General features: G+C 38.5%; 1 protein-coding gene across 1 annotated transcript; it reads left to right on the forward strand.

Moving 5' to 3' along the window:
• Positions 1–27,578: 27,578 nt before the first annotated feature.
• On the forward strand, positions 27,579–53,921 carry LOC143031583 (trehalose synthase/amylase TreS-like). Its single transcript, XM_076195622.1, has 7 exons — positions 27,579–27,709; positions 28,943–29,101; positions 35,867–36,175; positions 50,990–51,325; positions 51,481–51,648; positions 52,145–52,216; positions 52,584–53,921. The coding sequence occupies exons 3-7, from the start codon at positions 36,143–36,145 to the stop codon at positions 52,809–52,811; spliced, it is 837 nt and encodes a 278-aa protein (XP_076051737.1). The 5' UTR covers positions 27,579–27,709; positions 28,943–29,101; positions 35,867–36,142; the 3' UTR covers positions 52,812–53,921.
• Positions 53,922–68,447: the final 14,526 nt, after the last annotated feature.

The following is a 68,447-nucleotide window of genomic DNA, read 5'->3' on the forward strand; positions in this document are numbered from 1 at the left end:
AGGGAGAGGGGGAGGAGCGAGAAGAGGGGAGGAAGTAGAGGGAAGAGGAGAGGGGGAGGGAGTAGGGAGGGGAGGGAAGAGGGGAGGGAAGGAGGAGGGGGGGGGGAGAAGAGGAAGAGAAGAGGGAGGGAGGGGGAGGAAGAAGAGGAGGACGAAGAGGAGAAGGACGAAGAGAGGAGGAGGGGAAAGAGGAGAGGAGAGAGAGGGGAAAAGGAGAGGAGGGGGGAGAGAGAGAGGGAAGAAGAGAGGGGAGAGAAGAAGAAGCAGAGGAGAAAGAAGCGGAGGAGAGGGAGGCGAAGCGAAGAGAGAAGAAGAGAGGGGAGAAAGAAGAGAGGAGAGGAAGAGGAGAAGAGGAGGACAGCGGAGGGAGAGAGAGGGGGGGAGAAGAAGAAGAAAGAAGGAGAGGCGAAGAGAAGAAGGGAGAGAAGAGGAGGGGGGAGAGGGGCGGGGAGGCGGCGGAGGAAGAGAAGAGAAGAGGAGGAGGCGAAGACGAGAAGAAAGAGGAGGAGAAAGAAGAAGAGAAGAGAGGAGAAGAAGAAGAAGGAAGAAGAGGAGGAGGGAGAGGAGAGGAGGGAGAGGAGGGCGGGGGAAGGAGGAGGAAGAGAAGAGAGAGAGGAGGAAGGGGGAGGAAGAGAAGACGAAGAGGAGAAGGGAGAAGAGGGGGGGAGAGGAGGGAAGAGAAGGGAAGATGGGAAGAGAGAGGAGAAGAGGGGAGAAGAGGGGAGAGGAGGGGGGAGAGAGGGAGGAGAAGGAGAGAGGAGAAGAGAGGCGGGAGAGGAAGGAGGAAAGAGAAGAAGAGAGAGGAGGGGAGGGAGAGAAGAGAGGGCGAGGAGAAGAAGGGAGAGGGGAGAGAAAGCGAGGAGAAGGGGGAGAGGAAGAGAAGAAGAGGAGCGGAGGAAGAGGAGGGGAGGAGAAGAGGGCGGAGAAGAAGAAGAGGGGAGGAAGAAGGAAGAAGAAGAGGAGGGAGAAGGGAAGAAGAGGGGAGAGGAAGAAGAGGAGAAGAAGGCGAAGAGGAGAAGCAGGGCGGAGAGAGAAGAGGGGGAAGAGGGAAGAGGGAGGCGAAGGAAGAGGGAGGAGGGGGAGGGAGGAGGGGAGGGGGGAGAGGAGAAGGAGGAGGAGAAGAGGAAGGGAGGAGGGAGCGGGGGAGGGAGGGGGGGAGGGAGGGAGAGGGGAGGGGGGGAGGGAGGGAGAGGGGGGGGAGGGGAGAAGGGAGGGGGGAAGGAAGAGGCGGGGGAGAGAGGGGGGAGGGGAAGAGAGAGGAGGGGGGGAGAGAGAGGAGAAGAAGAGGAGAAGAAGAAGAGGAGGAGAGAAGAGGAAGAAGAGGATAGGGGGAGGAAGAGAAGAGAGGGAGAGGAGGGGGAGGAGAGGAAGAAGAGAGAGAGAGAAGAGGGGAAGGAGGAAGAGAGGAAGACGGGAGGAGGGGAGGAGGGGAGGAAGAGGGGAGAGGGAGGGCGAAGAGGGGAAGAGGAGGGGAGGAGAAGAAGGGAGGAGGAAGAAGAGAGAGGAGGGGAGGGAGGAGGGGGAAGAGAGAGGGGGGGGGGGGGGGAGGAGGAGAAGGAGGGGGGGGAGGGGAGAGGGGGGAAGGAAGAGGGAAGGGAGAGGAAGAGGAAGGGAGAGGGAAGAAGAGGGGGGGGCGGAGGAGGACGAGAGAGGAGGGGAGGAGGAGACGAGAGGGGGGCGGAGGAAGGGGAGGAAAAGGAGGAGGGGAAGAAGAAGAGCGAGGAGAGAAGAGAGGAGCGGAGAAGGGAGACGAGAGGAGGAGAGAAGAGGAAGAGGAGGGAGCGAGGAGAGAGAAGAGAGGGGAAGAGAGCAGGGGAGAGAAGGGGAGAGGAGAGGAGGGGGAGAGGGGGGGGGAGGAGGGGGAAGAAGAGAAGGAAGAGGGGAAGAGAGAAGAGGGGAGGGGGAAGAAGAGGAGAAGAGGAGGAGGAGGGGAGGGTAGAGGGGAGGAAGAAGGGAGGAGAGAAGAAGAGGAGGTGGGAGAGAGGGGAGGGGAGGAGGAAAGAAGGAAGAGGAAGAGAGAAGAAGAGGAGGAGGAATGAGAAGAGGAAGAAGAGGGAAGAAGAAGGAGGAGAGGGAAGATGGAGAAGAGGGGGAAGACGAAGACGAAGAGGAGAGAAGAAGCAGGGGCGGGAGAAGACGAAGAGAAAGAAGAAGATGGAGGAAGAGGAGAGGAAGAGGGAAGAAGAGAGGGAGACGAAGAAGAAGAGGTGGAGAAGAAACGAGGACGAAGAGAGAAGGGGGAGAAGAAGAAGAGGAAGACGAGGAAGCCGGAAGAAGAATAAGGACGGAAAGACGAGGAGGAAGAGGAGAAGAACGGACGAAAGAGGGAGGTCGAGGGAGGAAGAAGACAGAAGGGGGGAGCGGAGAGAAGGGGATGGGAAGGAGGGGGGGAGAAGTAGAAGACGCGGAGAGGGGGAGAAGAGCGAAGAAGAGGAGGAGGGGGAGGGGGGGGAGAGGAAGGGAGAAGGGGAAGAAGAGGGGAAGAAGAAAGACGAAGAAGAGGAAAGAGAGAGGGGGAGAAGAAGAAGAAGAACGAAGACGAGGAGGACGAGAGGGGAGAAGAGAGAGAAGAAGAGGGAGGGAGGAAGGAAGAAGAAGACGGAAGAAGAGGACGAAGAAGACGAGAAACGAGGAGAGGACGAGGGAGGAAGAAGAGGAGAAGAAGAAAGGGAGAAGAAGAGAAGGGGACGGAGAAGAAGAGGAAGAAGACGAAGAGGAAGGGGGGGAGAGGGAGGGGGCGAGTGGAGAAGAGAGGGAAAGAAGAAGAGGAAGAAGAGGGGAGAGCCGAAAGGGAGACGAGGAGGCAGAAGGAGAAGAAGGGAGGAGGTGAGGAGACGAAGGCGAAGAGAGGAGAAGAGCGAAGTGAGACGAGGAGGGGAGGGAAGGGGGGGGGAGAAAAGAGGGAGGGAAGGAGCGGGTGAGGGAAGAAGACGCGGGGGGCGGAGGACGCCGGAGGAGGGAGGGAGGGGGAGGGGGGGGGCGGGGGAGGAGGGGGGGGGGGGGGGGGGAGGGGGGGAGGGGGAGGGGGGGACAGGGGAGGAGAGGAGGGAGGGGGGGGGGGGGAGGAGGGGGACGAGGGGGGGGGGAGGGGGGGGGGACGAGAAGGGGGGAGGGAAGGCGGGAGGGGGGAGAGAAGAAGGAGGAGAGGAAGAGGCGGAAGACGAGAACAGAAGACGAGGGAGGGGGGGAAGGGGGAAGGAAAGGGGGGGAGGAAGGAGAGAAGAAGAGGGGGAGGGAAGACGAACGAGGCGAAGAAGAGGGAGGAGAAGAACGGAGGGAGAAGAAGAAAAGGAGGGAGGAGGAAGAAAGAGGAGGGGCGAAAGGACGGGGGAGAGAAGAGAGGAGAGAAGAAGGAGAGAAAGAAGAAGGGGAGGGGCACAGAAGGGATAGAGCGAGAGAAGAGAGAGGAGGAGACGAAGAAGAAGGGGGACGGGGGGAGGAGGGGGAGAGGGAGGGAGAAGAAAGCGAGGAGGAGAGAAAGAGAGGGGAGGAGAAGGGAAGAGAAGAAGACGGAGGGAAGAGAAAGAAGGAAGAAGACAAGGAGGGAGGCGCGGGGAGGGAAGGCGGGGAGGAGAGAGCAGGGGGGAGGGCGGGAGAGGGAGGAGGAAGAAAAAAAGAGGAAGAGAGGGAAGGGAGGAGGGGGGGGGGGGGGGGGAGGGGGGGAGGGGGAGGGGGGAGGGAGGGAGGGGGGCGGAGGGAGGAGGGGGGGTGAGGGTGGAGGAGGGGCGAAGGGAGAGGGAGGGGGGGAGGGGGGGGGGGAGAGAGAGGAGGGGATGGGGGGGGAGGGGGGGAGGTGGAGAAGGAGGGGGGGAGGGGGGAGGGGAGGAGGAGGAGGGGAGGGGGAGGGCGAGGGAGGGAGAGGGAGGGAGGGGAGGAAGAAGAGGAGGGAGGAGGAGGGAGGAGAGGAGGAAGAAGAGAAAAGGGAAGAAGAAAGTGAGGAGAGAGGAGAAGAAAGGAGGAGAGGGGAAGAAGAAGAGGGGAAGAAGACGGAGGGGAGAAAAGAGGAAGGAAGAGAAGAGAGGCGGGAGAAGAAAGACGGAGGAGGAGGAAGAAGAGGAGGAGGGAGGGAGGAAGAGAGAGGAGGGGAGGGGGGGGAAGGGAGAGAGAAGAAGAGAGAGGAGGAGAGGGGAGAAGAGAAGAGGGGAGGAGAGGAGGCGGGGGGGGGAAGGAGGACGGGAGAGGAGAGAGACGAGGAGATAGAAGAAGCGAGAGGAGGAGAGGGAGGAGGAGGAGGAGAGAAGGAGAGAGGAGAGGAGGAGGGAGGGGAGGGAGGGGAGGGGAAAGGCGGCGGGAGGGGCGAGGAGGGGAGGGAGAGAGGAGGGGGAGGAGGAAGGGGCGAGAAGAAGCGGGGGGGGAAGAGAGGGGAGGTGGAGGCGAGGAGAAGGAGGAGAGAGGAGGAAGGCGGGCGGAAGAAGGGAAGAAGAAGAGGGGGAGCGGAGAGAAGAAGGAGGAGCGGGGAGGGGGGAGGAGGGGGAAGAGAGAGGAGGAGAGAGAGGGAGAGCAGGGGGAAGGGAGGGGAGACGACGAGAGAAGGAGGAGAAGCGGCAGATGGAGAGGAGGAGAAGGAGAATAAGAAGAGGGGGGAGGAGCAAGAGAGGGGAGGAGAGGGGACGAGAGGAGAGAAGACGGAAAGGAGAAGAGGAGGGAAGGAGGAGATGCCCGGGGAGGGCGGGGAAGACGCGGAGGAGGGAGAGGAGGAGGGGAGCTGAGGAGGAGGGCGAAGAAGAGGGAGGGGAGGCGGAGGAGGAGGAACAAGGGAGGAAGAAGAGGCGGCCCGCGGGGGAGGAGGAGGAGGAAGAGAGGGGAGGAGGGAGGCGGAGCGAGGCGGGGAGGGGAAGAGGGGAGGAGGAAGAGGAGGGGAGGGGAGGGCACGCCGAGGAGGGCGGGGGGGGAGGACGCAGGGGAGGAGGAGGAGGGGAAGGAGGGGAGCGAGGGGGACGGAAGGAGGAAGAGGAGGAGGAGGCGGAGGAGGCAGGGGAGGCGAGGGGAGGAGGAGCAGGCGGAGGAGGAGGAGGCGGAAGGCGGGGCGGGGCGGCGGGCAGCAGAGGGGAGGGCGGAGGCGAGGTGGCGGAGGCGGCGGACGAGGGAGGAGGCGGCGGAGGAGGGGAAGGAGAGGGGGGAGGGGGGAGGAGGAGACGAGGGGAGGTGGGGGGGGAGGAAGAAGAGGGCGGGGGGGGGGGGGGGGGGGGGGGGGGGGGGCGGGGGGGGGCGGAGGAGGAGGAGCGGCGCAGGGGGGGGGAGGGGGGGAGGGGGAAGAGGAGGCGGAGGCGGCGGAGTAGGCGGAGGGAGGGGGGAAGAGGGGGGCGGAGGCGGCAGGAAGAGGGGGGGGAGGAGGAAGAGGGGAGGAGGAGGGGGGACGAGGGGAGGAGGGGGGGGGCGGAGGGGGGGCGGAGGCGGGGGGGGGGCGGGGGAGGGGGGGGGGGGGGGGGGGGGGGGGCGCAGGACGGGAGGAGGCGGCGGGGGGGGGAGAGGGGGAGGGGGGCGGAGGGACGAGGGAGGGGGGGGGGGGGAGGGGGCCGGGGGGGGGGGGACGAGGCGAAGAGGGGGGGGGGGGGGGGGGGGCGGGGGGGAGGGCGGGGGCGGGGAGGGGGGGGAAGCGGAGGGGGGGGGGGGGCGGAAGAAGAGGGGGGGACGAAGAGAGGCGGGGGGGGGGGGGGGGGGGGGGGGGCGGGGGGGGAGGGGGGGGGGGGGGGGGGGGGGGGGGGCCGAGGCGGAGCGGAGGGGGCGCGGGGGGGGGCGGCGGCGGCGGGCCGAGGGGAGGAAGGGGGGGGGGGCAGCGGGGGGCGGGCAGGGGGGGCGGGGGCGGGGCGGAGGGGGGGGGGGGCGGGGGGGGGGGGCGGCGGGAGGAGGGGAAGGGGGGGGGGCGGGGCGGGGGGCGGGGGGGGCGGCGGGGGCGGCCGGCCGGGGGGCGGGGGGCCGCGGCGGGGGGGGGGGGGGGGGGGCGGGGGGGGGCGGGGGGGGGGGGGGGGGGGGGGGGGGGGGGGGGGGGGTGGAGGGGGGGGGGGGGGGGGGGGGGCGGGGGGGGGGGGGGGGGGGGGCGGGCGGGGGGGGGGGGGGGCGGGGGGGGGGGGGGGCGGGGTGGGCGGGGGGGGGGGGGGGGGGGGGCGGGGGCGGCGGGGCGGGCGGGGGGGGCGGGGGGGGGGCGGGCGGGGGGGGGGGCGGCGGGGGGGGGGGAGGGGGGGGGGGGGGCTGGGGGCGGCGGGGGGGGGGGCGGGGGGGCGGGGGGGGGGGGGGGGGCGGGGGCGGCGGGGGGGGGGGGGGGGGGGGCGGGGGGGGGGGGGGGGGCGGGGGCGCGGGGGGCGGGGGGGGGGCGGCGGGGGGGGGGGGGGCGGGGGGGGGGGGGGCGGGGGCGGGGGGGGGGGGGGGGGGGGGGGGGGGCGGGGGGGGGCGGGGGGGCGGCGGCGGCAGAAGACGGAGCGGCGCCGGGCCGAGAGGCGGCCCGCCGGGCCGCGGTGGCGGGGGCGACGAGAGGCGGCGGGGAGAGACTACGCGGAGGCGGAGGCGGGCTGCCGCCGGCCGAGGCGGCTGCGGCGGGCGGCCGACGTCAGGGAGGCGGCGGAGGCGGCGGCATGCAGCAGAGGGCCGCAGCCGCCGCGGCGGGGGAGGCGGCGGGGCGGCGGAAGAAGAGGAAGCAAGACCGACGCGGCCGCAAAGAAGCCAGACGGAAGAAGAAGCCGCCGAAGAGGCGCAGCGCAGGAGGAAGACCGCACCGCCGCGGCCGACCGCCGCGGGCTCGCAGCCGCTTCCGAAACCGCCTCTTCTTCCTCCTCCTTCTCTTCCTCCTCCTCCTCTTCACTCCTCCTCCTCTTTAGCCGTCCTCTTCCTCTTGCTCCTCTTCCTCCTCCTCCTCTTCTCCTCCTCCTCTTTCCTCCTCCTCCTCTTCCTCCTCTTCTTCCTCCGCCTCCTTTTTCTTCTTCTTCTTTCCTCCTCTTCTTCTTCTTCTTCTCCTCCTGTCTTCTTCTTCTTTTCCTCCTCTTCTTCTTCTTCTTCTTCTGTTCTTCCTCCTTTCCTCCTCCTCCTCTTCTTTTTCTTCTTCTCTTCTTCTTCCTCCTCTTCCTCTTCCTCCTCCTCCTCCTCCTCTTCCTCCTCCTCCTCCTCCTCCTCTTCTCCTCCGCTCCTCTCCTACTCTTCCTACTCTCTCCTCCTCCTCTTCCCTCCTCCTCCTTCCTCTTCCTCCTCCTCCTCTCCTCCTCTCTCCTCTTCATCTTCCTCCTCTTCCTCTCCTTCTTCCTCCTTCTCCTCTTTTTCCTCTTCCTCTTCCTCCTCCTCCTCTTCCTCCTCCTCCTCTTACTCCTTCTCCTCTTCCTCCTCCTCCTTCTTCCTCTTCTTCCTCTTCCTCCTCTTCTTCCTCCTCCTTCCTCTCCTCCTTTTCCTCCTCTTCCTCCTCCTCCTTCCTCTCCTCCTTTTCCTCCTCTTCCTCCTCCTCCTTCCTCTCCTCCTTTTCCTCCTCTTCCTCCTCCTCCTTCCTCTCCTCCTTTTCCTCCTTCTTCCTCCTCCTTCTTCCTCTCCTCCTCCTCCTCCTCCTCTTCCTCCTCCATCCTAAAGTTTGGAAAAGCCCCGCTCCTTAAACATGAAACCCCCCCACCGCTCCTGAGGTATGTAACCCCCCATTCATAAAGTATGAACCCTCCCCCCCTGCTCCTAAAGTCTGAAAAACCCCGCGCCGAGAGGATCACCCTCCCTCTCCTGAAGTCTGACACCACCTCACCCAATCCTGAAAACATCCTCTCCTGAAGTCTTCAAAACACGATTCTCAAGTCTGAAACTCCCCCACTCCTGAAGTGAGCCCCCCGCCCCCCGATGTATGGAGAGAAAAAAAAAAAGTTCCATAAATCTGAAACCCCCACCGCTCATGAAGTCTGACCCCCTCCCCCCCGGTCCTCAAGTCCTTTCAACTCCTTATGTCTCAATCTATGCCACTCCTGAAGTCAGAAAACCCTCCCTCCACTCCTGAACTCTGAAACCCCTACCCTGCTCCTCAAGTCTTTATATAAAAAAAATGCTCCTGAAGTATGAAAAAAAACACTCCTGAAGTATGAAAACTCCGCTCCTTGAGGGAGTACGCGACACCTTGGGGGAGGTGGGGGGGGGGGGTGAATTTGGTCTAGATTTACCATTTTTCAAAACAGCGTTCAAAATGTTCGTGTACCATTTAGAAATGAATCCCGACTAATCATATCATTTTCCAGCCGCGCGCAATTGAAAGGTCTTGAATAAGGTTTAAAGGGACAGCAGGGTTAAAGGCGCAACCCACACTCCAAGGAGGCGTGCCACTTAGGACCTTCAGGCGCACCGAACATTGAAATTGCATTGAATTTACGCTCGCCCAATGCTTCAACAGCCAGTACATGGGTGCAGGAGAAGGGAGGAACGTGGAGGGAGGGACAAGTCTTGCCAACATGGAGCGCAGCTAGGCGTCACTTTCCTCCTAGCTCCCAAAAAGAAACTATCCATGTCTCATGAGCTCTCCTTGCAATCTATTACCTTAGCTAGTACATATTACTCTTTAGTACAGTCATCCATCATGGGTAGTAAAAAGAACAATGACAAAAAAGCACCAGTTCAAGATGGCAAGCAGTCAAAGACGACTAGCCAAGACCTCACCACTCACCTCTCACTCCACCACCGCCCTCACCTGCACCTATCTCGACACTAGGTGCTGGCTGGCTGCTAGGTCTACACTATCCAGCACTTCATTCATCTCTAATACAGCAAGAAAATTACATATCACTTCTCAAATTGTACACAGAGGAGATAAGAATCAACGTCAATTCATCATTGTGGAGAAGAGCACTTTTTTGTACCACTGGAATCTCATCAGGAAAGAGAAGGCACCCACTGACTGCTGCTTAAAATAAACCTCCTTCCAATCATTGACATACCCTCAAGACCCCCTAGCAGTAAACAAGGTTTCGTATCAACACACCGACAAAGGTGCAAAAAAGCGTATTATATGGTGTCGTCTGTCCGTCGTCACTACTGTAATATACTTATACTTTAGTTTTTGAGTACTTAAAGTCCTTATAATTCCAATTCATATGGTTAAAAACCAAACAGTTAAAAACAATAGTTAAAAACCAAACAAGTTAAAAACAATAGTTAAAAACCAAACAAGTTAAAAACAATAGTTAAAACAATAGTTAAAACAATAGTTAAAAACAAAATACTTAAAAACAAAATAGTTAAAAAGTAGTTAAAAACAATAGTTAAAAAGTAGTTAAAACAATAGTTAAATACAATAGTTAAAACAAAACAATAGTTAAAAACAATGCTTAAAACAAAAGTTTAAAAAAATGCTTAAAACAAAAGTTAAAAACAATGCTTAAAACAAAAGTTAAAAGCAATTCTTAAAACAAGTTAAAAACAATGCTTAAAACAAAAGTTAAAAACAATGCTTAAAACAAAAGTTAAAACAATGCTTAAAACAAAAGTTAAAAAAACAATGCTTAAAACAAGTTAAAAAACAAGTTAAAAAAATATATATATATATATAAAACAATATAAAAAAGTATAAAAAAATATTAAAAAATAAAAAAAAACAAGTTGAAAAACAAAACAAAAACAAGTTAAAAACAAGTTAAAAAACAAGTTAAAAAATTAAAACAAAACTTAAAAAACAAAAATTAAAAAACAAAACTTAAAACAACAAAACTTAAAACAAAACTTAAAAACACAAAACTTAAAACACAAAACTTAAAAAAACAAGTTAAAAACAATACTTAAAAGTAAAAACAATACTTAAAAGTAAAAACAATACTTAAAAGTAAAAACAATACTTGGAAGTAAAAACAATACTTAGAAGTAAAAACAATACTTAAACAAATCAATACTTAAAACAAATCAACTTAAAACAAAAATTAAGTAAAAAAAAGTAAAAAAAAGTAAAAAAAAAAAAGTTTAGTGAAAAAAGTTAAAATAGAAAATAAAGAAGTTAAAAATAGTTAAAAACGGTTAAAAAATAATTAAAAGTTACAAAATAGTTTAAAATAGTTAAAAGTATAGTTTTAGAAAATAGTTAAAATAGTTTAAAAATAGCTAAAAATAGTTTAGAAATAGTAAAAAAAAAAAAGTTAAAAAGTTAAAAAATAGTTTAGGTTAAAAATAGTTTAATTTTTTTCTTCATTTTTTGCAAACAATAGTTTTGCAAACAATAGTTGAAAAACATTAGTCGAAAAAACATTAGTCGAAAAAAAATCGAAAAAAGTCGAAAAAAGTCGCAACAACAATAGTCGCAACAACAATAGTCGCAACAACAATAGTCGAAACAACAATAGTCGAAACAACAATAGTCGAAACAACAACAGTCGAAACAACAATAGTCGAAACAACAATAGTAAAAACAAAAGAAAAAACAATAGAAAAAACAGTAGCAAAAATAGTAGCAAAAACAATAGCAAAACCAATAGAAAAACAATAGAAAAAACAATAGTCGAAACAACAATACTCGCAACAAAAATAGTCGAAACAACAATAAACCGAAACAACAACAGTAGAAACAACAATAGTAAAAGCAACAATAGTACAAACAACAATAGTAGAAACAACAATAGTAGAAACAACAATAGTAGAAAAAACAATAGTAGAAAAAAATAGTAGGAAAAAACAATAGTAGAAACAATAGTAGAAAAACAATAGGAAAAACAACAATAGTAGAATAAACAATAGTACAAAAAACAATAGTAGAAACAACAATAATTGAAAAAACAATAGTAGAAACAACAATTGAAAAAACAATAGTAGAAAAAACAATAGTAGAAAAAACAATGGTAGAAAAAACAATAGTACAAAAAAAAAATAGAAAAAAACGTTGAAAAAACGAAAATAGAAAAAACATTAATAGAAAAAACAAGAGTAGAAATAACAATAGAAAAAATAGAAGAAAAAAAGATAAGACAAAAGAAAAATAGAAAAAAAACATTAGAAAAAATCAAGTCGAAAAACAATAGTAGAAACAACAATAGTAGAAACAACAATAGTAGAAAAATAGAAAAAATAGTAGAAAAAATAGAAAAACCATAGTAGAAAAAACAATAGTAGAAAAAAACAATAGAAAAACAATAGTACAAAAAAACAAGTCGAATAAACAATAGAAAAAACAATAGTAGAAAAAAAGTAGAAACAATAGTAGAAAAAACAATAAAAACAATAGAAAAAAATATATAGAAAAAGCAATAGAAAAAAATAGAAAAAAGAAAAAAGGTATAAAAAACAAGTAGAAACAACAATAGTAGAAACAACAACAAAAAACAATAGAAAAACCAAAAGTAGAAAAAACATTAGTAGAAAAAACAATAGAAAATATACAATTGAAAAAACAATAGAAAAAATAATTGAAAAAACAATAGCAAAAACAATAGTAGAAAAAACAATAGTAGAAAAACAATAGTAAAGAACATAGTAGAAAAAAATAGAAAAAAACAATAGAAAAAACAATAGTAAAAATATAGTGGAAAAAACAGTGGTAGAAAAAACAATAGTACAAAAAAAAACAATAGAAGAAAAAACAAAAGTAGAAAACAAATAGTACAAAACAATAGTACAAAAACAAACAAATAGTACAAAACAAAACAAAAGTACAAAAAAAATAGAAGAAAAAGCAAAAGTAGAAAATATTGTAGGAAAAAAATAGTAGAAAAATTGTAGAAACAACAATAGTAGAAACAACAATAGTAGAAACAACATTAGTAGAAACAATAGTAAAAACAACAATAGTAGAAAAACAATAGTAGAAAAAACAATAAAAAACAATAAATAAAAACAACAGAAAAAAATAGAAAAAACAATACGAGAAAAAACAATAGAACAAATAGAAAAAATAATAGAAAAACAATAGAAAAAATAGAAAAAAATAGAAAATAGAAAAAACAACAGTAGAAAAAACAATAGAACAAACAATAGTAGAAAATCAATAGAAAAACAATAGAAAAAAACAATAGAAAAAAACGATAGAAAAAACAATGGAAAAAACAATAAAAAATAGTAGAAATAACAATAGTAGAAAAACCAAAAGAAAAAACAATAGCAGACAAAACAATACAAGACAAAAAAAATAGAATAAAAAATAGAAAAAACAATAGTATAAACATTAAAAAACGAAAAAAAACAACAGAAAAACAACAGAAAAAGATAAACAGAAAAAACAATAGAAAAACAATAGAAAAACAATAGTAGAAAAAAACAATAGCAAAAACAATAGCAGAAAAAACAATAGTAGAAAAAACAAGAATTGAAAAAACAATAAAAAAAATAGTAGAAAAGACCTTGGTTGAAAAAACAATAGTAGAAAAAACATTAATAGATAAAACAATAGAAAACACAATAGTAGAAAAAACAAGTGAAAAAATATATATATACATATAAAAAATACAAAAAACAATAGAAAAAACAAGTCGAAAAAACAATAGTAAAAACAATAGTAAAAATAACAATAGTAGAAACAACAATAGTAGAAAAAACAATAGAAAAACGATAGAAGAAACAATAGTAGAAAAAAACAATAGAAAACAATAGTAAAACAATAATAGAAAAAACAATAGTAGAAAAAACAATAGAAAAAAACAATAGAAAAAACAATAGTACAAAAAACAATAGTCGAAAAAACAATAGAAAAAACAATAGAAACATTGGTAGAAAAAATAGTAAACAATAGTAGAAAAAACAATAGAAAAAACAATAAAACAAAAAACAAAAAATAGAAAAAACAATAGAAAAAACAATAGTAGAAACAATAGTAGCAACAATAAAAAACAATAGAAAAAACAGTAGAAAAAACAATAGTAGAAAAACATTAGTAGAGAGAACAATAGAAAAAACAATAGTAGAAAAAATAAAAAAAAACAATAGAAAAAACAATAGTAGAAAAAATAGTAGAAAAACAAAAATTGAAAAAACAATAGTACAAAAAACAATAGTAGAAAAAACAATACTAGAAAAAACAATAGTAGAACCAACAATAGTAGAACCAACAATAGTAGTACCAACAATAGTAGAACCAACAATAGTAGAACCAACAATAGTAGAACCAACAATAGTAGAACCAACAATAGTAGAAACAATAGTAGAAACTACAATAGTAGAAACAACAATAGTAAAACAACAATAGTACAAAAACAATAGTACAAAAAACAATAGTACAAAAAACAATAGAAAAAATAGAAAAAATAGAAAAACAATAGTAGAAAAACATAGAAAATAGAAAAATAAATAAAATAAACAATAGTAGAAAAAACAATAGAAACAAACTAGAAAAAAAGAATAGAAAAAAAAAAAAAAACAATAGAAAAATGATAGAAAAAACAATAGAAAAAACAGTAGAAAAAACAATAGAAAAAAATAGAAAAAACAATAGAAAAAATAGAAAAAACAATAGTAGATAAAAAACCTTAGTTGGAAAAACAAGTTGAAAAAATAGTAGAAAAAACAATAGTAGACAAAAAAATAGTAGAAAAAACAATAATTGAAAAAACAATAGTAGAAAAACAATAGTAGAAACAACAATACTAGAAACAACAATAGTAGAAACAACAATAGTAGAAACAACAATAGTAGAAACAACAATAGTAGAAACAACAATAGTACAAAAAACAATAGTACAAAACACAATAGTACAAAACACAATAGTACAAAAAACAATAGTACAAAAAACAATAGTACAAAATAACAATAGTACAAAAAACAATAGTACAAAAACAATAGTACAAAAAAACAATAGTAGAAAAAACAATAGTAGGAAAATATATAATAGAAAATAGGAGAAAAACCAATAGTAGAAAAAATAGAAAAAAACAATAGAAAAAATAGAATAAAAAAATAGAATAAACAATAGTAGAAAAAACATTAGTAGAAATAATAACAATAGAAAAAAACAAGAAAAAACAATAGAAAAAATAATAGTAGAAAAATCATTAGTTGAAAAAACAATAGTAGAAAAAATAAATAGAAAAAACACACTTTTACACACACATGTACAGACAAACACACGTAAAACACATGCACAGGTACACACGTACACGGACACGTAAAAACACACATGTCCAAACAGACATGTACACATACACATGTGCATACACATATACACACACACATGTCCAAAAAACATATGTACACATACACACACATACACATATACATATACACATACGCGCCACATTGAAGTTAGGTAATCTGAGAGGGAGGGGAGGAAATAAGGATGACTAATTTGTGTGGGCCAGTGGTTCTCAACCTGGGGCCCCCAAAGGAACCACGGGGCCCCCCAGAGGAGCCACGGGAGCTCCCTGAGGTGCTGCAGGGCTTCCATAGGATCGGCGGGGCGCCCCCAGGAGGATCGGCGGGGCGCCCCCAGGAGGATCGGCGGGGCGCCCCCAGGAGGATCGGCAGGGCGCCCCCAGGAGGATCGACGGGGCGCCCCCAGAAGGAACGGCGGGGCGCCCCCAGGAGGATCGGCGGGGCGCCCCCAGGAGGAGGGGTGGGGCGCCCTCAGGAAGATCGGCGGGGCGCCCCCAGGAGGATCGGCGGGGCGCCCCCAGGAGGAACGGCGGGGCGCCCCCACCAGGAGGAGCGGCGGGGCGCCCCCACCAGGAGGAGCGGCGGGGCGCCCCCAGCAGGAGGAGCGGCGGGGCGCCCTCAATAGTTAAATACAATAGTTAAAACAAAACAATAGTTAAAAACAATGCTTAAAACAAAAGTTTAAAAAAATGCTTAAAACAATAAAAACAAAAGTTAAAAAAAAACAAAAGTTAAAACAAAAAAAAACAATGCTTAAAAAAAAAGTTAAAAACAAGGCTTAAAAAAAAGTTAAAAACAATGCTTAAAACAGTAAAAAAACAATGCTTAAAACAAAAGTTAAAAAACAAACAAAGTTAAAAAACAAAACAAACAAAGTAAACAATATAAAAAAAAAAGTATTAAAAAATAAAAACAAGTTAAAAAAAAAAAATAAAAAAAATAAAAACAATAAAAAAACAAGTAAAAAAAACAAAAATTAAAAAACAAAACTAAAAACAAAACTTAAAAACACAAAACTTAAAACACAAAACTTAAAAAAACAAGTTAAAAACAATACTTAAAAATAAAAACAATACTTAAAAGTAAAAACAATACTTAAAAGTAAAAACAATACTTAGAAGTAAAAACAATACTTAGAAGTAAAAACAATACTTAAACAAATCAATACTTAAAACAAATCAACTTAAAACAAAATACTTAAAACAAAACAATACTTAAACAAGTAAAAAAGTAGAAACAATAGTAGAAAAAACATTAAAACAATAGAAAAAACAAAAAATATATAGAAAAAACAATAGAAAAAATAGAAAAAAGAAAAAAGGTATAAAAACAAGTAGAAACAACAATAGTAGAAACAACAACAAAAAACAATAGAAAAACCAAAAGTAGAAGAAACATTAGTAGAAAAAACAATAGAAAATATACAATTGAAAAAACAATAGAAAAAATAATTGAAAAAACAATAGCAAAAACAATAGTAGAAAAAACAATAGTAGAAAAACAATAGTAAAGAACATAGTAGAAAAAAAAATAGAAAAGAAATAGAAAAAACAATAGTAAAAATATAGTGGAAAAAACAGTGGTAAAAAAACAATAGTACAAAAAACACAATAGAAGAAAAAACAAAAGTAGAAAACAAATAGTACAAAACAATAGTACAAAAACAAACAAATAGTACAAAAAAAAACAATAGAAGAAAAAACAAAAGTAGAAAACAAATAGTACAAAACAATAGTACAAAAGCAAACAAATAGTACAAAACAAAACAAAAGTACAAAAAAAATAGAAGAAAAAACAAAAGTAGAAAATATTGTAGGAAAAAAATAGAAAAAAAATTGTAGAAACAACAATAGTAGAAACAACAATAGTAGAAACAACATTAGTAGAAACAATAGTAAAAACAACAATAGTAGAAAAACAATAGTAGAAAAAACAATAGAAAAAACAATAAATAAAAAACAACAGAAAAAACATAGAAAAAACAATACGAGAAAAAACAATAGAACAAATAGAAAAAACAACAGAAAAACAATAGAAAAAAATAGAAAAAATAGAATAAATAGAAAATAGAAAAAACAACAGTAGAAAAAACAATAGAACAAACAATAGTAGAAAATCAATAGAAAAAACAATAGAAAAAAAACAAGAGAAAAAACAATAGAAAAAACAATGAAAAAGACAATAAAAATAGTAGAAATAACAATAGTAGAAAAACAATAGTAGAAAAACCAAAAGGAAAAAACAATAGCAGACAAAACAATACAAGATAAAAAAATAGAATAAAAAAATAGAAAAAAAAACAATAGTATAAACATTAAGAAACGGAAAAAAGAAAAAACAACAGAAAAAACATAAAACAGAAAAAAACAATAGAAAAACAATAGAAAAACAATATTAGAAAAAACAATAGAAAAACAATAGAGGAAAAAAAACAATAGTAGAAAAAACAAGAATTGAAAAAATAGAAAAAAATAGTATTAAAGACCTTGGTTGAAAAAAACAATAGTAGAAAAAACATTAATAGATAAAACAATAGAAAACACAATAGTAGAAAAAACAAGTGAAAAAATATATATATACATATAAAAAATACAAAAAACAATAGAAAAAAAACAAGTCGAAAAAACAATAGTAAAAATAACAATAGTAGAAACAACAATAGTTTAAACAATAGTAGAAAAAACAATAGAAAAACGATAGAAGAAACAATAGTAGAAAAAAACAATAGAAAACAATAGTAAAAACAATAGTAGAAAAAAAACAGTAGTAGAAAAAACAATAGAAAAAACAATAGTACAAAAACAATAGTCGAAAAAACAATAGAAAAAACAATAGAAACATTGGTATAAAAATAGTAAACAATAGTAGAAAAAAACAAAAACAATAGAAAAAACAATAAAACAAAACAAAAAAATAGAAAAAACAAGTCGAAAAAACAATAGTAGAAACAATAGTAGCAACAATAAAAAAACAATAGAAAAAACAGTAGAAAAAACAATAGTAGAAAAACATTAGTAGAGAGAACAATAGAAAAAACAATAGTAGCAAAAATAGTAGAAAAAATAAAAAAAACAATAAAAAAAACAATAGTAGAAAAAACAACAGTAGAAAAATAGTAGAAAAACAAAAATTGGAAAAACAATAGTACAAAAAACAATAGTAGAAAAAACAATACTGGGAAAAACAATAGTAGAACCAACAATAGTAGTACCAACAATAGTAGAACCAACAATAGTAGAACCAACAATAGTAGAACCAACAATAGTAGAACCAACAATAGTAGAAACAATAGTAGAAACTACAATAGTAGAAACAACAATAGTAAAACAACAAGAGTACAAAAAACAATAGTACAAAAAACAATAGTACAAAAAACAATAGAAAAAATTGAAAAATAGAAAAACAATAGTAGAAAAAAATAGAAAATAGAAAAATAGATAAAATAAACAATAGTAGAAAAAACAATAGAAACAAACTAGAAAAAATAATAGAAAAAATAGAAAATACAATAGAAAAAACAATAGAAATACAATAGAAAAATAATAGAAAGAACAATAGAAAAATAATAGAAAAAACAATAGAAAAAACAGTAGAAAAAACAATAGAAAAAATAGAAAAAACAATAGTAGAAAAAAAACATTAGTTGGAAAAACAAGTTGAAAAAATAGTAGAAAAAACAATAGTAGACAAAAAAATAGTAGAAAAAACAATAATTGAAAAAACAAAAGTAGAAAAACAATAATAGAAACAACAATACTAGAAACAACAATAGTAGAAACAACAATAGTAGAAACAATAGTAGCAACAACAATAGTAGAAACAACGATAGTACAAAAAACAATAGTACAAAACACAATAGTACAAAAAACAATAGTACAAAAAACAATAGTACAAAATAACAATAATACAAAAAACAATAGTACAAAAACAATAGTACAAAAAACAATAGTAGAAAAAACAATAGTAGGAAAATATATAATAGAAAATAGGAGAAAAACCAATAGTAGAAAAAATAGATGAGCGGCGGGGCGCCCCCAGCAGGAGGAGCGGCGGGGCGCCCCCAGCAGGAGGAGCGGCGGGGCGCCCCCAGCAGGAGGAGCGGCGGGGCGCCCCCAGCAGGAGGAGCGGCGGGGCGCCCCTAGGAGGAGCGGCGGGGCGCCCCAGGAGGTCGGCGGGGCGCCCCCAGGAGGAGCGGCGGGGCGCCCCCAGCAGGAACGGCGGGGCGCCCCCGGAGGAGCGGCGTGGGCCCCCAGAGGAGCCATCCCATGAATTCATGGGGACCCATGGCCTGTCGTTACAAATCATACATTTCGATAAAATGTAGTCTACGCTTCTTCGCCGTTTCGTCTCTTGGCATCGTATTGATAGTCGATATTGTATGGCCAGTCAGCCTTTCGAAAGTGTCCCCTAAACACCGTCACCACTGAGGTCATTACAGAATCATTTTGAAAGAGAAATGCATCTGAAAGTTCCTGTGATCAGACTTTGCACCTTTTTTAACTAAATTATTATATCATGAGAAGTAATGCCGCATGAACGCCTCTCAATCTTCATCGGATATGATATCGTCCGAACACTCCAATTTGTCAAACATATCGTCACTGTATTCGAATTGTTTATCGTTCTCTAGAGTTGATTTGAAGGCGATCATCTTCCTTTGGAACTCGTATATAGACGTTTTCACCTGGTCTTGGTATCAGCGTACAACCCAGGGAACGTTTTACTGTGCTCGTCCCTTAGTCTAGCGGCCAACACCTTATCTTCTTGGAACGTCTTCTTCATTATACCCTTGGTAGCCATTAGCCATTTCCATAGGTGCTTCTGTCTACGCCTCTGTCTACGCTTCTTCGCCGTTTCGTCTTTTGGTATCGGCCTCGTCGTTATGGCTTCGCCATGGGCGCTTGGACTGCTTCGCGAGAGGGCGCTTTACGCCCTGCCCTTCGCTCGCGGCCAATCAATTGTCTCCGTTGCCGTGACGTCATCGTTCTCGGCCAATCAGTCATCTCCGTTGCCGTGACGTCACCACTCTCGGCCAATCAGTTGTCTCCGTTGCCGTGATGTCACCTTGTATCGGTAGTCGGTATTGTACAGCCAATCACCCTTACGAAAGTGTCCCCCAAACACCGTCACCATTGAGGTCATTTCAGAATCATTTTGAAAACGTTATATATATATATATATATATATATATATATATATATATATATATATATATATATATATATACTGTATATATACACATATATAATCAAACTAACTAACCAGTCCCTCCGTCCTAATGGGTGTTTTTTTTTTTTTTTTTTTTTTTTACTTTAATTGCAGCCAAGCTACTATATGAATCCATTTGGAACGATTGTGTATTTCGTACAGGAGGAGCCAAGAAAAGAGGGAGGGAGGGGTGGTGAATGGGAGTGGAGTATGTAGGGATGAAATGGGTGGGAGTGGATCTATGCCTTTGACTTTTGGCTACCTCCCTTGTAAGGGGGAAAAAAGCCGTTGGTATACAGTGTACAGTATATGTATATATACAAATGATAGCGTGAAACATATATGCTCAAAATTGTTTAATTTGACTTGAGTTTATTCATTTCAGCACGATATAATTTCACAAACATTTCAAACCAATACTAATACGATACATATGGGATAACCAACAAACATAAAGAATCTAGACTGTGTTACAGGTAAGAATATAATAATATACTAGGAGTAAACCAAAACAGCCAAATAAGGGGGCTTATTTTCATTGATGTCAAAAAGATATATATACATATATATATATTTATATATATATATATATATAACTTCACCTTAGATTTCCGGAGGAAATTAGTTGAAGAACAGTCCCAGCACAAGAAGTTACAGTTGCAGTCCTTACGTGAAGAATTAGCAAAGGCTACCACTCTTTATGATTCCTCGTCCGTGAGTCTCGACCTGAAGCAGCAAACGATGGCCGCGCTTGACAACCTTGTGACCTCCCATTTTCAAGTGGGGCGGACTCGTATCCTGAAGAAGTTGACTCGGCTTTATGGTGGTTCCTTGGCCATCCCTAAGCCGTCAGATAGCTTTGTGAATCTCTCGAGTGTTGTTCTTTCGGATGCGCAAGTGGAGTTTTTAAATTTAGGAATTAATTGTCACATTTCTCCGAAATTTAACAGTGTCAACAAAAAGACCCAACTTGCATTATTGTATGATAATCTCTGTAAATTATAACGTGAAGGTAAAATCACTATCAACCCTGACCTTCAAGAGAACTTGCAAGCAGAGAGCACTAAGAAGAGACACCGTCCTTCTCAGGGTATTTTGTCCCCTCGCCTTCGCGAGGCCGCACAGCAGCTCCGTGACAACGAGCACATTATTATTCGCAAAGCGGATAAGTCTAATACCTTTGTGATTCTTGATCGTGACTGTTACCTGGATAAGTGTAATAATCTTTTAGGAGACCCTTCTAAATTCCAACCTTTGTCTCGTAACCCCACTGTTAATCTTAAGTCTAAGGTCAATTCACTTATTCATGCTGCTAATGCGGTCATTGGTGACCTTAAATTTGATTCCATTACTGGTGATTTTGCCCCCGGCTATTTTTACGGGAATGTTAAAACGCACAAGGAAGGTAAACCCTTAAGACCTATCATCTCTCAAATACCTACCCCTATTTATTCCCTAGCTAAACGCTTAAATCAGATTATCACCCCCTACATCCCCACCACTCCTTCCCTTAAATCTATTGATGAATTTGTTGACATTTTAAGATGTAACAAGCCCTCGGGCATTTTAGCCTCTCTGGACGCTGAGAGTCTTTTTTCCCATGTCCCCTTGATTAGAACTGTTAACATCATCTTAAATTACACCTACCGCCATCCAGTGCTCCCTCCCCCCAAACTTTCTGAGCCTATCTTGAAAGACATGCTCATGGCTTGTACATCAGAAGCCCCTTTTAAATGTCCTTTAGGTAATTTGTATGTTCAGACTGACGGGGTTGCCATGGGGTCCCCCCTGGGGGTTTTATTTGCTCAAGCCTTCATGGCCCATGTTGAAGAAGAAGTTATTAGCAACCTCCCTATTAAACCCTCTTTGTACCGCAGGTATATAGACGACATTTTTGTGTGTGTCAATGACATGCGTTTACCTGAAGAACTTAGATCGAACCTCCAGGAAGTTTCGGGTTTAAAATTTTCTGTTGAATTAAACGATAACAACAAACTCCCGTTTCTTGATGTTATGGTGGACGCGTCTTCTGACAACTTCATCACTTCTGTTTACCGCAAGCCCACCAATGCTGGGAAATGCATGAACGGTGAGAGTGAATGTACGGCTGAGTACAAAAGAGGTGTTATTAAGGCCTACGTGCGACGGGCGATTAAGGTTTGCTCGTCCTGGCATTCACTACACGCAGAAATACAACACCTACGCCAGCTGTTAGTGAATAACGGTTATTCCAACACAGACTTTGACAACATTACCAATAAGATGTTAGACAGTAGTTTGTATAACCGTACCCCTCCCCACAATAATATCATCAAAGTCTTTTATAAGAATATCTTCAACAGCGCTTACCGTGAGGATGAGAAATGCATTAAAGACATTGTTTTTCGAAATTGTAAACCGATGGATGAAAATGATGTCTTGCGCTTGGTGATATTTTATAAAAAAAAAAAAAAAAAAAAAAAAAAAAAAACGCACTAGTTCCCTAGTCCTCAAAAATGATTTGTCTGGCACTTCTGGGATGCTGTCGAAAACTAACGTAGTCTATATGTTCAAATGCATTACTGGAGACTGTGAGCTCTTTCCTCGTAGCTATGTTGGTCATACGACATGCAGCCTTAGCAGACGGTTAACTCTCCACCTCCAACAGGGAGCCATTAAAAATCATTTTGAACAGTATCATAAGTCTGTGTTGGATAGAGCAACCATTGTTCATAACACTGAAGTGCTAGCCCAGTGTAATAATATTAAGGAACTAAAACTGTTAGAGGCTGTGTATATAAGAGAATTGTCTCCTGTGATCAATGTACAGGCTAATTTGTTGTCTGCTATTTCTTTATTTAATACGTCCTCGCGACATGCTATACATAACCTCCCTGTGTATGCTAAGCACGCTACTTCACCTCACCTTACTCCGACTCCTACTCTCCCCCCCCCTCACCTCTCCCTCCCCCTTCTCAAGCTCTGAGAAAGTCTTCCAGGGTCAGATCATCGGAGGTTTAAAGATCGCGCTTGACCTAAGAGTGTAGCATTCTATTTTTTCCTGTGACCATGTAACGTATCTGTAGATTGTGTTGCCTTAACTGTTTTTGTAACTTGATAATGACTCTATGTAGTCAAAACGTCAAATATTAAAATGGAGAACTTTGGAAAGTTCGTTTCCGCTCATCCTCCCAATATTAAAACTTTAGTGAGGAAACTTGAAAATATCAAGAAGAAAATTAATAACTGTGAAAATGCTGTGGTGTTCAATTCAGTGTGTGTGTATATATATATATATATATATATATATATATATATATATATGTGTGTGTGTATATGTGTGTGCGTGTGTGTGTGCGTATATATATATATATATATATATATATATATATATGTGTGTGTGTGTATATATATATATATATATATATATATATATATATATATATATATATATATTATATTATATATGCGGAAAAACTACCAAGGAAAAAGATAAACTGATGACCAAGCGCTTTAGTCTATTCAGACATCCTCAGGGTACATAGAAATGAAAAAGGATACAAGAATATATACAGAGTATAAGGTCAGGAAGGGAACCGGGGAAGGTTGTGAGGCTGTACTGTTGACCTGACCCATTCGTGACAGCGGACGTTTGGGCCACTATCTTTTCCATAATAAAATTGTCCAGCTTGTACATACCATGAATTAAATCTCAGTTATTGACAAATGTATCTTTGATCAGACTGGATTCTATTATATTTCTAGTCAAATATGACTCATTTTTAACAATTTCTTTAGCACCCTCCCAAATTATGTAATGATTAAAGTCCCGTAGGCGAATAAATAATGCATTAGAAATCTGCCCACTCTTGACGCTATACTGATGTTATTTTAACCTTACTTTTTATTCTTTTTCAGTCTGACCAATGTAGCATTTGCCGCAATTTTTACATGGAATTGAATAGATGCATCCTTCTACCTTATAAGGAGATTTTTTAATTAAAAGACTTCTAACTGTAATGGAGTTATTAAATGCCACTTGAATGTTGTATGAAAGAAATTAATTTCTAATGCGTTTGCTGTCGTTTTCAACAGAATATGCTTGAAAGAGAATCTCCTGCCACGCTTCACGAATATATATATATATATATGTATATACATATATATATATATATATGTGTGTATATATATATATATATATATTCTGGTGGATTAACACTGTGCCCATTGAAGTGGCCTCTACGACGCAAGGTAACGTGTTATTCAAAAATCATATTTTGTTAGTGATACGCATGTAATTATTATTCGCGTAGTCTTAAGTAACTAATATTTGCGAGTCTTACCCTGGATTGGTGGAGGTGGCGCGCGCTGGCGATTCCGGTGGGCATGTATCCAAATGGATACACAGAATAAGAAATTAGAATAAAATATATGCGTGTGTTTTTTGTCCATTTAAAGGTACTATAATATAAATATAGGGATCATAGAGTCCTGCTAATACAAAATTAACGTAATTCCAATATAAAAAAATGACAACTATGAACAATTGAAAAAAACTTTGACAGAAATTCAAAGGGTTGAGATTATGTGTTCCTGAGCCTAATATAAGAGGAACTTGGTAAAAAAAAAAAAAACATTATGAAAATGACCTACATATGTCAATTCATCTCACACAAAACCTTTAAAACCTCAATTGTACAACAAAAAAAAAACAACAACTTTGTCCTGACTAAATGAAAAATGGGTGATTTTGGAAATGAATTTTTATGTGTAATGTGTAAAAATGATGCATGTAATTATTTTTCTTTTATGAAATTGTGTTTCTATGTGAAAAATATATTCTTTGTATGAAATTGCACTTACATAGAGACGGAAGTGGAGTGTGAGAGGGGGAGGGGGGTATTGGTGCGTAGGCCTATGCACTGAGGTAATGCTGTGACCCTACTCCCCGCCCACAGGAGTTGGAGTAACGACTCGGAGCGCAGGATTTTTATAGTGACGACGTTACAAAACTTGAGTTGTGACTACACACCATAGTAGGATGAAATTTGTTTAGATTTAAGTCATAAAGGAGACTCGAACTTGGGACGTCACTACTACCTCACGAGTCTTTTACCGGTAAAATACCGGTAATTCCGGTAACGGCATTGTTGTTTACCGGTAATTCCGGTATTGAAATTAGCGGTATTTGCCCAGCACTACTGCGCAGCGCTGCGACGTTTTTCAACTCATCGCTTCAATACATCGCGCATCAAATACTCGTACGTCCGCCACCACTGTTGTTATATTTTATCTCACTGATTATCTTCATATACAGGACGTGACAGTGATATCCATTATTTTTCGACACTCTTAGATAAATTCCACAAACCGAAATCGACATCCTCTAATTTTTACTGCTTACACTTACTTCAGTAAAAATAATTACCTATTTTTAGTTTTATCTTATAATTAGATTAACAAAGCCTTATTACACACCAGTAAGTAAAAATTATAACATTAAGAGTCATGTTTTAAATTTTGAATACACTTATGCAGCAATTTATGTCGTATTTTTTTCTTAATATCGGTTTCCAAATTAGCTAAGTCACCCCTTTGCCCCGTGAATTCCCACACAATTGAAAATTCTAGCGCTAATAGGAAACTACGAGCCTGACTGCGAAAGGTTCCATTAGGGACCCAATCGTACTACGCCTTCTCCAAATGCACAAAACACCAACATGTCTTCCTGTTTCCTTCCAGACATTAATTTTTCCTGTATGATCTGCCTTGCAATAAACGTTGCATCTACAGTACTCGACCCCCTCATAAATCAAAGGATTACAAAGAATTGCAAAGGCGGAGCATACCGACAGGAGACCTTTTGATCCATATCTAGGTCGGATGCGAAAAAAATCATATTAATAATAAAATAATAAATAAAAACTATAATAATGTAAATAACAAATAAAATACATAAATAAATGCATAGGTATAGTTAAGTAATAAACAAACAGGTAAATAGTAAATAATAATAAATTGACATATAACTAATAATAAATGAAAATCAGGCAGACATAAGATAACAAAACAAAAACAAATAATATAAGATAAATTATAATCATTACAGCATCTTACTTAGGTATTTATCTAAATGATTCTTAAAGCTTCGAACTGAACTACATCGCACTACCTGTGCAGGAAGTTTATTCCATTCATTAACTACACGGTTGGCAAAGTTGTTTCTACCCACTTCCAAACTGAATCTATTTCCGGACAGTTTGAGACCATTGTTTCTTGTCGGATTGGTGGTTGCGAATTCTGACCATCTCTCTCTCTCTCTCTCTCTCTCTCTCTCTCTCTCTCTCAGTCCGTCACTCTCTCAAGAATTTTCTTGATGTGCTCCAACAGCTTCACCTCTGCAGTTCTCACGACTCAATACATCTCCATTCCTCTTATACAACTTAACTATTTTACTTTACCTTTAATCATTTCTATTTCTACTTCAGATTTCTCTCCTGCCTTAATATTCTTTCTCTTCTTTGTGGCGTTAACCATTTCTTCTCTATTGATATTAGATATTGGCCTTTCCACTGGTAATGTTTCACACAGTTCTTCATAATCGTTTTCCATCTTTAATTAACAGATTCGAGAAATATCTCGGCTAAGACTTGTGAATATATTATTAATAAAAAAAAAGTGACTCGATAGTTCCAGGTCATCAGTATTAGCAGAAAAATATAGTTTATTTTATACTAGAGATAGTTAACGCTATTCACCGATTTTATATTGAACAAACGATTTGACAGATTTATGCCATAATGTCGACAACACGAAACCGCCTGAAATTTCTAAGCCTTTGCGTTCTGTATTTCTTTTCGTTCAGATTCACCCCACACCAAAAAGGTATTAGTAGAAATATATAATTCATTTTACACTAGAAATGCTCAACACTATTCACCGGATTTATATTGAACAGAGGAGTTGATAATTTTATGCCATAATGTCGACAATACAAAACCGCCTGCAATCCAAAATCATTTACGTTCTGTATATATATTGTCATTAAAATTTACTCCATATTATGCATGTATCATCAGAAAATTATAATATATCTTATACTAGAGAAACCTAACGCTATTCACCGAGTTTATATAAACAGACGCATTTGTAAATTCCTACAATAATGTCGACAATACGAAACCACCTGGAATTCCAAATCCTTTACTTTCTATATTTTCGTTATCATTAAAAAAAAAACATCCCACGCCATCCCTTAACAACGAAATAATTATTAATGCTTTTATTTAATGCTCACAGATGTGCTGATGGATATTTTAGCGACCCGACCAGCCCAGGTGGGGCTCCTTGCAGTAGTGCCAGATTGGTTTTTTTGACGCCAGATTTTGCCATTCTGGCTTATTTTAAAGCCGTTTGGCGTGGGAAAATATATTTTGCATTTTGGCTTTTTTCTTGGCTTATTCTGAATTAGCTTTGGGCAGTAATTTGTTTGCTTTTTATACATTTTTTTGAAGAGACAAGACTTTTTCATTTGGTCTTTTTATGCATATTTACTTTGTTTTGGTTTCTTTTCCCAATTTACTTGGCTATAAACATTTTTCCTTCTTTGGTGAACAGTGTTGACCTAAGTTATTGGGATGAAGCTTTGAATTTAGCACAATTACAGTGACCATAATTATAGTTTGCGGTTACACGCGTTTGGGTGTATTAGAGTGGTATTTAGTTAATTTTATGCAAAATCTATAATAAATTGAAATTATAATAATAAATGATAATAAATTGAGTATATGATTCTACTTTAAATTGACAGCCATTTTTAATAAGCCGAGCGGGACTGACGTTGTGTTTACAGATTTGGTTTAGGTTAGTTTTCTTGTGCTTATTTTCGTTGCAACAGTTGATACTTGGATTGCACAATGCCTTTAACGTGATAGAAATATATGTGTTATTGCGAAGATACCAATATATCAGTATTTCTGCATTACAAGCAGTGTACATGCTTCAAATTGGTGATTCGAGTTTAATCTTTAGTTGGTCTGCAATCTTGAAAGTGTACATTCAATGCTGAGATTTTGTACACGAGATTAGAAAACTATATGTGAAATGTTCTCTTCAGTATTGTAGTTATACTTTATAGATTCTGTGATACTTATTCTTTTTTGTGGTTTATATAGATACTTAAGCAACCTAGCCATGTCATCGAATAAATGGAAAACTCTTATGATAGTAATAGCCAGGGGATAATTTTAACAGTAACTGCGAGAAAACCTTCGTGTGGCTTAAAAAAAGCTAGTGATCATGGTACTGAAGCATACTGCAAATTATGTCACTGTAACATTTCTTCAAGACTGAGTAATTTGCAAAACCATGGTACATTTTGATTTCCTTCTCTTGTTAAAGAAGATGGTCTTGAAGAGTTGGAGGATCAGTGAAAAGTCCTGTTGAGTGTTGTACTCAAAAGAAAGTTTGCAGAGCCGGTTAGTTCTAGACCAACTTCCTTCTGGCATCATGAGTTGCTGTAAGTTAAAGATGGTGATAATTATATGATGAAATTTGAACTGTTTTCTAAATTCATGACTGGCCTGCTTGCACTTCCACACGGTCTCACTAATTGCCGAACAATCCGAACAAACCGAGAAAAGCCGAACAAAACAACAAAACCCAAACAAGGACGGGTTTTGCTCAAATGCACACTTCTATATATATATATGGTTGCATTATTTGAACTATTTTCTTTAAAATGTGTGATTTCCATGTAATATGATCAAAGACAACTTAAGTTTTTATCCTCTGCAATTTTGCCGACCCCAGCTACGACTCGTCCAGCTGTCTATGATTACTGGTGGTATGGATCAAACTACACTCTATTAAGTTTCTTACTGTTGTGTTATTAGTGTAATAGACTTTATATAGTTGAATTATTTAAACTCTTTTCTTTAAAATGTGTTCAACTATATGCAGTCTATTACACTAATGACACAACAGTAAGAAACTTAAAAGAGTGTAGTTTCATCCATACCACCAGTAATCATAGACGGCGGGCTGGACAAGTCGTACCCAGGGTCGGTAAAATTGCAGAGGACAAAAACTTAATTTCTCTTTGATCATATTACATGGAAATCACACATCTTAAAGAAAATAGTTCAAATAATGCAACCTTACATATATAGAAGTGTGCATTTGAGAAAAAACCCGTCCTTGTTTGGGTTTTGTTGTTTTGTTCGGCTTTTCTCGGTTTGTTCGGCAATTAGTGAGACCCCTTCCACACTCATCTGCTTGTGTTGAGAGAATATTCTCTCGGGTGAATATGATCAAAACAAAGCAAGCAAATAGACTTCAAGTCTGTGCAATTGCGGACAGAGTCGGTGTTGGCAAAACAAGCAGTGAGTAGCTTGTCAAGGTGTGCCATGTTGTGAGTGGACACCTTCACCTGAACTCGTCAACAATTTGAAAAGTGGCATGTGTCACAAACAGTATACAGAAAAGAAAAAAGCGACAGAGTGAAGAATCAACTTTACATTCATGGGAGCCTGGTGATGACAGTGAGGGATGTGGTGATCCACTGCAAGTCTACCTACATTGATTGCACCATTACAGGCAGTGCTAATTAGTTTGATGTATACAGTTTTCTAACTTCAAAATGTTTTCAGACCTATGTTGTGTAATATAATTCAAATCTATTTTTTTTTTTTTTTTTTTTTTTCAATATAGTAGTTGTTGGCAAGCTGTCTAGGATTTTTTAATTTTCCAGAGTGGCAACACTGCTTGTCAGTGCAATGAAAACCTTGTTTGGGGTGAGACGGGCACTCCTACGTATGGCAGCCTCACTGGGCTGTTTGGCTTGTACTGGGAACACTGCTGGTTGGCATTGCCATTTATGCAAACCAGACCATTATGGTGACGCAGAGAAGTAAGTAGAAATAGATTGGATTATTAAAATCTGAATAAAGAAATATTTTTTGTTGTCACCATGACGCTAGTATGTGACTCTGCATGTACCTGTTACCTGTATGTATGTAGCCTTCTCCTGGCCTAAATCTCCCTAAAAGAAGGGACTCCATAGGCCACACCACTGATGTCAACTCAACGTTTGTAGTTGTTCTCGATGGTTTTTGTCCGCAAATCGTAGCATTCACTCAGCAAAGAGGTGTGTTTTCAATCTCTTTTTGAAAACACTGATATTATCACACTGCTTGACACAGGTTGATAGCTTGTTAAACAGTCGGGGGGCACAGTTTTTAAAGGCTCTATGTCCGATTTCTTGATAATATCTTGGTTCATTAAGCCGACAGTGTTCAGTGTTATGTCGCAGAATAACTTGAGACATTGTGTAGTAATCTTCTAGGAGCTCATTTAAGTACATTGGTGTACCTTTTTTTTTCTTTTTTTTTTCTTTTTTTTTTTTTCTTTTTTTTAATGTGAGTACACATATTTTGTATTCTATTCTAGCTTTTATTGGGAGCCAGTGTAATTCAATTAATGTGGGAGTAATTCTTTCTCAACGAGGAATATTTTTTATCAAACGTGCAGCTCTTTTCATTATCATTTGCAGTTTCTTCAGCAGGTAGTTTGGCAGGCTGTAATAAAAAAATTGCAATAGTCTAACCTACTGATAACATGATTGTGAATTGTTTTTTTCATCAAATCTATGTCAAGGTATTTTCTAACAAGGGATAAGTTTTTCAAATGGTAGTTTGCAACTTTATGATAGGGTAGACAGAAAGGCACTGTGGGAGGTTATGCAGATTTATGGGATAGGAGGAAAGCTTTTGGGAGCTGTCAAGAGTTTTTATGTGAGTAGTAGAGCATGTGTTAGGATTGGAAATGGAGAGAGTGAGTGGTTTGAAGTAAAGGTGGGACTTCGTCAAGGATGCGTTATGTCGCCCTGGCTGTTCAACTTATACATGGATGGGGTGGTGCGAGAGGTGAATGCTAGGGTAGTGAGTCAGGGATTGGAGATGGTTAAAGAAAATGGAGAAAAGTGGGAGGTGAGCCAGCTGTTGTTTGCGGACAACACTGCGCTTGTGGCAGGGTCAGAGGAGGGATTGAGGAAGCTGGTGGCAGAGTTTGGGAGAGTATGTGATAGAAGAAAGCTAAAGATAAATGTGGGTAAAAGTAAGGCGATGAGATGTACAAGGGGTGAAAGTGGCAGTAGATTGGAAGTGAACATTAAGGGAGAGCGACTGGAGGAAGTGGATAGTTTTAGATACTTGGGTGCAAGTGTAGCAGGAAAAGGTGGAGTGAAGGTGGAGGTAGAATGTAGATTGAGAGAAGCGAGTAAATGCCTTGGTGGTTTAAAGAGTGTAATGAGAAATAGACATTTGGGAATGGATGCGAAGAGGAGACTGTATGAAGGAGTGATTGTGCCAACAGCACTGTATGGGGCAGAAACGTGGAACATAAGAGAAGAAGAGAGAAGGAGTTTGAATGTGTTTGAGATGAGGTGTCTGAGAAGTATGGTGGGGGTTACTAGGCTAGACAGAGTGAGAAATGAGGAGGTGAGGAGGAGAACAGGGGTGAAAAAGGATTTGGGAGAGAGGGTTGATGAAAGGATATTAGGATGGTTTGGACACATGGAAAGAATGAGTGAAGAAAGACTAGTAAAAGAGGTATGGAAGGCAGATGTGGAGGGAGTGAAGATGAGGGGACGTCCTAGGATGAGGTGGATGGATGGGGTGAAGGGGGCTTTGGGGAAGAGGGGAATGTCTGTTGAGGAAGGAAGGGAGAGGACGGAAGACAGAGGTGAGTGGAGAATGGTTGTATATGGATGATGTTGTGACTGCATGAGGAGGAATGGGCGGGGGGGGTGGGGGGGGGTAGTATGTGTGAGTAAATTTTGACGCAGCCCGAAGGGATTTCTCCCCGTCCTCTCCTTATATGCAAAGGGGGACGGAGAGGGGGGGTCGCCGATTAAATGAAGCGGCCTCGCTGTGGATGTACTGTGTCTTGCGACACTGCTTCTGACCCAGGGCGGTGGGCAGGGTGCAGGGATGACCCGTCATCCAGGAGGTGCTCAGATGAGAGGAAGGGTGGGAGGGGTGTGGAGTGTATTTAGGGATGAAATGGGTGGGAGTGTTTTTATGCCTTTCCCTTTTTGGCTACCTCCCTTGTAAGGGGGAAAAAGCCTTGGTATATGTATGTATGTATGTAGTTTGCAACTTTCACTATATTATTTACTTGCTCACAGAAATCTAAGTTTTTATCAGTTATAATAATCCCCAAGTCTTTCACTTTGTTGTTAAGTGACATGTATGTGTCAAGAGCTTTGAAACTTGTAAGGTCATAGCAAACTAGATCATTATGTTTTCCGATTACCATACACTCATTCTTGTCCTAATTAAGTTTCAATTTCTTTGAGTTCATCCAACTTTTCACTTCACTTATTATTTCATTCAATTTAATTTCAGCTTGGACAATGTTTGTTAATGTTAGATAAAACTGTGTGTCATCAGCATAAAGCTTAAAGTCAATTTCATGATTTCTTAGTATCTGTGCAAGGCCGATTGTGTAAATACAAAAAAAAATTGGACCCAATACACTACCTTGAGGTACCCCCTCTGTGTAGCGTTCTTATTTCCAAAAAGGTACCACCAAATTGCACTCAATGAGTTCTGTTTTTAAGATAACTCTCCAGGTATTCCAAAGCTTCATTAACTATTCCAATGTTATGACGCTCTTGTATTCATAGATTATGTTCAACAGTGTCGAAAGCTGCACTTAGATCTAACAAAATTAAAATGCTACATTTACCTTCGTCCATGTTTACCAACATATTATTTACCACGGCACATGAGGTTGTTTTTAGTTGAGTATAGTCTTCTATATGCTGACTGATTGTCAGGAAAAATATTGATGGCCAACAAGTGTTCCATTAACTGTTCAAGGATTACTTTCTCAAACACTTTTGATAAAAATGTTAGGTTAGATACAGGTCTATATGAAGTCAAAGATTGTGGATCTTTATTGACTTTAACTATTGGCTTCACTGTGGCATCAGGAAAAACCCTAGTGGCAATACTAGTATTCACCAACTCGGTCACTACCCCCCATGCCAGTTTATCAAGATTCCCACCCGTGAAAATTTTCCTGAAGGGAATCGGATCGTTATCACAGAACGTTGGATTTGCTCTAAGTATGATAGATTTAATCTTTGGTATGTCTTTTTGCTGAAAACATTCTAATCTCTCTTGATCGTCTGGTATAATTACTATTAGGTATTCTGTAGTCACTGGTAGAAAAACCTCTTATTGCATTCTCAATTATCTCTTCAAAGAAGTTCAGAAACATTTGGGCCACCCACTACTTCATCACAATATCCCTCCGGCATCTTTTTCTGTTTATTGTTGCCAGTTCAACTGCTTAATATATTATGGAGCAATCTAATATTGGATCCGGCTTCACTGGTTTTACCTCTATATTATTCATGTTTTCATTGAACAATAACTTTTTTTCATGCTGTTTTGCTTCAGTGTAGGCTAGTCTAGTTTCATTTGTCTGATCTCTGCACCATTTTCTTTCCTTTTCTTTTTTCTCGTTTTCTGCTTTAGTATTAAGCCCATTAAACCCTGGTGAATCATCTTTCATGGTCATTTCCTTTTCAACTATAGAGCATTGAGAGTTGTATAATTGTTTTATGGTGCTATTAAAATATGTTTGTCAAACTAATTGTACAATTTGTATATAACTTTTCATGGACGCAACTTTCTATTTTTTTCTTAGTGAGAATGTCAATTAGAGTAATAATGAAGGCCTTAGGGTTTAGATTAGTCAATGGTCTGAACATTATTTTCTTCTTTCATTTTAAATCTCTACTGAATGGAAGCATAAATTGCACAAGTTTATCAACAGGCGACACATCACAAAATTCACCAACCTCCATCTCCATAACCAAGTCTCTATCCGCCGAAGCACAGAAAACAAAGTCTAGAGTATGTCCACTTATTGAGGTCATACCATTACCTTTATTAGTTAAATTCAAGGAAGACATCATCTCCAAAAACGTGACTGTTGATGCAATGTTGTCATCAACCCAGATATTGAAGTCTCCACAATTAACAATTTCTGTACTGATCATATGAACTGTCTCTAAAAACTGGCGTAAATCAATAAATAGGTTAACATTGGTCTGCGGTGGTCTATATACAACCACAAAAGAACACTTTTCTGCTCCTGTCTCACACGTCATGTACATGCCTTCATATGTATATTGTGTTTCAATCTATTTAACAATTTTTTTTTTTTGTAGAGGTATTTCTTAAAAATAGACCAACTCCTCCATCTCTTCTTATATCCCTAGACACATGAACAAAGTTATAAGAGTCAGGAGTCATTTCTTTTATTTTCCCATTTTCACCAACACTTAACCAAGTTTCAGTTAGCGCTAATATATCAAGATCATTATCCTTCAATAAGTTATATATTTCAAATGTTTTGTTGCCAACTGATTGTATGTTTAACAATCCACACTTAACACTACTATTCAGTCTAACAACAGCCATCATCTGTTAAATTACATATCCTACTTATTTCAGATTGGTAGACAGGGCAGTTAATGGTCATTAACACTGAGATATTTCAGTTTTCTTGTATCTGACACAGTTAATACATTTCTCAATGGTAGCTGTACAGTCTTTGGATGCATGATTACCCGCACATTTAAAGCAAACGGGATCATCATCATTATCATTCTTAGCCTGACATTTATCAATCTTATGGTTGAACCTTTGGCAATAGTAGTAAACCATTGGGCGATACCTATCTCGAACAATAAATCTCCCCCATTCCAGGAACACTCTATCGCCATTTTTCTTAATAAGTGCTCTTGCTTCTGGGTTGCATCTCAATATGTAATGCACTGTGTTATTAGCCGCATGTTTATCAAGTAGATATTTTATTTTTTTCCTTACATTGTCAATGGAATTTAGATAGACATTTCTCTCTATTAGTGTATCAATGATATGATCCTTTTCTTCCTCTTTATAGACATTGCAAATCATTATCGTTGGTTTCATTTTTTTTAATGTACTTTATAGATACTTTGTTGACAACTCCCAATTTCTTTTCTGCTTCTATAAGTGTTGTTTTATCCTCAAAATTCAAAACGGTCTCCACGACCTGTAAAACGAGTCAGTAATGTGCACACCATTAAGTGCTCCAACCACATCTTTTTTCATTTCGCTGGATTTTTTCCCCATTTTCTTTTGCACTAACCACAAGCAAGTTTTTTTTGTCTCCTTATCTCATTCCTTGATAACACTTGGCTCCATAATGGTGCTGAAGTCATGCCTACGGTAGTTTGGAGGTCAGCCGAGCCGGCTGCATGGGCGGTCGACAGTTCAGCAACCAGGCTGTCATTTTCTCACTCCTGCCACCTCTCTCTTTATACCCACGACAGCATTCTCCTCCACATCTTTCTTCACTTCTTTAACCTCCTTCTTTGGATCATCTACCACGGTAACTACCTCTTTCTTCATGTCTTCAACTACTGTCTCAATTTCAGACTTGATCACAGTTTCCATATCACCTTTCAACAACTGTGAGCTATTTGACAACTGTGCCTTTATATCATCCAACTTATTCATAATTAGATTGCCTGGGACAATACTTTCAAAACATGCGTCACATGCCCAGTTTATACTCGTAACATTGTCAGGATTGACACCTTTCAAACCTACACACTTCAAATGAGCCCATCTTATTTTCCTTGTAGGACATTTAGGGCAACCAATCCATTCCTGTTCCTTCCCCTTCGACTTGTTGCACTTATATGCTACTAGCACTCGCGGACACCCACCAGGGATAGCAGCGCCATGACAGCGGTAGAGGGGTGTGCCAAGTAAGCGTCCACCTCTTGCGACTGCCATTCCTCAGGTTAAACTCGATTAGTTTGCACAAAAGTCTAATTGGCTGATAATTACCAGGATTGGATTTGTCACCCTTTTGAAACAAGGGTGCAGCATTTGCTATATATATATATATATATATATATATATATATATATATATATATATTTGCACACCTCTTCCAGATGCAAATTTTTTTTTTTTTAATGATACAGAGACATTTTCTGATTGCTTCTTATACACTCATATACAAAGGGTTTTTCTCCTTTACAAGGGAGGTAAACAAAGAAACAAAGGCATAAAATCCACTCCCACCCACTCCATCCCTACATACTCCACTCCCCTCCACCCTCTTCCCTCCCTCTTATCTTGGCACCTCATGGATGACGGATCATCCGTACATCTCGCCCACTGCCCTGGGTCAGAAGCAATGTCGCAAGACACAGCACATCCACAGCAACGCCACTTCATAAAATCGGCAACCCCCCCCCCTCTCCATCTCCTCATGCAGAAAGAGATGGGGAGAAATCCCTTCAGGCTGCGTCAATTTATTTCTCCAGGAGGAACCAAGATAAGAGGGATGGAAGTGGAGTATATGAGGGATGGGAGTGTTTTTTTTTTTTTTTTTTTTTTTTTTTTTTTTTTTTTTTTTTTTTTTTTTATTATTATTATTATTCCTTTACTTTACTTGTAAGGGGGGAAAAGTTTCGAGTATATATATATACATAAGTAGGGCCCATAAAGTTGCCAGCTTCATCCTGATGCTTCATGACACTTGTAGATTTTTTTTTCTTTCTTTTTTATTCGGGTTTTTATAAATCTCCTCTCGACAGATGGCAGCTGGGCACGGCATTGATGCCCTGGACGGAGACCTGAGTGAAGGCGGCTTGCAGAGCGTGGTGCTGAATGACACGGCGGCCCCGTTAGGGTCCACACAGCCCCCTCCCCTCCCCTGCCCCCATCCTCTGCCACCGACGACTCTGCCAATGTCGGATTAGGAGGCGGGGGAGGCCAGCCAGCTGGAGGGGTAGTGGGTCAACCGCCACCACCGCAGCAGCAGCAAAGACCCAATTCACTGCCACAGTACAATCCTGTACCTGCAGCATCCTATGGTTCGCCAGGCAGCACGGCGACCAGCCCAGGTGGGGTGCGGGGGGGGGGCTACTAGTTTCGCTTTATGTACAGTGATGCATAAAAAAGTGTTTTTTTAATCGCAAGTTTATTTATTTATTTTTTACTTTTTTTTCTATTTCATTTTATTTATTTATTTATTTATTTTTCACTTTTTTATTTATTGATCTATTTATTTATTTTTATTTTTTATTTATTTATTTATTTATTTTTTGCTGTGTCTTGCAAGACTGCTTCTGACCCAGGGCAGTGGACAAGGTGCAGGGATGACCCGTTATCCAGGAGGTGCTAAGATGAGAGGGAGGGTGGAGGGGTGTGGAGTGTATTCAGGGATGGAATGGGTGGGAATGATTTTATGCCTTTTCCTTTTTGGCTACCTCCCTTGTAAGGGGGGAAAAGCCTTGGTATATGTATGTATGTATCTTTTACACATCCAAATTTGTTCAAGTATATGAAAACAGGTGTAAGTACTTGATTCATCCCTCCACATATGCGTATCTACCTTATCCAAAGAGACATCAGACACAGTATAAAAATAAACAAGTAATTGATCTTTTTAGTCAAGACTAAGATGCTACAACAATATGGCTACCTTACAAAATTTACTCATAGTATAATCTTCAAAGATTAAACACTCCAAATTTCCTTGTCATGAATGGTTAAACATACACATAAAATAGGATATAAAATAAGGAATGCACATATTAATCATGGTCTATGGGCCTGAAAAAATGAAAATATCCATGTTTTTTATATTAAAAACATGTTTTTTTTTATAGAAAACAGCAGTCTTTTTTTATGAAAAAAACAGCAGTCTTTTTTTTATTATTAAAAAAAACAGCAGTTTTCTTTATGAACATTTTTTTTTTTCTTTTTTTTTTTGAGTTGCATCTACATGTGTATGTGTGAGGAGATGGGAGACCAGGAGAGAAGTTTTGAAGAATTTTTCGGAAGGTGTTAGTTTAGTAGCAGCTTGTTGCATTGCGCTGCGGATTTCCCCCGAGATCAGAAGTTTGTTTGGACACGATAAGTGAAATGATATTTGGTTTTTATTCGGAGTGCATGAAGCAAAGGAGGACACCTTTTGACTACCTCCCTTGTACGTATGCATGAAGTAAAGAGTGCAAAGAGGCAAGTTGAAGAGAGAGAGGAAAGGGTAAAGGTATTTCAGCATAAGCTCGCTATAACAAATTCCCCCAATTGTGGAAAGCCTTGAATAGTAAACTCAGAAGTTTGAGGGAAAAAAATCTTGTTTCAAAGATACATACATACCTACATATACCAAGGCTTTTTCCCCCATACAAGGGAGGTAGCACTTGTTAAATTTGCACTTGATAATTTGTTAAAAGGCAGATTCCACTGAATATCAGTAACCTTTTTGATCACGTGTGGTTCTCAGTCTTGCTCTGTTTGATTGCATCGTTCCGTTGTAATCTCCTTTAGAAATGCTGTAGTAAAAGAATTGGAGAACACTTGATTTTGTAAGGCAGCAGTTAGGGATGTAACAGACATGCTCCATGTAGTGAAGAACTAGAGTGTATTTGATGGGGCAGTAATACAAAGGATTTCAAAGGGGGAGCATGCTGACGACAGGAGACCTTTTGGTCCATATCTAGGTCGCATGCATAAAAAATCATAATGATAAATAAATGAATAAATAAAAACTATAATAATGTAAATGATAAATAAGATACATAAATAAATGCATAGGTATAGTTGAATAATAAACAAACAGGTAAATAGTAAATAATGATAAATTGTCATATAACTAATAACAAATGAGAATGAAGCAAATAATAATAAACAGACAAATGATAGGAAAACAAATAAACAAATAATATAAAATAAATGATAATCATTCATACATTCTGTAAACTTTTCTAATTGGACTTTAGCTGAATTAGTTTGTTATATTGAGCTTGTACTGTAAATGGTACTTGTTAATGGAAGAGAAAGCTGTGAGGTGGAGATGGGCAGATTATTTCAAGGAGTTGCTAATTGTAGAGGAGGATAGAGGGAGCCAGGAGGTCCTCCTTGATAGTAGCCATGGGAGATGATGATAGAGACTGACTGGGATAGGAAAGGAGAAAGCTGTTCTTAAGGAGGAGGTACCGTAAATGACAGTGGAAGAGAATGAAAGCTCTAAGGCACCTGTACTGGGTGGGTGCTGTCTATAGTGTTTGCCAGAGGGTGGGATAGTAATAGTGGAGTGAATGGTGAGATTGTTCAATGTGTGTCCAAGTGAAGGAAGGGTGACTAAGAGGCAAACTAGAATGGAATTTTTTTTTTTTTTTTTTTTTTTTTTTCCCCACTGCCAAAGTTGCCCAGATATTAATATTGAGTATATAAAAACAAGTGCAACTTTGGCAGTGTAAAAAAAAAAAAAAAAAGATCCCAAGAAACTCAATTTTTTTTTCTGCTACCCACACCACACTGCTTGTGTCAGCGGCTATGTGTTAAGACAGAAATGACGAAAAACTCATCAGATTGGAATATGCATCGATGGTATGGTCCCCGCACAGAGTGAAGGACATAAGCAAGATCGAGAGAATACAAAGGGCAGCAGTGACCAAACTGCCCCCCCCCCCCCAAGCATGGCAGATAAACTGTAAACTCTCTCCCCCTCCGTCCATTTATTAGAGAGGTTTACGGAGAAGCTGCAGACCGTCCCCTCACGCCGCGTTACTTCCTTGTCCACTCGGAACTTTTGCACTCTCTCTTCTTTGCTCAACAGGCACTCCTCTTGCATCCCTTCACTTTTGATGGAACAACTTGTCTGATTTCTTTCCACCTGTTATCTGCCTCACCTCCACACAACATAAGAATGGGGGAGACTGCAAGAGACCATAGAGCCTACACTAGGCAGTTCCATGTCCCTTACCACCTGTCATCCCATCCATAAAGTTATTCAATTTCCTCTTGATAATGATGATGATGATATGGTTTAATGTCACAACCCCTCCCCCTCCTATTGGGAGACTAGGATGGTGCCCCTTACAGTGAATTTTGTAGTGTGGAATTTAACAAAAATTTCCTCTTAAAACAATGAATAGTTTGAGCGCTTGCTACCTACGTTGTTACACAGTCCATTCCATTCGTTAACCACGCAGTTGGTGAACTGTTCTTGCCTATTTCCTTCTTAAACCCAAATTTGTCCAACTTGCACCCATTACTACCAGATCTGCCCTGTTGTCGTAATATGATGACCTTGCCTGTGTCGCCCTTGTTCAAACCATTGACCCGTTTGAATGCCTCTATCAGATCCCCCGCACTCTTCGTCTCTCCAGAGTTGAAGTTAAGATGCCACGAAGAGTCAAATATTGCTGACGTTATCCATTTTTATTACGTGGATTGTACTCCATCTTGAACACGTCAGGCTTCCTCTCCTCCTCCTCAATCAGATTCTACGTCCCTGCTCCCTCGTATGATTTTCTCGTCCCTGTACATCTCTTTGCCATAATTTTCACCCAAATTTATTTTTAGTCTATCCTCTTAAGTTGGTTGCTTATATTTTAGTTGCTCACTTAATTGTATTTAGTGATTAATTTATTATCAATCATTTTTTATTTTCCTTGTCATGAATTATTTTATGATATTTGAAGACCTGCTAGAAACACCAGAAGATGTATGTATTGTAGGACAGAGTTTAAGGTATTCTGCCAGGTTATGCTTTGAAGCTCTGCTTTAGTAGGTAAGTTTGCTGGTGCTATATTATGAGGTCTTAAAAGTTGGTCATTATATTCTAAACAAAAAATACTTGTTGAATGTGCGCACTTTGAAAACCATGTGTATTTGTTATCATGGTTGATACAGTTATGTTCTTGCGCGTTTTATTCTGGGTCGCATTTGGTTATTCTGGTCATCTAGCGAGTATGGATCTCGAGCTTTTTCGGACGTGGAACCGTAATTCAATTCTTTTCACCTGTGTGACCTCAAATTTGGGAATACAGGTAAACGTCGACTTACGATGGCCGCGACTTACGATTGTTCGACTTTACGATGACGACGACGATATGATAATTTAACCCCTTCCATACGGTGCCGCACACGTAGGCGTCATGAGGAGCAAGTGGATTCGCGACGCTGCCATATCGGCGTCTTGATTATATTTATTGTAGTCGCCCCTGTGTTTTTACATTCTCTCAAATGTGCCCTAAATCCCATTCTCTGTGGTTTTCAAAATTCGCGAGTGAAAGAGAGAACGATCGATATAAGCGGTGACTATATTTTATGATGCGAGTATTATTACGTCACGTCGTACGGCTGGCATTGGCTGCTGCCCGCGAGATTTAAGTCCCATACTGAAAATACATATTATAGTGTTTGAATATGGTAAAAAGGATAAAAATAATTAAATAAACTACTGTACATGTTTAATAGGCTATATTCAGTATCTCTGGTGGTTAATATACAGGTAGGCTAGGTACAGTGACCACGGAACAGAGTGGGGATCGACTTACGATGAGATCGTCTTACGATGGCTCTATCGAAACCTAATGCCATCGCAAGTCGACGTTTACCTGTATATTAATTCCTTTTCATTTTGGAATGTTAATATTTCAACAATTTTGACAACCCTATGAACCAGTTATTCAGCATTCGTTTATAATTGAAGAGTAATCTCGACTTTTAAATTCTATTCCCCGTGTGTCGTTGAGTCGGTAATTTAGGGATGTGAGTGACATCCATATGGATCAGAGTCACAGAAATCTTACATGATCAGAAACTAATACCCATTCAATCTTTTTTTCTCTGTCTCTCTCTTTCCATTACCTGCTGTGCGAGAGCCATTGTTAGTGTTGAGGCCTTTAAGGTTGTGTTGCCCTGTTGACCTGGTTGACATTCACAGACCATCTGGAGGCCTTGAACTGCTGATCTGGGACTCCTGGGCTCCCCGACATGTCACCCTGGGCCACAACAAGGCTCTAGTCAAGACGAAACTTGCGAGGGGCAGGCATTGCTGCAGCAACAGAGTAACCAAGTTCAAATGATCTTTGAGACAGACTTGCATGTTATACCAGTGCATAGAAAAAATGTGAATTTATGTAAAGTTTCGAAGATTTGTTTAGGTGGATTGAGGTTTGGATTTGGTGTTCCAGTTGCACAATCTGTCTTGACTCTGCTCTGCTTAGGTACGGACCCGCTTAGTCCGTCTGACGGAAGAGTGTGTGTTCCCACCAGAGAAGGTGGGCATGTATGCTTTATTTTTTATTTTATGACTTTTTTTAGAGTTGCAATTTTTTTTTAGCCAAATTGGCTTATAAATTGACTTTTTTTTATTCATTTAGATATTTGGTGAAGATTCAATGTTTATCTCCAAACCATTGCGTATCATGAGTCTGCAAAGTTAGCACATGTAGCTATGTAAGCACATGTGTGTGTTTGTGTGTATATATGTACACATGAGAAATCACATGAACTCGTGATTATATGTGGAAAAACCACCAAGGAAAATTATAAAATGATAACTGAGCGCTTTCATCTAGTTAGACAGCGTCATGGTATACACATTAATGCAAACATGTTTGCATTATCAATGTATGTAACATGAAGATGCCTAAATAGATGAAAGCCACTTGGTCATCATTTTATTATTTTCCTTGGTGGTTTTACTATATATATATATATATATATATATATATATATATATTTTTTTTTTTTTTCCTTGTCTTTTCTTATGTAGCTGATATAAAATGATTTGGGCTATAGGTACTTGGGAATTAACAGTTGAATTAAAAAAGAATAATAATTTGCAAGCCACATTTGATTTAGTAACATTGGTCCAGCACTAATGAGCATATTTTCACTGAGGAGATGTGCAGCACTTTGTAGTTGTTATGCTTATGATTGATGCATTGTTTGTTAAAGTAGTTCTAGTTTATGCCAAGTTGTTTTGTTTTATTATGTGATATTAATGTTAAACAAGGGAAATTTCACCAGACATGATTTTTAGTGTGAAATAGCTGTGGGAGACTACTGGTATTGTAGTGAAGGTTGAAAAATATTGTTTGGGGTACTGTGTCATTTGTTTTCAGTTGTGGCAAAGTGTTACATGCTACATTTGCCAAATATAGGGGTCTCCCTAATTGCCGAACAAAACCGAGAAAAGCCGAACAAAACCCAAACAAGGACGGGTTTTGCTCAAATGCACACTTCTATATATGTATGGTTGTATTATTTGAACTATTTTCTTTAAGATGTGTGATTTCCTTGTAATATAATCAAAGAGAACTTACGCTTTTATCCTCTGCAATTTTACCGACCCCAGCTACGACTCGTCCAGCCCGCCGTCTTGGTACTCTTTGTCTAGATTCTCGCTTCCTTTCTGCCGATTCTTGGTCTTGCTGCACCAGTGACGGACAGGTGATGGCTCAGTAGGATGGGCGTCGGAGAGGGTAGTCTCCATACTACCCGTCTCCAGAATGTGGGTTCCATCTCAAGGAGCTCGTATTCTGACTGTATGTAGGCCAGCCAGTGGTGGGTGGGTGGGCAAACATTTCAGTGCTGCAAGGGATACATTCAGAAATCCATGATTTTAAAGGGTTGCATACTATCTTAAGTAAAATAATATTTGAAATGTCCAAATTATTATTATTATATATATTTTAGATTATTTTCATTGTTAATATTCTTCAGTAAAATAATATTTGAAATATCCAATATATATATATATATATATATGTATATATATATATATATATATATATATATGTATGGTGGGGGTTACTAGGCTGGATAGAGTGAGAAATGAGGTGAGGAGGAGAACAGGGGTGAAAAAGGATTTGGGAGATAGGGTTGATGAAAGAATATTAGGATGGTTTGGACACATGGAAAGAATGAGTGAAGAAAGACTAGTAAAAGAGGTATGGAAGGCAGATGTGGAGGGAGTGAACATGAGGGGACGTCCTAGGATGAGGTGGATGGATGGGGTGAAGGGGGCTTTGGGGAAGAGGGGAATGTCTGTTGAGGAAGGAAGGGAGAGGACGGAAGACAGAGGTGAGTGGAGAATGGTTGTATATGGATGATGTTGTGACTGCATGAGGAGGAATGGGCGGGGGGGTGGGGTAGTATGTGTGAGTAAATTTTGATGCAGCCCGAAGGGATTTCTCCCCGTCCTTGCCTTATATGCAAAGGGGGACGGAGAGGGGGGGTCGCTGATTAAATGAAGCGGCCTTGCTGTGGATGTGCTGTGTCTTGCGACACTGCTTCTGACCCAGGGCGGTGGGCAGGGTGCAGGGATGACCCGTCATCCAGGAGGTGCTCAGATGAGAGGGAGGGTGGGAGGGGTGTGGAGTGTATTTAGGGATGAAATGGGTGGGAGTGTTTTTATGCCTTTCCCTTTTTGGCTACCTCCCTTGTAAGGGGGAAAAAGCCTTGGTATATGTATGTATTCACTTGGTCTTTGGTCTTTTGGATCACGTGTTGGACTCGTGATCGACAGCTATTTCCCTCCTGGAAGAGAGCTCAGAGCTCGTAGGTCCGATCTATGGGTAATGCTATGACCTTGCACACACACACACCCCCAACTCCCCGCCCACGAGAGTTGGAGTAACACCCCTCAGCGCTGCGATACTGATATTATTTCAGCCCCGGGCGAGGATCGAACCCGGACCTCCGTAGTGGCAGGCCAGAGCTCTAACCACAGCGCCATGTATATATATGTGTGTGTGTGTGTGTGTATGTATATACATACATACATAATATATATATATATATGTATGTATATATATATATATATATATAGTATATATATTTGATTATTTTATTGTTAATTTTCTTAAGTAAAATAATATTTGAAATGTCCAAAATATTTTTTTTAGATTGATTTATTATTAATTAATATTCCTAAGTGAAATGATATTTGAAGTATCTGAAATAATTCTCTTATATTATTTTATTGTTAATATTCTTAACTGAAATAATATTTGAAATAAAGTTTTATATCATTTTATTCTTATGTAAAATAATATTTGAAATGTCCAATATAATGTTTTTGATATCATTTTATTGTTAATTAATATTCTTAAGTAAAATGATATTTGAAATATCCAATATATATATATATACTGTATATTAGATTATTTTATTGTTAATTAATATTCTTCTCTTTTCTTTTCTTTGTACCTCTCATCTGACTCCCTCGTCCTATTTTGTAACCAATCTGTGAAAGTTCGCTCAGTGGACAAGATGCAGGGATGACCTGTCATCCAGGAGGTGCCAAGATAAGAGGGAGGGTGGAGGGGAGTGGAGTGTATTAGGGATGGAGTGGGTGGGAATGGTTTTTATGCCTTTTTCTTTTTGGCTACCTCCCTTGTAAGGGGGAAAAAGCCTTTGGTATATGTATGTAATATTCTTAACCCATTATGATACACATTAAGTTCACGTTAAAAAAAAAATCAATAGGTGTTTTTGATTGCTTTTGCATGCCATATTACAAAAATGGCCTTGTTTTTCACTTTTTCTTGTAAATAATTTTTTTTTTCAAACGTGCCTTTTCGATGATCTGAGCACAGGACAGGCCTTTTAGTGAAATATAGCCAAAATACAGAATTATTACATACCAAACTTTAATCTGACCTGAAAGTGAAGATTATTATTTTTTATGATAAAAACCTTTGATAAGATTAATAATGAATGTAGTGAGTGAAGTTTGCTATAACTTTGTTGTTAGACTGAATGAAAAAGATACACATTTTCACAAATCAAAGTACTGATGAAATATTTAACACTCCTGTACCACAAATTTCTTATCAAGTATAAGAGAAATCAGTTCCTTATGCATGTGACAATGTTTACAGATCAAGAAATACCTTATCTCATATTCCCAATTAGAGACAAATGTAAACCAACTAAAAGGTACTGAAATGAATCAAAACTCCTGAAATATTACCTTTTTTTTTTTTTTTTTTTTTTTACCAGAAAGATCAATTCATATTTCATGTGGCAGTGTTTGCAGATCATAGTGAACCCAACACCTTTTGTCTGAGGCACAATACACAAATAGAGTTCACACTTCAAGCACCATGCTATAGGTGACGACTTGCAACCAGGCATTTTGCACCTTCCTCATTTTTTTTAGAGTTACAAGAAAATGCCCAATCTGGTCATGCCTAATTGCCTTAGAAGGAATTGGTTTAGTGTTATGACCTTTGTGCTTTTTCTCAGCTTGCTTTTCATCAACTCCACCAGCTAATGGCCCACCTCTCTTCTTACCTGTCAATTTTGCAGACGCAGGGATAAGGACAAAACTAGTTTGAAATCATGCAATTTTAGAGGCTTTGCAGACACCAAAAGCTGTGTGATCCCGTATGTACACCAACCAAGCATTGACTATTGCCACATAAAAAAAAATTATGAAAAAAAAGCTGATGATACCACTTCTTTGATCTGAAAAACATCCTATAAAAAGCAACAAGGGCATCCATTTTATCAACACCTCCCATATTAGCATCATAATACTTGATAAGAGCACGACACCTTACATCAGTTTTCTGTGTTGTGGATACATTTTTGTCCCAGCGTCCAATAGTTGTGACAGGTTGAGTAGATCCCATTGTAGACATGACTGTACATAGATTGTTATCATTCCATCTAACAACCCTTACAGAACCTGCACATGTGCTAACCTTTTGTTCATATTCTACAAAGGCAGACTTTCCCTTTGATTTTAGGTCCTTATCTGAAATAAGCTTAAGTCCAGCAAGTCTGTTACTCCGAACAGTTCCCATGCATAACATACCTCTCTTGAACATTTAAAAAAACAGAGGAACTGTTGAGAACAAATTATCCATGAACAGTCAGTGATTCTTACAGTGAGGAATAACAGGTGCCAATTTACAAACAATATTAGCACTGGATTTCAAATAAGGAAAACCATCAACTTTTGGTGTTGCACCAACACATATATCAAAATTATGCACGATGCCAAAAGAATCAGCTAAAGTCCAAACTTTAAACCCCCAAGGGTTAGGTTTGGACTTGATGTAGTAACAATTAAGGCCCTCCACTACCTTTGTAAGGAACCGTCATCTCATCAACACAAACGTTCATACTCAAAGGAATCTTATTAAAGTTTTCTTTCAGAATGTTCACATATGGCCTGACCTTATACAATTGATCATACTCAGGTACACATCAGAATCAGACTGGGGCTCATCTCTTATCACAAATGCCTTCACACCCTTTGGTGTTGGGGGAGCTTTCTTTCCATACAATTTTGAGATGTGCATGTCACCTGGAAGAGATAGATGACATAGAAATACTTTGCAGTCATAGATATTCTTTACTGAAACAAGTTTGTGGCAGATATCAAGCAATATATGCACTTTATACAGTATTGTCATGAGAAGGGATCAAGTAATATATGCACTTTATACAGTATCGTCATGAGAAGGCATGATGCAACCATGTGTTATTTTTTAAAAGTTCTACTCTGGTATCCGAAAATGACACATTTCAGAAAAAAAAATAAAATAAACTTAGGTCCTGTGCTCTGTGTACCTAAAACAGTTACATTTAAAGTTGTACACGTAATTTTCTCAAAAAGAAAGAAAAAAAAACACTTTTATAATGACTTCTCTATGCATTCATGAACAAACAGTGATTTCTGGAAGCTGAACACTTACTATTATTGGCATCCTGTTATACTGTAATATAATTATATTGCATTAGTAGTATTATGTTATGTTATTATACTGTAATATAATTATATTGCATTATTATATATTATATTGTATGTTATTATTATTATTATTATTATTAATACTATTATTATTATTATCATATGTTATACCGATGCTGTTTGAGGTGTTATACTGAAACAGTTGAAACATTACACATGACTGCCGGACACAGCACGGGCCGGGAGGTGGGAGAAGTGGAGTGGACGGAATGCACGGCGGAGTATGCAGCTAAAAGACGCCCAGGACAACTCAGACATAACACGATGACAAAATATCACGGTGACATCTATCTTCATATATATATTTCCATTTTTCAAAACTCGTATATTTATTCTTATTATAATTTTATTGATTATGTATCGATACTAATTATTATGTTCTATTGTAATGTGATATACCAAGATATGATTTGGTTTGGTATATTATATTATATATTATATTTCATATTGTGTCATAGATCGTGTTGTGTTGTATTATTATTATATTACTATTATTGTATTATATTGTACCAATGCTGTTTGACATGTACTGGAACCAGCCACCAACCACTCCGCAAGGAGGGAACGTGGACCTGACTCACTATATACACCGCCAACTTCGACCCAGAGTAACACTCCTCTGAAGAAGCTATTGTAAGCGAAACCGGTCAGGAATAAACTCGATAATCAGATAAAGACCCGTGTTTCCCCCTCCACCTTTCCCATAATTTGTCCCAATGTCTCTACATATATATATATATATATATATATATATATATATATATATATATATATATATATATATATATATATATATATATCAGTAAGTAGATAAATAAGTCTATAGAATTAATAATAACATATGGAAATGAAAAAATTGTTATATAGAATATAATTTATATATTGTGTTGCTGGGTTGATATTAACATTTGACTTTCCGTGAAAGAAAAACTCTTAGGAAAAGATTAGATAGATTTTTTTTTTTGTATCTCGTGCTGAATGGCACGCGAATACACCCCACGACTAAGTAATTAATTTGTACACAGCATATGAAGATTTTATTATCATTGTATATATATATATATATATATGTATATATATACATATATATATATATACACACTATATATATATATATATATGTATATATATATACATATATATACACACACATATATATATATATATATATATATGTATATATATATATTCGTGAAGCGTGGCAGGAGATTCTCTTTCAAGCATATTCTGTTGAAAACGACAGCAAACGCATTGGAAATTAATTTCTTTCGTACAACATTCAAGTGGTATTCAAGAACTTCAATACAGTTAGAAGTCTTTTAATTAAAAACTCTCCTTAGAAGGTAGAAGGATGCATCTATTGAATTCCATGTAAAAATTGCGACAAATGCTATATTGGTCAGACTGGAAAAGAATAAAATGTAAGGTTAAAACAACATCAGTATAGCGTCAAGAGTGGGTAAATTTCTAATGCATTACTTATTCGCCTACGGGACTTTACTCATTACATAATTTGGGAGGGTGCTAATAAAAATGTTGAAAATAAATCATATTTGACTAGAAATATAATAGAATCCAGTCTGATCAAAGATACATTTGTCAATAACTTAAATTTAATTCATGGTATGTACAAGCTGGACATTTTTTGTTATGAAAAAGGTAGTGGCCCAAACGTCCATAACCACGAACGGGTCAGGTCGACAATAGAGCCTCACAACCTTCCCCGGTTCCCTTCCTGACCTTATACTCTGTGTATATATTCTTGCGTCCTTTTTTCATTTCTATGTACCCTGAGGATGTCTGAATGGAAGAAAACGCTTGGTCATCAGTTTATCTTTTTCCTTGGCGGTTTTTCCGCATATACACACACACACACACACACACACACACACACACACACACACACACCTGAAAAATGGAAAATATATACTGGTTATAGAAATGAATATGTACAAAAGTGCAGAGAGGAAAAAAGAAAATATGAAAAAGATGTTATAGAAAAGTGTAAAGATCAACCAAAACTATTCTACAGATTTGTAAACAATAAACTGAAAAACAAACAAGACTTGGAGAAATTAAGACAAGGAGGAGTTGAATACACTGAGGAAATGGAAATGGCAGAAATTATGAACAAACATTTTAAATCAGTGTTTACAAGGGAAAATATACAACCTGAAGAGATTGAGTGGAAAGAAAAAGTCCCCCCTATGGAAGAAATAGAAGTAACAAAGAATGAAATATTGACACACTTGGGTAATTTTGATGTCAGAAAATCGCATGGGCCAGATGAAATAGCAAACTGGATTCTGAAAGAATGCAGGAATGAACTGGCAGACAAAATACATAGCATAATAAGCAGTTCCTTAAAAGAAGGAAAAGTTCCAGAAGATTGGAAAAAAGCAAATATAGTACCTATATATAAAGGAGGAAATAAAGAAGAACCTACCAACTATAGACCAGTCTCTCTAACAAGTACAATAGCAAAAATTTGTGAAAGAATTATCAAAAGTAGATGGGTAAAATACTTGGAAAAAAACAACGTACTAAATCCAAGGCAATTTGGATTCAGACAAGGACGATCATGCGTCACCAATTTGATATGTTTCTATTCAAGGCTAATAGATATAATACAAGAAAGAGATGGATGGGCTGATTGTGCATTTCTAGACCTAAAAAAAGCTTTTGACAAAGTACCACATAAGAAGTTGCTTAAGAAATTAGAATATGAAGGAGGAATACAAGGTAAATTGCTAAATTGGATGGAAGACTTTTTGCAAGAAAGAAAAATGAGAGTAGTGATAAGAGATCAGCACTCAAAATGGAATGAAGTAATAAGCGGTGTCCCGCAGGGAACAGTTCTGGCCCCAATAATGTTTGCTATATATATTAATGATATGGATGAAGGAATTGAAAGCTATATGAGCTTCCTTGCAGATGATGCAAAACTACTGAAAAGAGTGAAAACTGAAGAAGATTGTGAATCACTACAGAGAGATCTAAATAAAGTACAAGAATGGAGTAGGAAGTGGGAGATGGAGTTCAATACAAAAAAGTGTAGTATAATGGAATTTGGAAAAAGCAAAAACAGAATAACAGGATCATATAATTTGGGAGAAGAAGGAATAAAAAAAGTAGAAAATGAGAAGGACCTGGGAGTCATTGTTATGAATGATATGTCACCTGAGAAACATATAAATAAGATTTTTGGAGAAACTTATAATTTGATAAGAACAATCAAAGTGGCATTTACATACCTGGATGAAGAAATGGTGAGGAAAATCCTAATCACCCTGATAAGACCAAGATTGGAATATGCAGCAACGATATGGTCACCAAGTACAAAAAAATGTATAAAAAAAACTTGAAAGAATACAAAGAGCAATTACAAAATTGGCACCAACACTCTCAAAACTATCATATGAAGAGAGACTACAAAAACTTAAACTACAGACACTAGAGCAAAGAAGAGAGAGAGGAGATTTGATAGCTATTTACAGAATCATGAAAGGCATAGAAATTACTGATAGAGAGAATCTGATAAAATGGGATGACAGAAATACAAGAGGACACGGAAAGAAAATAAAAAAAGACAGCTATAGAAGAGATTTGAAAAAGAACAGCTTTCCTCACAGAGCAATAGACAGTTGGAACAAGTTAGATGAGAAAGTGGTGTGTGCAAAAACAATACATGAATTTAAAAATAGTTTAGATAAAATGAGATATGAAGACGGGACCCCACGAGCATAGCTCCCCTTCCCGTAAAATACAACTAGGTAAATACAACTAGGTAAATACACGTTGCAACAAAGTACTGCACATTGCTGTTCGTTTGCAATTCACGATTGTGCTGCCTATAATTCACTTACAATAATATATATACTGTAAGTGTGTGTGTGTACAGTAGGGAATTTTTAGGTACGTATCATTTTTACAATCTGCTCTGGCAACACTGTTACACCAACGCTCACTCGCTCAATTTAACGGAAAATTCACTTTAGCGGACTGGACCTTGGCTGAATTAGTTCGTTAAATCGGGCTTCTACTGTATTGAGCAATGTATTACCTCATAGTTTGTTCACTAGATTTAATGTTTATGTACATTTATATGATGAATTATAGAAAATAATGTATATATGTGATTCAGGTACCTGTAGGGTTTTTGGAGAAGATGCGTGAGTTTGAATTCCCTCATCTGGATCGCCTCATCACAATCGTGGACTTGATCGATGCCCCACTGGACATGAGTGGCATTGAAAAGCTTCCAGAACGGATCCAGTCTGTGGTGGCTTGGGATGCCCACCAGTCTTTCCCATGGATCAACTGGCATGTTGCTACTTTGGCTGCTGGCCACTCGAGTCCTGGTGCACAACACTATAGCTCCATTGGGGCTACCATATTTCTCTTGACTTTGCCTGGCACTGTCTCTGTTCATTATGGAGATGAAATCAACCTCCATGGCCCTAAGCAAGGGAAAGTGGAGGTAAGAAATTGCTTTGAAGTTAGGTGGTGCAAGGGAACATCTTTTTACAGAGTAACTCATTTATTCATGTATCTAGGAATTAGAATGAATATATATTTTTTTCCTGTTAAAGTGTCATTTAACATTGGTTTTAATTCCTATGGTTTATATTACAGCCACATAACTGGACTTCAATTATGCAGTGGACAGACCAAAAATTTGCAGGCTTTAGCACTACAGATCCATGGAAAAGCCTTAGTCCTGGATGGGATTTTAACAATGTCTACAATCACAACCACACAATAGAACCAGTTAGGCAGATGATAAAACTCCGGCAAGAAAAGGTGCTTTTCTAGTTATGTTCCTCTAGTCAATCAACCACCACCCACAAAGCAAGTTGGATGGTCATAAAAGGAAAATCCTCCCCACTCTTTTTGCTTCTGTCATATGCATCCATTTTACTTTTTTCTGCTTAAACCATGCAAAAATTGCACCTCACCTCTTTTCCAGCATAACTCTTCATCCCTAATGCATCCCTCTTAAGGAGTAGGTCATTATTTTGTCCATGTATTCCTCTGCAGCTGTCATTCATACATTTTGACTTGTTTAGTGTCCTCACTGTGTGCTCTTATGACATCATTTATCATATCCACCTACTTTATCCTTTGTCTATCCAAGTGAGATGCTTGTTTTTTAATAGTTTTGCAGCACTGAACCTTAGTCTCGGATATTATTCACCAAAAGATGTGTTGGTCATTGTATAATACATGTATACCAAAATCTAGATTTGCTTTAAAAGTCAGTTTTATGTAGAGAGGTTTAATCTATTTTATTTTACAGGTTCCAATATATGTTAATGGGATCTTTAACTATGAAGGTGATTATCACCCAACAAAATCAACAAATTACAAGGTAAGAACCTTTGTTATGGAAACTGATATTACACATAATTACACTTTATATTTTTAACCTACAGATTTTATTCATATCTCCAGATGAATCACTCAGATGCTTTAGTTCTCTTCCAGGAGATCTGTGGCCACCAGTTCAGCCTATAAGTGACTCAATGAAGTGATTATGTAGCTCAATCAATCAATTTTGTGTTGCTATCTAGAAAGAGTGAATGTAGGACAGTGTAATACAAAGTACTCTGGGGTGGTTATATCTAGTTTCATGAAGAATACACTTTTATTTACAACATAACTGAGACCATGAGAAATAGTCATCAGTATGCCTAGGCAAACCAATGCTAATATGTGTTGTGTATGTATTTATACAGATGAGGATTGCAAGAGATGGCCTGGTAGTACTTGACCGTTTCTACCCACGGCGTCACCAGTATGCTGTCATCTCTAATCTAAGTCCACAGCTGCTGGATGCGGATATATCTCACCTTTACTATGGTGGAGCTGTTGCAGTGTCATCCCATGATAAGGAGGGTTACCTTATCTTTAAGAATGTCACTTTGGCACCTGGGGAAGGACTTCTTTGTATTTTGGACAAGTAACAGCAGACTCTTGTGGGATTGAATATTGAAAAAGTGTGCGTGTTAAGCATAATGGCTATATTTTCATGATCTTTATGAACTGTAGGGTTTCTCATGACTGCACCTGTGGTATAAGGCTGTCAACAGCTGTGCAGTGAATTGTTTGTTGTCTCTTTTTAAGGAAAGAGGGTGAGGGTATTTGCTGAAGATGGTTATGACAATATTGTATATTTTTTACAGGTTCATGTGACAACATTTATAGAACATAATGATATGACTGTTGAAAAAGAATTAAGTTGCTCAGGGTATAATTGCACAATACCTTGAAATATTATATGAAATAGATTGAAATATGCTATTAGTATTCTTTTATGAAGTAGGAAGGTGGAAAGAAGGATAGCATGAAGCCATTTTGTTTAAGGGAAGATGGAGGAAAAACTAGTCAAACCTGTACAGCAGAATATTTAATCTTTTGAGTTTTACTTGTTTCCTTACTATTTCATAGGGAATTGAGAATAATGATAATAATTATTGCCTTGGGTTTCACTGACTGGAAACCTACTGTAGTAAAGAGTGAGCTTTGGGCTTTCCCATAGATCTGAGAAGAAATAGACTGATGTCATTTTTTAATTTCTTTATTTTATTTCTTTATTTATTTATTTATTTTTTTATATATTTATTTATTATTTATTTATTGATTTTCTTTTCTTTTTCTTTTTTGTGGGTCTGTTGCCTGTTATCATGAGGTGGGGAGCAGTTACCGATTGTCAGCTCCCCTCATGTGAGAATGTTGAGAAACGGTAATCAAAGTTGATAGAGCTTTTAAGATTGGTTTGGAGACAGAGCGCCCTTTGGAGCTACACTTCCAGATGGAGGTGAAGGTATCAATGGGATATGAAGGCAGGTGGCAGGGAGACCATTATTTTTGACATCCATTTCCCTGGACCACCATATATTGTAACAAATGTCTTGTGTGAACAGTTTGTTCAGTTTGAATGCTTATTAGTCTTGTCTGTTCAGTAATGGTATTTTATGCCAAGTCCCATTAAAAAGAAAATAAAAAAGTGCTGTAACTGTTTTCAAGTGGAATTTACTAGGTGGATACTGATACTGATGGGTTTGTGAATGGGAGTGGAGTGGGTGGGTATGAAATGGGTGGGAGTGGAATTATGCCTTTTGACTTTGGCTACCTCCCTTTAAAGGGGAAAAAAGCCCTTAGTATTATGTATGTAGATACTGATGCATTCATGTCTTTAGTACAGGTTGATTTTAGGAGGTGCTGAGATAGGAAGGGCATTGAATAGTAATTAATGTGTATGAAGTTGGTGTGTGTGTGTGTTAATGTGTCCATCTCCTGTGTAGGAGAAAAAGTAGCCTACAGTATTTTTTCAGCCTCGGAGTCTCCTGAGAAAGCCGACAACAGCCATCAGTAGAGGTGATATATTTCAAACTGGAGTGTTTTAAGTTAACATGAAAGCTATTGTCTAAGAAAGAAAAGGGTGTTTAGAATAACTTGTTTTTGTGCTGTGGTCTAGGTGGAAAAGGATATATGCAAGTTAACAGATTTGTCACCAATATGGAGTGCTTGTAACTGAAGATATTCTGGTTAAGGGATGAATTATCCATAGACGATGTACTTTTTATTGCAAATACCAGCAGATTCCCTGAATTTTATTACTCGTTTTTGTCTTTATATGTGGTGATGTTGTTGAAAATAAGTGTTGTTATTGTTTTCAAAACTTGTGGATGCTTTGTGTGTGTGTATGTGTGCATGTGTATGTCTGTATGTGTAGGACAAAGAGTACATCATGTATTTTTGTTATTTTAGAAAGTAATTCTTTCCTTAAGTTGATGTACTTCATAGGTATTTGTTCAGGCTAAGACCAGATGATGTTACTTAGTTCATGGGTGAACTTAGGACAAAAGGACAGGTTTAGGGGGTGGAGGGGTTCTTTATCTATTAAGAATCCCCTTTTGTCCTAATTTCATCCCACAACTGAGTAAATTATCCAATTTTTGCCTGGAGGAAGAAAAATGAATAAATCAATTGAAAATAATAAATGTATATACTCCCTCAAGCTCTATCCACATGAGCATGCAGTGCCTGTAGACACAAGTGAGAAATTTGTTTTATTATGGATGAAGGTAGAATCTATCACACACTGAATTTCTAACTTGTGTATGCAAGCACTGCTTATGTGGATGGGGCTTAAAATAAATGGGTTAATATTTATACTTGCCATGGTGCAATAATGAGGCTTTGTATATTTTTATCACTATTATATTGTATATTTTCACTATTCTAATCAAAAACAGTATTCAGCATTCTGAATGAACATAACAGTTTACAGTTTTTCTTTTCTTTTTAAGAGTAAAAAACCTCATCACCAAAATTGTCACAAAAAAGTATATTTTGTTAGATATATGTTGCTTGCCCATAGATCCCCAGTTTTACTTTGTTTAAAGAAAATTGGAAAATTATTTACAATTGTACCTAACTCTATATAATCTAAATTGAATGTGATTGGAATTTTTGGTTCATCATTAATACTCAGGAGGCCAAGTGCAATGCAGAGCAGAAGTACTGACTCTGCTAAAAGTATAAGGAGAATTGCAAGTTTACTTCCTTGTGGGTTTGATGATGTTGTTTAAACCAGGAATAGTTTAAATTGCTGAAGTTCTCTCAATATATCCTACTTTCTATTCTTTTTTATGACAAGGAAAGGTAACTACATCTGTATGTGATAAGAGTTGTTGTAGTTCATTAATATATAGTGATGAGTATTTAAAAAACTTTTATACATGTCATTAATTTAATTTCAAGGGTGAGGTAATTTTATTTATCAGTTGTTATAAGACCACTGTACAGCTGGATTCCAAAGTTTGGCTACTGTTGTGTGGCATCTTTATCTACAAATGGATGACACCAGATGATATTGTCCTTATTTTGGCAATATTTCAAGACAGAACTCTTTATCAGATATATTTGTAACACTGGAAGCAGTGATTTTGACACCATCTTTTACCAAGGTTTTAGGGTGGGTGTATGCTTGGCTTGGCATAAGGGGGAGAAGGCCTTTTGGCATGTATGTATAATAGCAAAGGAGGTACATATGGTCACTGCACAGTGGAATCTGGCTGCACATAATAGCTTACATTGAAGAGGGTGTTATTTTATAATTAGAATAAACACTCTTGTATAAGAATTCCATAAATTATGGATGTATGAGACTAAGTATCACACTGTTTTGGCTCAGAAATGGAAGTTTGACACGTATGGAATAATAACAACAAGAACAACTGTTACCTCAAGTTTTACTGACTGGAAAGTTGCAGCACCACAATCACTGGCAACAGTCCTGGGGCCTTCCCATCACTCTGTGTGAGAAGAAACTTTGGACTGTTGTGTTGTTGTAGTGTGTGACATTTTCTGTGTTACGGACTTGTAGGAGGAGAGCATTCACTGGAGTGAAATGTTGAAGTTGAAATTGATAAGAGATCTTGGACCTAGTCTGGAAAGTGTCTGTCCATTGGAGTTGCACCTCTAGATGGAGGTGATGATGGTGACATGTTGTGAAGATGGGCAGCAGGGAGAACGTTATCCCTTTGATGTCCGTCTGGCAGGTACTTGTCAGAGTATTTAGTGGTGCTCTTGGTGTACATTAACAAGACCTTACTTCGTCATCCATCTGGAGTTGTCATGCAGGTCATACCATCAGTACCTGTCACTACCAGGAATCAAGTCATAGATACAAAGTTTGTTGGTTGTGATATTTTCCCACAATAAAAGGTATAAAAATTGTATATTCTTATTTTGTCTCCTTATTAAACCTTTGGCCATCTTTTAAACCTTTAAGAAACACAGCACACCCACCGCACTACATAGCAGAACATCCACACATACTAAGATATTGCTCACTGCTCCATCAATAAACTGACTAAAAGACAATACATTGTTGCGTGCCAGACCCCTTCATGTCCATTCATCTGAATCTTCTCTCCCTTGAAAAGACAGAGTCCACCTAGCCAGATTGCAGTGTGGCCACCATCTAGCCCTTCTAAGCTACCAGAGGAGGAAACTAACAATGTATATCCATTTCCATTAGTATGTGCAACTCAAATATGTTCAATATTGGGTGTCATGATACAATTACTGACACCTTTTCATTAGGTTATCGGTATTATATATATATATATATATATATATATATATATATACTGTATATATATATATATATACTGTATATATGAATACATATATATGTGTGTGTGTGTGCGCGTTCATGTGTCTGTGTGTGTGCGTACGTGCGTGGGTGTGGGTGTGCTTGCGTGTATTTACCTAGTTGTATTTACCTAGTTGTATTTTACGGGAAGGGGAGCTATGCTCGTGTTGTCCCGCCTTTGTATCTTGCAGTGTCTAGTTTGTTTTTAAACTCATGAATGGTTTTTGCGCATACTATTTCATTGTCCAGTTTGTTCCAAGTGTCCAAAACTCTATGAGGAAAACTGTTTTTCTTCAGTTCTCTTCTATAGCTATGTTTTTTTATTTTCTTTCCATGTCCTCTTGTGTTTCTTTTGTCCCAGTTAAGTAAGTTCTCACTATCGAGTACCTCTGTGCCTTTCATGATTCTGTAGATGGTCAATAGGTCACCTCTCTCTCTTCTTTGCTCCAGTGTCGGTAACTCCAGTTTAGCCAATCTCTCTTCGTATGATAGGTTTGCAAGTGCAGGTGCCATTTTTGTAGCTGCTCTTTGGATTCTTTCTATTTTCTTTATATTCTTTTTGGTACTGGGGGACCACAATGTCGCTGCATACTCTAATCTAGGCCTTATCAATGTAACCAATATTTTTTTTCATCATGTCTTCGTCCAAGTATGTAAACGCCACTTTTATTGATCTTAGCAAATTGTAAGTCTCCCCGACAATTTTGTTAATCTGTATATCATAGGACAAGTCGTTCGTGATAATTACTCCCAAATCTTTTTCGGATCCTACTTTCTTTACTTCTTTGGTTCCAATTGTATATTTTCCTGATATTCTGTTTTTGCTTTTTCCAAACTCCATTATGCTACACTTCTTAGTATTAAAGTCCACTTCCCATTTCTGACTCCAGTTCCATACCCTATTTAGGTCTTCTTGCAGTGCTTCACAGTCCTCATCAGTTTCTATTTTCCTTAGCAGTTTGGCGTCATCGGCAAAGAAGCTCATGTAGCAGTTCACGTCCTCATCCATGTCATTCATATAGATAGCAAACATTATTGGTGCCAGCACAGATCCTTGCGGTACTCCACTGATCACCTCTTTCCAGTCTGAATATTTTTCTCTGAGCACTACTCTCATCTTTCTACCAGTCAGAAAGTCCTCTATCCATTTTAGTAGGTTTCCCTGTATTCCTCCTATGTGTTCCAGTTTTTTTTAGTAGTTTTCTGTGTGGTACTTTGTCAAAGGCTTTTTGCAAGTCTAGGAATGCACAATCAGCCCATCCATTTCTTTCTTGCACTATGTCTATTAGTCTTGAGTAAAAGCATATTAAGTTTGTGGAGCATGATCTTCCTTGTCTGAATCCGAATTGTCTTGGGTTTAATATGTCATTGTCTTCCAGATGTTTTACCCATCTATTCTTGATTATTTTCTCACAAATTTTGGCAATGGTGCTTGTTAGTGATACTGGCCTATAGTTGGTGGGTTCTTCTTTGTTTCCTCCTTTGTGTATTGGTACAATGTTAGCGTTTTTCCAGTCCTCGGGTATCTTTCCTTCTTTGAGTGAGCTGTTTATTAAGATGTGTATTTTATCTGTTAGTTCTTCTTTGCACTCCTTTAGAATCCAATTTGCAATACCGTCCGGGCCATGTGATTTTCTGACATCCAGCCTTGATAAATGTTCTGATATTTCCTTTAGTGATGCTGTAAACTCATTCATGAGGGGAGATTTCTTGTTTTTGTCTATGTCACAATTCGGTATTTTCTCTCTGGTGAAAACAGATTTAAAGTGATTGTTCATGACTTCGGCCATCTCTAAATCTTCTGTGTATTCTATGTTTCCTTGGCATAGTTTCACCAATTCCTGTTTGTTTTTAAGTTTACCATTCACATACCGATAGAATAGTTTGGGTTGCTCTTTGCATTTGTCTATAATATCCTTCTCATGGTTCCTTTTCTCCTCTCTTCTCACATTAACATACTCATTTCTATAGTTAACATAAATTTGCCATTTGCTTTGTTTTTTGTCTTTTCTCCACTTTTTCCAAGCTTTGTCCCTTCTGTCTTTTGCCTCACTGCATCTTTTGTTGAACCAACATTTAATGTACTCTCTCTCTCGCTTTTGTCTTGGTACATGCCTGTTTACCCCTTCATTGTAGTTTTCCATCAATATATTCCATTTCTCTTCCACTGCTGTTTCTTCCCTGTAAAATATTTCCCAGTTTGCATTCCGGAAGAATGTCTTTAGTTTTGTAAAGTCTGTTTTGTTGTACCTCAGTCTTCCTTTCCTATGCTTTTCGTTCCTCTCTATGTCTATTTCTTCCTTTAGTATAGTTTCGATGAGTACATGGTCACTCTTTCCAATTGTGTGTGTGTGGATGTGTGAGTCTATCGGCGAGTACCACAAAATCCAATATTAGGACTTATTTTGCTTGTCTTTTTTTAATGCCAGGAATATGGAAGATTGAGTAACGCTGATTCACCAAAGTAGCTCAATGTGGCGAACTAATAAGAACATTTAGACATACAAATGTCACGTACCATGTGTTCTAAATGGAATGATAAATAGCGTAATAAGAATATAAATGATAATCACAAAACGAGAAGATAGTGTTTATGTATTTGAGGAAAGACTATGCATCTGTGGCCAATTTATTGAATGTAATGAGTTAATGAATTTGATAGTTACAAAAGTAAACTTGGTGAAGCTATATGAATTATGTTTGTGCGTGTGTGTGTGTGTGTTTTGTGTGTGTTTTTGTATGTGTGTGTGTGTGTGCGTGCGTGTATGTGTGTGTGTGCGCGTTCATGTGTATGTGCCTGCGTGTGTGTGTGCGTGCGTGTGTGTGTGCGTGCGCGTGTGTGTGCGTGTGGTGCGTACGTGTGTGCGTGCGTGGGTGTGGGTGTGCTTGCGTGTGTGTGTGTTTGTGTGGATGTGTGAGTCTATCGGCGAGTACCATAAAATCCAATATTAGGACTTATTTTGCTTGTCTTTTTTCAATGCCAGGAATATGGAAGATTGAATAACGCTGATTCACCAAAGTAGCTCAATGTGGCGAACTAATAAGAACATTTAGACATACAAATGTCACGTACCATGTTTTCTAAATGGAATGATAGATAGCGTAATAAGAATATAAATGATAATCACAAAACGAGAAGATAGTGTTTATGTATTTGAGGAAAGACTATGCATCTGTGGCCAATTTATTGAATGTAATGAGTTAATGAATTTGATAGTTATAAAAGTAAACTTGGTGAATGCTATATGAATTATGTTTGTGCGTGCAACAAGTTACTTTGAAATTGTACCTGTATATATAGTATATATAAATGATAAGCTTAAGGCATATAACAAATATAGAATAAAGGAGTTAATGAAGCTGATAGTTATAAAAATAAAGTTGATAAATGCTAAGTAAATTGTGTTTGTGCGTCCAATAAGTTACTTTGAAATTGTAGCTGTACATACAGTATACAAATGATAAGCTTAGAATATATAAGAAATATAGAATAGAGGAATATGTGTACATGTTAAGATATGCATATATACATAAAGTTGATGAATCCTACAACGATTATGTTTATGCATCCAATAAGTTGTTTTAAAATTGTAGCTTTACATACAATATAGAAATGATGAACTTAAGAAATGTAGAATATATTTGTATATGCAAAGATATATCTATATGCATATATTGGTGATGCGTGGGAGGCAGGCAGGAGATTATTTTTCAGTCATGTTGTGTGTGCAAGTTATGACAGCTAAGAAGCGGAGAGGGGAAGAAGTAAATCTCCAAGATTGATTGATTGGGAAGTTAAAATGAAGAGAAAAGACAAAAGGCTGAAGACAAAGAAAAAAAAGTGATAGTTGGTGCTGTCGCGATCAGAAAGTAGAGAAATGGAAGGAGAGTAATTATTACACGTAGATAAGTTGCATATACATTTGGTGATACATGGTGACTTGCGAGTCCTGAGAATGAGAGATAGTCAAAGACTTAGCATATATAGAGCGAGGTGCGTGAGTGGTGTATTTATATGTTTGGAAGTGGTGAGTTGGCAGTGAGGGTGAATGAATTAATGAGATGGAAATGATGGTGAATGAAGTGTTGTGTTGAGACGTTGGGTCGTGCGTTGCATTTGTGAGATTTGATGTTTTTGTATGTTTGACAGCGGTAGGTAGGGGTTGTGGTTGGTAGCCATTGTTAGGTAGGATAAAGGAGATGTAAAGAGCAGCAGCAGCAGGAGGAGGAGGAGGCATATTGGTCGTTACGAGGGGGGTGGGGGGCTGCTTGCGAATTGAATGGGGGTGTAAGGAGTGTCAAGTGTCAAGAACCACTGACTTACTTTAAGTGTCAATTGTATTTAAAGTTACCACTTGAAGAGGTAGTTTGTTGGAAAGATTTACGATGCGGTTAAAGAAAAGATTGCTTGGTGTTTGATCTGTTATGGACTCTTTTGTAGCCATGATTATTTCTTGTGATACTAGTACTACGGGCCACAATAAAATAATGGTCTATATTGATATTAAGGAAGCCATGAATAAGTTAGATAGGCTTAACGCTCTTGATAGGGTTTATTTATTACGAGGTCGATAAGTATTTGTGGCGAAGCTGGTTTAGATTGACCAAGAATCCTAGGACAGAGCAGACAGAGAAAGTGGAATATGAGCCGTTTGTTTGTAGTTAAATTGGTATAAATGAAAGCAAAAATGTAGGACAGAAAGAGAAGAGAGGATAAATAGATACCAACAGCAGCATCTGGTGTTCCCAGGCGGTCGTCGTCACCCATCCAAGTACTAACTAACCAGACCCAACGCTGCTTAATTAACTTGGCTGATCGGACGAGAAGCGGCGTGTGTCTTCAGCCGTTGGCGCCTATAGTCATATCTTTTCTCAAACTAAAGAACATTTTGTGCCTACTTGTACACTATCACAACCTTACTTTGCTTCATTTTTGACACCATAGCATTAATGACCAACAATTGTCTATTGTCTACGTCCCAAGTGTCGTCTCTTTCTTTTCTCCTTTTCACTTTTATTTCTTCCTTACTTGCTACACTGATCATATCAACCATGCCTTAAAGTAGTCTCTCTTCCTTGTTTAGCTAAATCATCAGCTACATCATTGACATATATTCCACACTGTAATGGTGCTATCCATACAAAAGTTACATTGGTTGCATGTCCTTCATTAACTTTTGATTTACACTTAAAAACAAGACGGCTGTCATCACTGGAGTTTTGAATCAAATGCAAGTAATGCACTCTCACTATCTACAAATAGATATAATGATGACCGTCCTCTGTTGGAGGTTATTTTTCAATTTTGATGTATTGCATGTCATTGTGCTGCAGTTGTACCTTCTATTCTTTTGGAATATCGCTCTTCATTACTTATACGATATTCATACAGTTCCCTGGTCACAATAGCACATCCAGCTTTTTGGCCGACAACAGACCCATGACACCAAATATTGATTACATTGCTTCCTGGGTTCGTTTAGGACACAATTTAGAATTTGCATTGTGCGAGTCTCCACAGTTGCAGCATCGTGTTGTTACGTTGACTTTTTGGTTAATTTGATCAATGCATTCTTTGGACGCGTGTCTTTGACTACAATACCCACACCTAAAGGTTTCATTGAATTTCCATGCCATATGTCCCTATTTGCTGCTGCATTTGTAGCATATTACAGGTTCCTCTTTGTAAATATCAGTTTTCTTGTCCCCTAAACACTTGATAGATATTTTGTCAGTCACCTGTCCTTTCATGAGTGCGATAAGCTGCGGTTTCTCCACCAATTCCCCTTCAATTTGAACGATCCTACGTTTAACTGATACAAATTTCTCATCGTCCAAACAATCATTATGATCTGCATAAAGAGGAAAAATTGAAAATGACAACTTTTGTAAGATTTTTGATTGTGTCTGGAACCACCTTCTTTATATTTTCAAACCCTTGGCTTGTTAAATGTGTGGCCTATTCTTCCCTTCCTTAAAGAAGACCTCAAATTGGGGATGTCTTTTGAATAATCTTAGGGTCCTCTTGATTTTCTTTTCCAAATTTAGTTCTGCGTCGGCTGTAGGGAAATATAGTTTTGGTCTTCTTTCACTGTTCTATTTTTCTTGCCGCTTGTGTTGTATGTTCTCCTCCTGATATCCTGGTGTTCTTCGCTCTTTTTACCCATGTCACTGGTCACTTGGTGTAGTCCGTTCCCAGATCCACTTGGCTCTTTGTAATCGTTATGTTTCCTTTTTCCTGTTGCTATGTTGTTAGTCTCGTAGTCGTCATCATCACTTATGATCAAGTCCAGTTATACAGTACTGTTGCTCATCATGGGAAGTACCTTAGGACGCCTATTATGATAATAATGATAATAGTAATGATAATAATAGTAATAATAATGACAATGATAATGATATGATAATGATAATGATAATAATAATGATAGTAATGATAATGATAATGATAATAATGATGATAATGATAATGATAATAATGATAATGATAATGATAATGATGATAATGATAATGATAATGATAATAATGATAATGATAATGATAATGATAATAATGATAATGATGATAATGATAATGGTAATGATGATAATGATAATAATAATAATAATAATAATAATAATAATGATAATAGTAATAATAATAATGATAATAATAATAATAACAATAATGATGATAATAATAATAATAATGATGATAATAATAATAATGATAGTAATAATAATGATAATAATAATAATATAATGATATAATTGTAATAATAATAATAATAATGATAATAATAATAATAATAATAATGATAATAATAATAATAATAATAATAATAATAATAATAATAATAATAATAATAATAATAATAATGATAATAATAATAATAATAATGATAATAATAATAATAATAATAATGATAATAATAATAATAATAATGATAATAATAATAATAATAATAATAATAATAATAATAATAATAATAATGATAATAATAATAATAATGATAATAATAATAATAATAATAATAATAATAATGATAATAATGATAATAATAATGATAATAATGATAATAATAATGATAATAATAATAATAATAATAATAATAATAATAATAATAATAATAATAATAATAATAATAATAATAATAATAATAATAATAATAATGATAATAACAATAATAATAATGATAATAATAATAATGATAATAATGATAATTCTGATGATATTATTATCATTATTATTTTTTTTTATTATTTCTGTTATTATTTTTATTTTTATTATTATTTCTATTATTATTTTAATATTTTATAATCATTTTATTAATATTTTGTTTTTATTTTATTATTATTATTATTTATATTTCTATCTTATTATTATTATTATTATTATTATTATTATTATTATTATTATTATTATTATTATTATTATTATTATTATTATTATTATTATTATTATTATTATTATTATTATTATTATTATTATTATTATTATTATTATTATTATTATTATTATTATTATTATTATTATTATTATTATTATTATTATTATTATTATTATTATCATTATTATTACAGTATCGAATTCTCATCTTGTCGACATGTTTTGGATAGGCTTAAAATGTCGACAAGATGAGAATTCGATATTTAGCAGATGTCACATTTTGCAGCAGATGTCACATTTTGCGCGCGCAGATTCGAATGTACTTGGCTTGATCCCTGAAAGTCTTTTCGGGAAAATTCACATACGAGGAGAGTCGCCAAAAAGATTCTACTCGTGGAGGGGTTTTTTGGGTTGTCCCTTTTTTTTTCCCCTCCAAGTAAATAAAATGACAATTTTTTCCAGTTTGCACTGAAGATTATATTCAAGTGCGAATGTTTTGTTTCTTTAAAAAGTTCCTGTACAGTAGGCTGTTTTGGAAATGTCACTCGGAGCCTATGCCGTGTGTGGGTCCTTGGAGAAATGTCGCCTGGAGCCTTTGCCGCTGGCATGTAACCCAGGCTGGCTACAGGGAAGTTCCCCGCTAAAAGCGTGGAAAAACGAGTAGCACTGACTCAATATATGTCCACTGGAGCCAGCGGTTTGGATCTTATCATTTGATTTTCGTGCAGGAGACCTTGCGTAGCTAGCGCCGAATAAAAGGCCAGTGAGGGACCCTGCTACATGACCTCCGACAGCGAGGTGCTATGTGGGTTCCTCCTGCATTAGATTCTTCTAGATGCGGCAGCTTTGCTGCACCGCACAATATGGAGGCGGTAGTATTGGCCATAGGGTCAGTCCTTTTGGCTGGAGCTGAAAAATATTTTTCTTATAGCCGGAGCCTCGGCCACTACGCGTGTGCGTGCGTGTCCTGGCGGTGGCAAATTGTTGCGCCGCCAAAGACTATCAGGGAGCCAAGGGACTCAGTCCCGTTCTTTCAAGCCGAAAAATACATGCAGGGCAAAATTAATTTCCCTGCACGAATTCGGAGAAGAACCCCACCAGCTGGAGCCTGGGTCACAGCATTATAGTTGCTGTGCCTTTTAAAGGCTCCGCACGTTGTTGCATGGGCTCAGGCGGGAAACCCGCCAGCTAACAACGAACTTTCAACTGAGGAAAATTCTTCTGGCCCCCCAAAAAAGTGATCGAAGAAACTAACAACGTATATCCATTTCCGTTAGTATACGCAACCCAGATACAGTATGTTCAATATTGGGTGTCATGATATATACAATTACTGACACCTTTTCATTAGTTTATCGGTGTTATATATATATATATATATATATATATATATATATATATATATATATATATATATATATATACATATATATATATATATATATATATATATATATATATATATATATATACATATATATATATATATATATATATATATATATACATATATTGTATATATGTATATAGATATGTATATATACATATATTGTATATATGTATATAGATATGTATATATACATATATATATGTTATATACATATAAATACATATATATATATATATATATTTATATACATATATATATGTATATATATACTGTATATATATATATATTTGTGTGTGTGTGTGTGTGTGTGTGTGTGTGTGTGTGTGTGTTTTGTGTGTGTTTTTGTATGTGTGTGTGTGTGTGTGCGTGCGTGTATGTGTGTGTGTGCGCGTTCATGTGTATGTGCCTGCGTGTGTGTGTGCGTGCGTGTGTGTGTGCGTGCGCGTGTGTGTGCGTGTGTGCGTGTGGTGCGTACGTGTGTGCGTGCGTGGGTGTGGGTGTGCTTGCGTGTGTGTGTGTTTGTGTGGATGTGTGAGTCTATCGGCGAGTACCATAAAATCCAATATTAGGACTTATTTTGCTTGTCTTTTTTCAATGCCAGGAATATGGAAGATTGAATAACGCTGATTCACCAAAGTAGCTCAATGTGGCGAACTAATAAGAACATTTAGACATACAAATGTCACGTACCATGTTTTCTAAATGGAATGATAGATAGCGTAATAAGAATATAAATGATAATCACAAAACGAGAAGATAGTGTTTATGTATTTGAGGAAAGACTATGCATCTGTGGCCAATTTATTGAATGTAATGAGTTAATGAATTTGATAGTTATAAAAGTAAACTTGGTGAATGCTATATGAATTATGTTTGTGCGTGCAACAAGTTACTTTGAAATTGTACCTGTATATATAGTATATATAAATGATAAGCTTAAGGCATATAACAAATATAGAATAAAGGAGTTAATGAAGCTGATAGTTATAAAAATAAAGTTGATAAATGCTAAGTAAATTGTGTTTGTGCGTCCAATAAGTTACTTTGAAATTGTAGCTGTACATACAGTATACAAATGATAAGCTTAGAATATATAAGAAATATAGAATAGAGGAATATGTGTACATGTTAAGATATGCATATATACATAAAGTTGATGAATCCTACAACGATTATGTTTATGCATCCAATAAGTTGTTTTAAAATTGTAGCTTTACATACAATATAGAAATGATGAACTTAAGAAATGTAGAATATATTTGTATATGCAAAGATATATCTATATGCATATATTGGTGATGCGTGGGAGGCAGGCAGGAGATTATTTTTCAGTCATGTTGTGTGTGCAAGTTATGACAGCTAAGAAGCGGAGAGGGGAAGAAGTAAATCTCCAAGATTGATTGATTGGGAAGTTAAAATGAAGAGAAAAGACAAAAGGCTGAAGACAAAGAAAAAAAAAGTGATAGTTGGTGCTGCCGCGATCAGAAAGTAGAGAAATGGAAGGAGAGTAATTATTACACGTAGATAAGTTGCATATACATTTGGTGATACATGGTGACTTGCGAGTCCTGAGAATGAGAGATAGTCAAAGATTTAGCATATATAGAGCGAGGTGCGTGAGTGGTGTATTTATATGTTTGGAAGTGGTGAGTTGGCAGTGAGGGTGAATGAATTAATGAGATGGAAATGATGGTGAATGAAGTGTTGTGTTGAGACGTTGGGTCGTGCGTTGCATTTGTGAGATTTGATGTTTTTGTATGTTTGACAGCGGTAGGTAGGGGTTGTGGTTGGTAGCCATTGTTAGGTAGGATAAAGGAGATGTAAAGAGCAGCAGCAGCAGGAGGAGGAGGAGGCATATTGGTCGTTACGAGGGGGGTGGGGGGCTGCTTGCGAATTGAATGGGGGTGTAAGGAGTGTCAAGTGTCAAGAACCACTGACTTACTTTAAGTGTCAATTGTATTTAAAGTTACCACTTGAAGAGGTAGTTTGTTGGAAAGATTTACGATGCGGTTAAAGAAAAGATTGCTTGGTGTTTGATCTGTTATGGACTCTTTTGTAGCCATGATTATTTCTTGTGATACTAGTACTACGGGCCACAATAAAATAATGGTCTATATTGATATTAAGGAAGCCATGAATAAGTTAGATAGGCTTAACGCTCTTGATAGGGTTTATTTATTACGAGGTCGATAAGTATTTGTGGCGAAGCTGGTTTAGATTGACCAAGAATCCTAGGACAGAGCAGACAGAGAAAGTGGAATATGAGCCGTTTGTTTGTAGTTAAATTGGTATAAATGAAAGCAAAAATGTAGGACAGAAAGAGAAGAGAGGATAAATAGATACCAACAGCAGCATCTGGTGTTCCCAGGCGGTCGTCGTCACCCATCCAAGTACTAACTAACCAGACCCAACGCTGCTTAATTAACTTGGCTGATCGGACGAGAAGCGGCGTGTGTCTTCAGCCGTTGGCGCCTATAGTCATATCTTTTCTCAAACTAAAGAACATTTTGTGCCTACTTGTACACTATCACAACCTTACTTTGCTTCATTTTTGACACCATAGCATTAATGACCAACAATTGTCTATTGTCTACGTCCCAAGTGTCGTCTCTTTCTTTTCTCCTTTTCACTTTTATTTCTTCCTTACTTGCTACACTGATCATATCAACCATGCC

The sequence above is a fragment of the Oratosquilla oratoria genome, chromosome 12, assembly GCF_046742065.1.
Source record: "Oratosquilla oratoria isolate Oo_2021 chromosome 12, ASM4674206v1, whole genome shotgun sequence".
NCBI classification, from domain to species: domain Eukaryota; kingdom Metazoa; phylum Arthropoda; class Malacostraca; order Stomatopoda; family Squillidae; genus Oratosquilla; species Oratosquilla oratoria.

Excerpts from the sequence above, each read along its gene's own strand:
- LOC143031583 (XM_076195622.1), top strand. The coding sequence starts at position 36,143 with ATGGTTCGCCAGGCAGCACGGCGACCAGCCCAG. Across the intron at positions 51,649-52,144 it reads TAAAACTCCGGCAAGAAAAG|GTTCCAATATATGTTAATGG; the intron begins GTGCTTTTCTAG and ends TTTATTTTACAG. Across the intron at positions 52,217-52,583 it reads CAAAATCAACAAATTACAAG|ATGAGGATTGCAAGAGATGG; the intron begins GTAAGAACCTTT and ends GTATTTATACAG.